The sequence below is a fragment of the Vicia villosa genome, linkage group LG3, assembly GCF_029867415.1.
Source record: "Vicia villosa cultivar HV-30 ecotype Madison, WI linkage group LG3, Vvil1.0, whole genome shotgun sequence".
NCBI lineage: Eukaryota > Viridiplantae > Streptophyta > Magnoliopsida > Fabales > Fabaceae > Vicia > Vicia villosa.
Window position 1 is genome coordinate 26,020,780 of NC_081182.1, and position 72,089 is coordinate 26,092,868.

General features: G+C 36.0%; 6 protein-coding genes across 6 annotated transcripts; 4 read left to right on the forward strand and 2 right to left on the reverse strand.

Annotated features, from left to right (window-relative positions):
• Positions 1-5,536: 5,536 nt before the first annotated feature.
• Positions 5,537-9,849, reverse strand: LOC131657745 (uncharacterized). Its single transcript, XM_058927110.1, has 3 exons — positions 8,906-9,849; positions 7,577-8,777; positions 5,537-7,465 (listed from the first exon to the last, which is right to left on the reverse strand). Exons 1-3 carry the CDS (start codon positions 9,847-9,849, stop codon positions 5,537-5,539), a joined length of 4,074 nt encoding a protein of 1,357 aa, XP_058783093.1.
• A 6,177-nt stretch (positions 9,850-16,026) lies between these two features.
• LOC131657746 (AT-hook motif nuclear-localized protein 18-like) lies at positions 16,027-16,470 on the reverse strand. Its single transcript, XM_058927111.1, has one exon. It carries the CDS (start codon positions 16,468-16,470, stop codon positions 16,027-16,029), a length of 444 nt encoding a protein of 147 aa, XP_058783094.1.
• A 6,905-nt stretch (positions 16,471-23,375) lies between these two features.
• LOC131660731 (uncharacterized) lies at positions 23,376-25,108 on the forward strand. The gene has a single exon (XM_058930032.1). The coding sequence runs from the start codon at positions 23,764-23,766 to the stop codon at positions 24,829-24,831; it is 1,068 nt and encodes a 355-aa protein (XP_058786015.1). The 5' UTR covers positions 23,376-23,763; the 3' UTR covers positions 24,832-25,108.
• A 9,650-nt stretch (positions 25,109-34,758) lies between these two features.
• Positions 34,759-35,485, forward strand: LOC131655216 (17.1 kDa class II heat shock protein-like). The gene has a single exon (XM_058925107.1). The coding sequence runs from the start codon at positions 34,856-34,858 to the stop codon at positions 35,318-35,320; it is 465 nt and encodes a 154-aa protein (XP_058781090.1). The 5' UTR covers positions 34,759-34,855; the 3' UTR covers positions 35,321-35,485.
• Positions 35,486-40,026: 4,541 nt separating this feature from the next.
• Positions 40,027-40,949, forward strand: LOC131655217 (17.1 kDa class II heat shock protein). The gene has a single exon (XM_058925108.1). It carries the CDS (start codon positions 40,157-40,159, stop codon positions 40,628-40,630), a length of 474 nt encoding a protein of 157 aa, XP_058781091.1. The 5' UTR covers positions 40,027-40,156; the 3' UTR covers positions 40,631-40,949.
• An 11,387-nt stretch (positions 40,950-52,336) lies between these two features.
• Positions 52,337-53,058, forward strand: LOC131655219 (protein MAINTENANCE OF MERISTEMS-like). Its single transcript, XM_058925109.1, has 2 exons — positions 52,337-52,529; positions 52,618-53,058. The coding sequence occupies exons 1-2, from the start codon at positions 52,404-52,406 to the stop codon at positions 53,047-53,049; spliced, it is 558 nt and encodes a 185-aa protein (XP_058781092.1). The 5' UTR covers positions 52,337-52,403; the 3' UTR covers positions 53,050-53,058.
• Positions 53,059-72,089: the final 19,031 nt, after the last annotated feature.

The window sequence follows — 72,089 nt, forward strand, 5'->3', positions numbered from 1 at the left end:
AATGAAAATTGCATCTCAATTCAAGACCTACAGTCATCAATCTCATCAGGTCGACAATTAGGGTTTTGACCTAATTCACTGAATAACTGACTTTTTAATCAGGACATGGTGCCACAACTCAAACCATGGCTCAATATCCTCTAATGCTTCAATATGATCCATTCATACCATTCATTTGATGAGGATAGCCTGTTTCATTTGAAATTTCCAGAAACGCGATTCGTCTGAAAAAGTCAACTGTACAAGATCACCATTGACTTTTGGGGAATTTTGGTCAACCATGACTTTTGAAGTTTTGAATCATCAATATATGATATATGAAGTCATTTGATCAAGAAAAATCAAGAAAATCAATCAAGAATCAAAAAGTCAAAAGTTTGACTTTCATACTTAGAAAAATTTCTAAGTGTTTTTCAATGGTTTTTTCCAAACTTTGAAAGGGAATAACTCAAAATTTCACCTACAAACTGAAAAAAACTTCCAACATGAAAGTTGTAGATTTTGATCCAATAAACAACTTTGACACATATAAATTTTTTCCATAAGATCAACCATTTAAGAGATATGGAGCTTCAAAGTTGGTACTTTTGGAAAATTTCACTTAAAACTTCATTTTTCTCAAAGTTCATGGATCTTTTTCACCCACTTCCTTAAGGATCTTGAAGAAACTTTCAACTAAGGTTTTGAAGTGTGTAATATGAGCTTTCCAAAATGTCCAAGAGCATGAAAAAATATGGAGTGTAGCCATGGTTTTGAATTTTGCAATTAGAGGTCATTAAGCATGAAATTTCAAGCCATTTTCACTAAGTTTCTATACTACATGGCCAATGATCCAAGTGATGACACACCAATGCAATAATTGATAGATATTTTCTGGTTTGAGATCAGAATGGAAAGAGATAAGAAGCTAGAGTTTTAACCATGGTTTAGTCACTTTTAACCATGTGCATTAAATGTAAAGATTCCATTTTATCTTCAAATGCCAAATCACCAATTCTTGATCAACTTGCAAAGCTTTGTATTCAGAAACCTTGGCCTATAAATAGAGGTCCAAACTTCATTCAAATTCACACCAAAACCTCACAATTATAGGTTTTCTCTCTTCTTTCTTAGAATGCAAGTTTCTTAAGTTTCAAAGAGGTAAACTTCTCAACCTCTAAACCTTTGAAGTTCTGGCCAAAGTAAGGGTTCTAACATCTCATAAACATCAAATGTGATGTGTTTGATCCATCCACACACCCCAAAAACACCTAAATCTCAGAATTACTCTTCAACCACCATGTTTGCATAAAGAGAGCCTTATCATGCCAAAATGAAATCCAGGCCAATTCTGTCCAAGTTAATCATCCAAACACATCCTATATACCATATATGAGCTGTCCCAATCATCATCCATGACCTGTAACTCCAAAATCACATAGCATGATTCTCACTTGAGCCATACTGCAGATCGGGTTCCATAGCTTTGCACAGATGAATCCAAACAGTTCCAAGCATTCAAACACCTTCCCTAAGGTCCATTGAAGCTATCCAGATCATCAAACAACTTTTGTAACACCTCTACTGAAGAATTCGATTTCCAGTTTTGCCATTTTTGAGGTAAGTACACTTGAACTTCAAACTCTATTCTCCATGCATCATAAATGAAATATGAACATACCATCTTGTTTCTGCACCTATGAGGATCATTAACCCTCAATCAATTGCATATTATCTTACACATACACGATTTCATGATCAATCTCAGAATTAGGGTTCTTCGTGTTCATCACAAAATTGATCACCTTAGAGCAAAAATAAATGAATTATGAGGGCACCATCATGATCCTTGTAAAAAACCGAGTGAGATAGACCCTTCACTTGATCAATTTGGTTCAGTTTTCAGAAATTTCAAAATCAAATTGGGGATGTGTTCTTGGCGCCATTTTCTGTTCAGAAATTTCAAATGTTCGTTTTTAAATATAATTAAATGGAGTTGTTATAGTAACAAGCTGCGCGCGCAGCTGGGTTGGCAAGTGTTTTGGCTGGTGAACATAAGGGCGTGGGTTCAAGTCTTAGTGAAGACAAAACCAATTTTTTATCACCTATTTTGTTCATTTTTTTTCACAACTTCATCCTTTAATTTAACCATTCAAATCAACTCATTTTTGATTCATTTTTTACACACTTCTTATTTAATATACCTATTTTGACAATATCAAAAAAAATCATCAAAAAAGATTTATTTAATACATTTTTAAATAGGTTTAAAATGACATGTTTTAAGTGTTTTTTAATACTTTAAAATATTGTTTTTCATTTGATTTTCAAACTTAATCACTTGTAAATATTTTTTGAAGCAAACCCTAATCATCTAAGTGTTAATTAAGTATAATCTTTTTACTCATCTTGATTAAATTAACTTCTTTCAAAATTCAAACCGTTTTAAACAAACGATCACGATTCTTTTCAAAAACGATGAAGCATTTCTTTTTGATTTCAAAAGAAAACTTTTGATTAAATCTTTGTAATTGATCAATTGATTTTCAAAACGAAGTGGGGCCTCTCGAATATTAGAGAGTGTAAGTCCCATTTCTTTTCCTTTTGTACAGTTTTTCTTTAAAACAATAAAACTTCTTCAAAAATAAAATCTTTTCAAAACAATTTTCAAATCATTTTCAAATCATTTTCAAAACTTCAAATGATTCAAACTTTTCAAATATACCATGGGCCTCCATGTAGGTATAAGCCCCAAGCCCTTTTGTACATACCCACTCAAGTACATGAAATTAGGTATTTCATTGTACGCCTTTTGTACATATCTCAATCTGTTTTTTAACTTTGAAATACAAACCAAAAATGAAGGTTTCTTTTAAATCTTCCCAAAAATATACCATGGGCCTCCATGTAGGTATAAGTCCCAAGCCCTTTTGTAAATACCTGTTTACATAGCTGTTGAATAAATTCAAGTGGACTTCTCCCCGAGTATGAGTCCCGAGCCCTGTGTATACAAATGGATCATGCTTACAGGTATATTTCCTTCATAAACTCCATTATATACACACACTTTGTCATATATGTATAACTGTTCATATCTGTTCATGTACTTGTTCATATTTGTTTGTACTTGTTCATATGTGTGATTGTGTTATATGCTTGTTCAACTTAGTACAACACTAGGTTCCCCATAGCCTCCTATTGGGCTTCGTGCAAAGAATCTCCACTAGTTTAGGTTAGGACATAGAGTATGGTTTCCCGGTGAAATCGCTCTAAGAGCTCAAACCAACTATACCATGCCTCCCCTTGGGCTTTGTACAAACGAGTGACCCTCCCATAGCCTCCTCTTGGGCTTACAATGCAAGGACCCTGGATTGTCCCTCCCATAGCCTCCTCTTGGGCTTATAATGCAAGGACCCTCGGATAGCCTCCTCTTGGGCTTCGTACAAGGACCCACGGGCTTCTTATAAGCATCCCCAATATCCAAAACCAAATACCCTAGGAGATTAGACATTTTTCATCTCTATGCTAGGAGTATCTCTTATATATCATCACAAACAATCAATCAATCAAAATCAAACTTTTTGCCACAAGGCTGGCTAATCAATCAAACTTCTTTTTGCCACAAGGCTGGCTAATCAATCAAACCGTTTTGCCACCGTACTGGCTGATTAATCAAAGTTTTTTGTCACAAGGCTGACTTCATTGAAACTTTTGCCACGAGGCTGGCTGATTAATCAAAACTTTTTGTCACAAGGCTGACTTCATTGAAAGTTTTTGCCACAAGGCTGGTTAAACAAACAAAAATCAAACAGATGTATGTGATGATATAGATTAGATACATCTAGCATTTAGACGACATTTGTCTATTTTCCCTTGCTTCCACTAGCATAAGTGGGAACTACGATTGCTCTGACTTTCTCAACATCCCTTTGAGAATACGTAGGCACAAGATCGATCCTTGGCGAGCAAAACAAAACAAAAAAAAAAAACCATTCAAACCTTAGCACCCGTAGACCCCGAGCTACAGATGCTCTGATTCCCTCTAAGGGATATGTATGCAGAGGATCGCGATGATCTTTGCGAGCATAATCAAACAAACACCTTAGGTCCCACCAATTTCACAAGAACCTCTCAACAATATGGAATGAAAAACAAAGAAAAGAAACCTATAGAGTACTATAGATACGTTGGGTGCTAATACCTTCCCTTCGTATAACCAACCCTCTTACCCAAAGATCTCTCCCCCACTTTTAGGTTATTGCAGCTTTTTTCCTTTTCCTCCTTTGGAAATAATAAAAAGTTTGGTCGAAACAAAAGAAAAATCATTTTTTATGAGCACTCGAGCCCAAAGAAGGTATCAGGCGTCTCATCCCACAAAAAAGAGGAACAAAACGGTTTTTCGCCCGCGACAATTATTATGGTATTTTTTTATAAATTAAGTATCTTCGAATCAAATTTATCATGCATATATCTCAAGTTACAAAAATGTTCATTTAAATTCACAAAATACGTATAAAACAATCTTGCACCCCTGGTCCAAAGTCCTGACTCCACCACTATATACAATGCATTTTCTCATGAATATGATCATGCACGAAAAAATAATCAATGACCACGAAAATATTGTTAGATTTTCAAACATTTGAATACATCATACAACCGGCTTCAAGTAAGAATTAACCGGGAACCTGAAAATGATTCCTTCTTCAAAAAATAGGAACTTAAGATGAATGTTCTATTTATATCCGTGAGAGAGAAATTAAGTTTCAATTCATTTATTTTCACTTTTTTAATCTTTAAGTTAAAAACTACGGATCTTTATTGATTAGTTAATTATGTCATTTATACCTTCTTTTATATAGATGATGTATATTCTTCATTGTTTTTAAAAAACTATGTGATTGATAGTTAATTATCAGCATAACAAAACATATATAGATGATTTATATTCTTCATTGTTTTTATTATTCTTACTTTATTTTATCTTCCTTTCTAATTTTATTGATGTTGATTAATTATGACTTATTTATTTTTATCATTCAATGATTATATATTCTTATAGTTTTATTTATTTTTGCTAATTATTAATTTTTTGTAGGTACCTCTCAAGCATGACAAAATTTAGTTTTTTTTTTTATAAATTTGTTGAAAAGTTATATTAGAGGAGAGGATGTGATAGAAGATAAATTTCTGTTTTTATTTTTATTTTTTATTCTCATATTCTTAATTTCTTTTACTATTCTTAATTTCATTTTATTATCTAATGTTATATAATTTTACTTTTAATTTTATTGATGTTTGTTAAAAATAAAAATGTTAGATACAAATTTAGAAACATCACAAGATGTATGAAAATGGTTTATATTCTTTGTTATTTTTATTATTCTTAAAATTTTAATTGAAAATGCATTCACAGTAAAGATACTTTACATTGTCAATGAATTGTGATAAAAGACGAAACCATACACTTTTTTTTTTTTTTGGAAAGAGATATATTATTGCTATTAACACATCAAAACAAATACAAGGAGCAGCTATCTATACCAGCTCAAACCTATTAAAGTAGCAGATGGGCCGTATACTCTCTAATTTTCCTATAGGCCAAACTCCTGTAAACTATAGCATCTATAATGGTATGTACATAATCAATACTATTAGACTGGTTAAAAATAACATTGTTCCTCCTAATCCATAGCACATACAAAGTTTCAGTGAAAGCCATTTTAAGAAGCTTTGCTTTGCTACCCTTCCTTGCTATCTCTTGCATTATCCACTGTAATTCTCCTTGCCATGGCAACGGCTGATGATCATACTGCAGCCATTGCAGAACTTGCTTCCAGATTTCAGAGTTAGATGGGCATTCAAAATATAGATGAGATCGACTTTCTTCACTATTCCTGCAAAGATCACAGTTTGCTTCAGTTAGAAGATTGAATCTAACCATTCTATCTTTAGTAGCTTGTTTCCCATGGCAGATAATCCAAGCAATAAATTGTGCACGAGGCCTTGCTTTGTTTTGGTAGAATAGGTATCTCCAGTCCACTTTGTCTATTCCACCATTGAGCTCTTTGTATAGGACTGTCATATTGAATCTGTTGGAAGCCAGCATACGATTCCAAACCACCTGCACTTGCAGCACTATACTTCTAATATCCATGATCCTTTTGAACATCCAGGAACAACTATTAGATACTGGAGCAGTCATAACATTGTTACCTTTCAAGTAGTACACGTGCACCCACTTAACCCATAGGTTATCCGTCTTCTTGCTGAGATTCCACAGACATTTCACCATTGTTATCACATTCCAGGTGGCAAGATGGATAACACCCTGACCTCCTTGGCTTTTAGGTCTGCAAACTGTATTCCATGCTACAGGGCTTTTCCTACTAGCATCTATCTTCCCAGTCCACACAAAAGTTCTGCAGAGGGAGTCAATTTTTGCAATCACAGCTTTAGGAAGAGGTAGGCATTGCATCCAATACTGGGTGATTGCAAGAATAACACTCTTGACCAACATAACTCTGCCAGAATAGCTCAGCAATTTTACAGTCCAGTGCTTTAATCTTTGCAAGATTTTGTCTATCAAAGGCAAGTATTGGGTGACACTCAATCTTCTACTAACAATAGGGATCCCCAAATATTTCATGGGCAATTGACCCTCATTGAAACCTGTAATACTGCTCAGCATTTGCCTTGTGTTACTGTCCACCCCTCCACTATAAATCTTGCATTTATTAGGATTGATAATGAGGCCAGTAGAGGCAGAGAAGTGTTGTATCATATTCATCAAAATCTGAACAGATTGGGTGTCTCCCCTGCAGAAAAGCAATATATCATCTGCAAAAGTAAGGTTTGTAATACCTACCCTCTTACACTTTGAATGATACTTGAAGCCAGGGTCACTAGTCTTTTTCCTCAGCACTCTATCAAAATACTCCATCATAAGTACAAACAGCAGGGGTGATATAGGATCACCCTGCCTCAGCCCTCTCTTTGCCTGCATCTGGTCTGTGTACTTACCATTTATATTGAATTCATAAGAAACATTTTTTACAGCTACCATGATCCAATTGGAGAATTCCTTAGGCATGCCAATCTCCTGAAGAACCTGCTCCATGGCTTGCCATTCAACCATATCATAAGCTTTTTGAAGGTCCAATTGCAACATGCATCTAGGTGTCCCTCCCTTTCTAGTATAGCCTCTCATAAGCTCAAATGCCATGAGTATATGATTATGTATCACCTGCCCAGGAATGAAAGCAGCTTGATTGACTCCTACAATATTAGGTAAGATCTTTCCCAGCCTCTGTGTCATTATCTTGGAGATAATTTTATAGAAAGTAGAACAGCCAGCAATGGGTCTGTAGTCCTTAGCTGCCTTTGCCTCATTTGATTTAGGGATTAAGGTAACTCCAGTTCTGGTGAATTCCCTAAGGATCCTCCCATGGTTGAAAAATTCCAGCACTGCAGCCACAACATCATCCTGAATAATATGCCAACATGCCTTAAAAAACTTTGCACCATAACCATCTATCCCAGGTGACTTTTGATCCCCTATGCCTTTAAGAGCCTACTCAATTTCAACTTTAGTAACCTGCCTAATCAGCAGCATGCCCTGGTCCCTATTGATTTGCTTGCCTTTCCTCATTGCATCTATATCAATATGGCTAGTACTTCTGTTGGCTTTACCCATAAGGCTCTTGTAAAAAGTAATGAACTCTTCCTCAATACTCCCCTGAGTAGTCAAAAGAGTACCATCTTCTTTCTGCAGGAACTGAATATGCTTAGAATTATTTCTAGCTTTGACATAAGCATGAAAGAAAGCATTATTTTCATCTCCCATCCTCAGCCAATGTATTTTAGATCTCTGCAGCAAGCTCTGTTCCTCCATATCATTCCACTTCACTAAGTCTTCAGTGTGAACCTTAATCTTTTGAATATTATCCCTATTCATAGGGTGAAGCTTAAGATCATCATAAGCTACCTTAAGATTCTGCCTTGCTTCCTTAATCCTAAGCTGGATATCATTCATCTGTTTATTCAGCTTTCTAAGCTCAGGTTGGAGTCTCATCAGCTTATGCCAAAGAATTTCCATTGGTCTTCCATAAGCCATCTTGTTCCAACTCTGCTTAACACAATCAGTAAAGCCCTCATAGTCCACCCATCTATTGTCAAATCTAAATCTCTTTTTAGTCCTAGCCACATTAGGTTTGCTCAAATACAGCAGAGCATGGTCAGAAATGTGTGGGGGTAACACATTCAAGGTACAGTCCTGATTGTCCTGGAACCAATCAGTGTTTGCCACCAGTCTATCAATCCTTGAGTAGATAGGATTTTCACTCTGCTTGTTAGACCAAGTAAAGTGATCACCCTTACTCTCCATCTCACATAACCCTGTGTCATTCAGCATAGTGGTAAAGTCAGTATATTCAGCCTCCACAACAGTCTTTCCACCCATTCTATCATTGGCAGATGATACATTATTGTAATCCCCAACAGCACACCAAGGTCCAGCATACTGTCTATGAATCTCTATCAAATCCTTCCACAGCCGCTTTCTATATTCCAATTGGTTTAAGGCATAAATTGCAGTCAACCAATATTTGAACTCCCCTCTAAGATCATAGACACCACAATGTATGTATTGGCTAGAACTGCATACACATCTAAGATCCACTTTAGAGTTATCCCATTGAATCCATATACGACCATTAGCATGGTGTTGATAATTATCAATATAAGTGCCTTTCAGCTTCAGTTTATCCCTGATACTACCAGCTTTGTTCTTCTTTACCCTAGTTTCAATAAGGATAGTGATATCAGCCTGGAAATTCAGGAGATGGGAGCTAATCTCCCTGATCTTCCCAGCTTTATTAAGCCCCCGAATATTCCAAGAAACTAGCATGGGCCCCTATCCACAGACACTAAGTGGTCATTCCAAACCCCTAGTGCCTCAAAACCATTCAAACAGTTAACCACAGGAGGAGTATCAGGGAGCAAAATAGTCTTACCTTTGTCCCTGCCTGATTTATGAACTGTAGTCCATGTTTCACCTGTAGCACCACCATTGCTTCCAGCAAGATTTGCTCTCGGGGATAGGACTCCCTCTGGTCCCTCAGTCAGCTTGGTTTCACTCTCCAATCCTTCAGTCTTCTTGGTTTCTGCCACTGCTTCAGTGTTATTAGATGGGGGCTTCATAGGTTTAGGCCTCCAGATTTTTGGTTTCGGCTTCTCCCCACAAGTGTGACCAACCTTCAAACATTTATCACAATATTTAGGTCGCCATTCATATTCAACAAGCTGCTTCCTTTTCTGCCCAGTGTTATCTTTGATAGTGATCTCATCCGGTAGCTTCTTAGTAATATCCACCTCCACCAAGATTCTGGCGTAGGACACTCTGAGTTTATGCGTGGTACATTCATCTGTAACGAGTGGAGTTCCCAGGGCACTCCCTATCTTGTTCAGGCTAGATGCTCCCCAAAGTTGCAGTGGAAGAAGAGGTAGTTTGATCCAGATTGGGAGTGTACGAAGTAGATCCTCCTTTAGATTGAATTCTGGGCTCCATTCCTTGATCAAAACTGGCATTCCACGTATCGAATAAGGCCCCTTCATTAACACCAAATCCATATCCTCTGATTTCTTGAACCGGAGTATGAAATATCCCTCATCATGATAGTACAAATCAGGAAGAAGAACAAAGTTCCATACCTTCTGCATAAAGTTCTTTATTGCGTGCAAACTCAGATCTGCTCCCATGACATATAGGATTAGGGCATTCTCCCAGAATCGCAATTCTGAAGCGATGTCCTCTTCGCTAATCTCAACCTCAATTTCACCTTCAGTCACAATAGGAGCAACATACTCCATTGTTCCTATTGGAGCCAATATATATAACTTTAGAGAATTATTTTCAAAAATCCAATGAATTATAACTAAATATTTATTTTCCTACCCTTTTTATCAAAACTTTTTTTCAATAAACAAACTAATATAATTAATAATTAATTTCTTATACCAATACATATAATTAATAATGCATATGTAGTGGGGGCACCAGCCCACTCCATGCATAACATGAGACCATCCAATCTTAAATTATATTTTATTTTAATTTTAACTATATTTAAAATAATAATTATGAATAATTATTTACTTTTATTTAATTATATTATTATATTTAAAATAATGATTGTGATGAATTAATTGTAAATTTATACAATGCATAACAATTAACAATTAGTTTCTTTCTTTTTATGATTATTATTATCATTATTTTTGAAATTATAATAACTATTAATAATAAATAATTTGATAGATTATCCGGTGCATGACTTTCCGTGCATAGAACGGGTAGATGGCTAGTTTGAAATTAATAATAATAATAATAATAATTTTATAAATAATTATCTGATAAAATAGTTATAAGGTAAACCGTATTGGCACACCATTTGGTCAATTTTAATGTTAATTCCCCATTAGTCCATTAGCCTAATTTTTTTGTCATCTTAATTTATTTCTTATTTCACTAAGTCATTATGCGTCATCACTGTACAATTCATGTTTTTCGTCAATTCTTTATTATTGTAAATTCTTTGTTTCACCTAAACCTTATCTCATCCAACTTTCTTTAGCCAACGACATCTAAAATGGAACCAAGACATCAACTACTTCACCCCAAAATTGATCAAATAGGTTTGTTTTCCAACTTGTACCATGTGATAGCATGTTTTCACCCTGTTACCATGATAGAGAAATCACTATTTATATTTAATTTAAAAAGATTAAGCATAAAAAACAAGATAGATATATAATATATAAATTAATGCATCCACTGGATAATTTACCTAAATAAATTAAAATACTTCTAAATAATAAAAAAACAATCATGGTTCGGGTTTGATATGATCATTGGCCACCGAAGAAAGCTTTTCAACTATGGTGTTTTCAAATGAAATAACTTTCAACATCACTGAACCCGAAGCTATCAGAGGGGAAATCACACTACCCCCCAAAACATTTTCTTCCAAGATCGATAAGTGTTGTGAAAAACGATACCAATAACAAAGTATAATAGGGAATTAGGGAAGAGAATAAGAACACAAGAATTGGTTATAACTGCTATTCTTTCACTTTCTCTTAAAACAAGATTACAAGTTTACAAGAATAACAAATAACCTCTCTCACCCTAAATTAGGATTTGCAGCTTAGCAATGATGAGAGACTAGTATGCTATTTATAATAAAACCTAACATACTAACTAATGGGCTTTTTCAGCAAGGCCCATTACACAAGCCAACTTAATAAACAAGCTAACTTAACAAATTAGGGTTTAAGTACTAAAACCTAATTTAACATGCTAACAACCCTAGCATCTTCGACATCTGCATGCTAGACCCATCTTCGACTACAGCATGCACACTTCGACACCAGCATGTGAACAATCCTTCGACTTCATGCTTAACTCTGTCGAACTGTCGAACCAAGAAGCTACCCTTCGACAATACTAGAGTTCGATCCAATATCTCACAAATCTCCACCTTGGACCTAACTCTACAACGTCAAGGAACAAACTAGCTTTCTTCATGCAGCTTTATCAACTGCATACAGTGGAAAAACTTGCAACTCGGCAATGTCTTGGTGATCATATCAGCAGCATTGTCTTCAGTCGAAACCTTCAGCACTTGGACTTCTCCACGCTCGATTACTCCTCTGACGAAATGCAGCCTCACATCAATGTGCTTAGTTCGCTCATGATAGGCTGAATTCTTCGACAGGTGTATTGCACTTTGACTATCACATTTAACAGTGATACCTCGACCTTGAAGTTTCAGCTCCTTCGCAAAACCTTCAAGCCACAATGCTTCTTTCACAGCTTCAGTTAGGGCAATATACTCCGCTTCAGTGGTTGATAGAGCAACAACCTTCTGAAGTGTTGCTTTCCAACTAATTGCAGTGCCAAACATAGTGAAAACATATCCAGAAATAGATTTTCTGGAATCCATACAACCTGCATAATCAGAGTCGACATATCCTTCTATTACTGCTTTACTATCTTCACCCAAGGCTCCACCATAAATTAGGACTCTATTCAGAGACCCATTTATGTACCTTAAAATCCACTTCAATGCTTGCCAGTGAGCCTTTCCAGGATTCGCCATGTACCTGCTTACAAGACTGACTGCGTAAGCTATGTCGGGTCTAGTACAGACCATAGCATACATCAAAGAGCCGACTATATTAGCATATGGGATGCTATTCATATAGACTCTTTCGACATCAGTACTGGGACACTGATCAATACTCAGCTTGAATTGAGGGTTTGTTGGAGTCACAACTGGCTTCGAATTCGACATACCAAACTTTTCAAGAATCTTCCGTAGATATGCCTCTTGAGATAAGCATATCTTCGACTTCTTTCTATTTCTCCGAATGTCAATTCCAAGAATCCTGGAAGCAGCTCCCAGATCCTTCATATCGAACTCCTTATTGAGTTCAGCCTTCACCCTCATCACATCTTCAACACTGTTGCTTGCTATGAGAATATCATCCACATAAAGCAACAAAATAACAAATGAATTACCAGGTCGAAATCTGAAGTAAACGCAGTGGTCGAACTGACTTCTAATGAAACTTATGCGTGCCATGAACTTGTCGAATCTCTTATTCCACTGTCGAGGAGATTGTTTCAGCCCATACAAAGATCTCTTTAACTTGCACACATAATTTTCCTTCCCCTTTTCGACATACCCTTCAGGTTGCCTCATCAGGATCGTTTCATCTAGATCACCATACAAGAACGCAGTCTTCACATCCATCTGTTCCAGTTCAAGATCGAACTGTGCCACCATGGCAAGCAACATTCGAATGGACCTATGCTTCACAACAGGAGAAAACACATCATTGAAGTCGACACCTTCTTTCTGAGTGAAACCCCTTGCAACTAACCTTGCCTTGTATCTTTTCGACGTCACTCCTTCAATTCCTTCCTTAACTTTGAAAATCCATTTACAGCTGACTAACCTTGCCCCATCAGGTTTCTTGATCAGTTCCCAAGTATGATTATCATGAAGAGATTTCATCTCATCATCCATGGCCTTCAGCCATTCAGTCTTATTTCGACTCCTCATAACTTCCTTATAGCCTCTAGGTTCTTCGTCTAGAACCTCACTTGCAGAGATTAAGGCATAAGCTATAAGATCTGCATATCCAAGTCTTTGAGGTGGCTTGATGACTCTTCTCGACCTATCTCTCGACAATAGGTAGTCATCGTCAGTTTCCTCAACTTCAGCATCTTCTGCTTCTTCTTCGACTTCATCTGGGATATGCAATTCAGCATCAACATGCTCCACCTCAACAGGAATCTCTACCTGTTCCAGCTCTTCGTCAGATGTTTCTGTACTTCGACCAACATCATCAGTTTTCTTAAAAGCCATTTCAGCTTCATTGAAAACTACATCTCGACTGGTGATACACCTCCTGTGACCTGGCTCTAGGCACCATAGCCTATAAGCTTTGACTCCTTCAGGGTATCCCATGAACATGCATTTCAGAGCTCTAGGTTCGACCTTGTCTTGCCTAATGTGAGCATAGGCTATGCAGCCAAATACTCTCAGTTTGTCGAGATCTGGTGGATGTCCCGACCAAACTTCTTCAGGTGTCTTCATATCTAACGCTGTCGAAGGACATCTGTTTATCAGATATGTTGCTGTCGAAACAGCCTCAGCCCAGAACACCTTCTTTAACCCCGCACTAGTCAACATGCATCTGACTCTCTCCAAAATAGTTCGATTAAATCTTTCAGCCAAACCATTTTGCTGTGGAGTACCTGCAGTAGTTCTATGCCTTGCAATACCAGAGGCAGCACAAAAACTGTCGAATGCCTCATTGCAAAATTCAAGGCCATTGTCGGTTCTCAACCTCTTGACCTTTCTGCCAGTCTGATTTTCAACCAGAGTCTTCCAACTTTTGAAATTCTCAAAAGTTTCATCCTTAGTCTTCTGGATGAATACCCATAATTTTCTGGAATAATCATCTACTATGGATAGAAAATACCTTGCTCCTGAATGTGATGGACACCTTGCAGGCCCCCAAAGATCAGCATGGATGTAATCAAGGGATCCATGTGTTCTTTGTTTGCCTTTGTTGAACTTCACTCTGCAAGATTTTCCAAGTACACAGGGTTCACAAAACTTCAGCTTTTCGATTTTGTCTCCACCAAGCAGATTTTGTTTCCCTAATTCGACCAGACCCCTTTCACTGACATGGCCCAATCTCATGTGCCAGATTTCTGTTTTCGACAAAGGTTTTGTGGATGCAACATTTGTCGAACCACTTACAACTTCAGCCTCAAGGGTATACAAGCCTTGTTTCTTCACGCCTCTCAAGACTTCCTTCGAACCCTTCATGACTCTTAGGATACTTTTCTCTCCTTGGAAAACATATCCTTTCTTGTCGAATTCACCAAGAGAAAGCAAATTTCTCTTCAAATCAGGAACATACCTGACTTCAGTCAACAACTTTATTGACTCATCACGGAGCTTGAATCTCACAGATCCAACACCTGCAATCTTGCAAGCCTTGTTGTTTCCCAGTAATACTGATCCACCATCTTGATCACATAATTCCTCGAACAAGTCTTTGTTTGGAGTCATGTGCCAAGTGCAACCTGAATCCATAATCCACTCCTTCTTAGAGTCACTGCTTGAAACCACAAGAACATCAGATGATTCGAAATCATCTTGAACAATGGCAGCGTTGCCATTATCCTTACCTCCATGATATTTCAAGCGTTCAGGGCACACCTTTCTTGTGTGACCCTCCTTCTTACAATGGTAGCATCGAATGCCAGATGCTTCGCCACTGTAAGTCTTCGACTGGCTTTTGCCTTTCTTCTTGTCGAACTTACCATCCTTTCGTAAGAGTTTTCCTTTAACGGCCAAACCTTCGCCAACAGTCGAAGGTTTATGCTCCTTTCGTTCATTCAAGTCCTTAGAGTACAAGGCTGATTGAACTTCTTCAAACGTCAGGGACTCCCTTCCATACAAGAGAGTTTCTTTGAAGTGAGCATGTGATCGAGGCAAAGCGCACAATAGTAACAGCGCTTGATCTTCATCATCGATCTTCACATCAATATTTTCAAGATCAAGAATCAGCTTGTTGAACATATCCAACTGCTCAGCCAATACTTTGTCTTCAATCATCTTGAATGAATACAAAGCTTGCTTCAGGTAGAGTCGATTTACCAGCGATTTGGTCATATACAAACTTTCAAGTTTCACCCATAACCCTGATGCCGTCGTCTCCTTTGATACCTGCCGGAGAACCTTATCACCAAGGCTCAACAGAATTGCGCTGTGTGCTTTCTCGATCATAGTTGTCTTCTCCGCTGCCGTTAATGCAGCATTCATGGCTGCCTCTCCCTTCAACGCTTCCAAACAACCCTGCTGAACCAGTAGGGCTTTCATCTTCAAGCGCCACAGACCGAAATCATTCACTCCGGTGAACTTTTCAATCTCATACTTTGTTGAAGGCATCTTCTCCACGCTCACCGCACCAATTTGTTGTGAAAAACGATACCAATAACAAAGTATAATAGGGAATTAGGGAAGAGAATAAGAACACAAGAATTGGTTATAACTGCTATTCTTTCACTTTCTCTTAAAACAAGATTACAAGTTTACAAGAATAACAAATAACCTCTCTCACCCTAAATTAGGATTTGCAGCTTAGCAATGATGAGAGACTAGTATGCTATTTATAATAAAACCTAACATACTAACTAATGGGCTTTTTCAGCAAGGCCCATTACACAAGCCAACTTAATAAACAAGCTAACTTAACAAATTAGGGTTTAAGTACTAAAACCTAATTTAACATGCTAACAACCCTAGCATCTTCGACATCTGCATGCTAGACCCATCTTCGACTACAGCATGCACACTTCGACACCAGCATGTGAACAATCCTTCGACTTCATGCTTAACTCTGTCGAACTGTCGAACCAAGAAGCTACCCTTCGACAATACTAGAGTTCGATCCAATATCTCACAATAAGGAAATTGCTAATTTGGCTTCACTCTCTAGTTTGGGCGCTGGTAGAATTATCCCAGATATAGAGAGAATATTAAACGTTCCATGAAGAGTTGTAATTCCTCCATTTGATTGAAGAAATCTGGCTTTCTCCACCACTCCATTTCCAGTAATTATGCTAATGGCCCTCTTTTGACGCTTAGAAAAATCAAATAGACGTTTCATTATGTCAACTCCATCGTTGATCTTAATTGTGTGAAATTTGAATGTGTTGCGGTTATCACCTGTTAATACGCCAAGTATCTTTGGCTTGTTCTTGGATCCTATAGGACGCCCACGGAGGCGCCTACCGGCAGCGAGAACACGTGTTTGTTTTTTTAAGAGTGGCCTTAGGGAAAGATGAAATTCAGGCATTCTCTCACCATCACGAACACAAGTTATCTCTCGTTTCGTACTCATCATCACTTGTTTGTTTATATTTGCATTGGCTTGTGGCCTTTAAATACTGGTGGTGGTGGACCTAAGATGATTATTTTATTTATATTTTTTGACTTTAGTTTTTTTTTTAAATAAAAAATTATTTAATGTTTGGGCATAAAAAAAAGGTTCCATCAATATAAAATGACCAAACTTAAAAACGTGTTTCGTTACCTTCTTTATATTTATACCACCCACGAGATTTATTCATTTACCCTTAAACCATCACTATTACTTAGTGCATTATATTTACTTACTCTTTTTGACCATTGCATTTCACTCCTTTAAACAAGCAAACTAAATTACTATATATATGACTTAATTAATTTTTCAAATAAATTTTTTCATTAAAAAAAGACTTATAAAACAATAAACAAAAACAAAAAAAAAATCAAGGAGATATAAATACTACCCGAAAAAAAGAAAAAAGAAAAATAATAATTAAAAGGCATTTCATATGAAGGAGTTTTGCTAACCTTAAGCAAGTATTATATAATTAAACTTCCTTTTACATATTTTATTCTCTAACCTTATTATTCACCTTTGTAAAAGGCATTTCACTTGACGTAGAATAATTTTGCAAATATCTAATATGTAATATCCTACTAATATAAGTCTAGAATCCTATTATTAAGATATTAGAGTTTTATTACTTAGTACATACTAAAGCTGGTAATGACATATTAAATTGTATACATTACAAAGACTACATCTAAAAAGTATACAACATATATGTCTACAAGAAATTCACAGCAAAAAAAGATTAGGTTTAATCTTCATGCCATATGATCACCCACGTCTCTAATCCAAACCTTTTAGTGAATCCTTCAAATTCTACAGTGTACCTACAAAACAACAATATGGTTGGGGTGAGATTACTAAATCTCAGCGAATTCTCCTTTCTTATGGGTTCGCTCGGCTCTACATGTTATACTAGTCTTATACATTTGGATCGGGACTATTACCATCCCACACTTGACTGAAAATAATAAGTCACGTATCCCATGCACAATAGTGATATTGCATTGATGTACCCGTTTGATAGCACTAACACGGCGGTTTGACTCTGAGGCCATGTCCTCAAGTGAGGTATATAGTGTCGTATAATGATATTCACCCGTATCCTATAGCCACGACAGTCAGATAACTGAACATGTCTCCTTTGAGGTCACCTCTTCCCAAGTCCTACCAATCCAACTCCTTAGGAATACTAAATCAGGAGGTGGTCCTACTTTTTGTATGTTCAATGGATGTGATCGTCCACCACGGGTTATGTCTGTGTACCTTTAATCGATGAGCGATATATGTAACACCCTTCTAAACCTAATGATTATTTTAATAAATAATTGCACGTAAATCACCATATCGGTGTCACATCTTCATATAAACATCATAATAACCGTTCCTACTCCGTAACACGGGTTCTCAAATAACTAAATTCAAATTTTTTTAAATGATACCAACATATGAATTTCAAACTTCACAGCGGAATTCATAGTCTCAGCCTTAATTTCATTTATTCAAATAAACTTCATAAACCTTGCAATTGTTAAGGTCGACATCAAAGTACTTCTCAAATAACATCATTAGTATAAATGTAATTTTAAAAGAACAATAACTTCAAAACTCAAGCGTTCCTAACCCGGTGTTATGTATCAGAGCAAGACACCTCTAAATAAAAAGAAACTAATAAAGCACTTCGAAGCTATCCTCTAAGCTTCAACGAACTATTCTTGATAACCTACAAGTTACCCATGTTTCGAGACAACATTTCCAAGTAGAAAGGGCGAGTCATTACAAATTATTATAAAATATATAGGAAATAATCATATTAGTTGTACAACAATTATCAGAGATTTTCACCCTTCAATCATACTTCACATACTTACTCACGATATAAAATCATCATTTCATTCACCTCATGAATAAATCAATAATCAACAATCGTCACACAAAACGTCATTTATTCACACATCATTTAATCCATTATCATGCAATGCCACAAAGGATGCAATGCAACATCATTGACTCATGCATCTGGTGCCAAAACTTCACCGATGACTCAATTATCTTTACCTCAAAGGATCTCCACCAATAGGATCGATTCCCGCTTGGAACCAGAGCACTTCATAATATCGCACCCATTCCACATTATGGAATTGAGGCCGTCATTGAACTAGCGTTCTAATACTGGACCAATCGTCCAACAAACATCACTGGACCAATGTCCTAACACTATGTTATGAATGTATGATGCACAACAGCATAATAATCACGACCACGACTAGTCAAAATACATCATCATTCATTTACTCATCATATCATCTAGTCATCATCAAATTACATCAACATCTCAATCATCTCAATTAATACTACACATACCTCATATTTATCATGTTATAAAACATCACAACAACACCTCATTACAACAAGCATATACTCACTTATAATCCTCTTCACAAGTATGTATCATAATCAAACATACACATGAGCACATTTCAAAGTTTCATGTTTAATTCCAACAGGTCCCCAAAATCATCCTTTCATGCATTTAATCCTTTTAAAATTAAGTATAAATTATGAAAAGGTATAATCATGCATACGCTCAAGAAAAGTCAAGAAAATATAATTTTTCACATCCCAAACCGCATTAAGTGGGCCTCACGGCGCTAAGCGCACTCCCAAACTTTGTCAACCAAAGATTTTGGCGCTAAGCCCATATGTAGGTGATTCAACATCTAAAACTACCCGAGTTCAATAGCCCTAAGGGCCCTCTGCGATTTGCAGAAAAATTCCTGCGCGAACAACATCAATCCCTTATGATTTCTTGACCCCAAGACACATTCTAATCATCATTTTCTTGCGATTTACGACATAACAACCTATTTCTAACATGTATTTTACATTAAGAGCATCACAATATAATTATTCATCACAATCCCAAGAATCATCATCAAAACCTAAACTTTCAAGTTCATAGAAATATTGAAATTGACCCTAGTTCATGTTACTGTTCATCGTATGGCTAAATATTGGCATCATTAGTCGTACCAATTTGATATTCCGACATCAATGATCATAATTTCATCACAATCATCAAATTCCATATAAACATCAAATTCATCATAAACCCTACCTATAATTAACCCCCAAATCAATCACAATGACAAGAATCACCCCCTTACCTTAGGTTGTAGCTAGTTTTGATTCTTGATGCGTTCTCTCTACGAATTCCTCCGAGTTCTTTATACCCTAGCTTTCTTCTTCTTTTTGCCTCTTCTCCAAACTTCAATTGTACAAAATAAACCTCTCTTCCTTCTTTTCTTTTTTTATCCCTAGGACCCCTAATATGGTCTTTCCCTTTTTGCCCTCACTTAACTTCTTACAATGACTACCCTTGTCATATCTAACACCAATATTAACCTATTTTACTAATTAAGATAATTCTATTCATAATTCTAATTATTCCATTATTATTTAAATAATCCTCTTAATTCGCTCTAACACATCATATTCATTAAAACATCACATAATCTCATCAATAAATCACAATAATCACATTTGACTCATATATTCACACTAAATCAATTAAATAAATAATTTAAATAATTAATATTGATTTTGGAGGCGTTACAATACAAGGTGGTTAATGTCTTCTTAGGTGTCACTCGTTCATGATTGTAGAGACTCGATCGTCTCTGAGCAGCTTCTTGTTGAAAGTATTTTTGGGTAAATATTTTCTAATATATCGTATCCACAGAGACTGAGTAATATTGCTGTCGTTCTATAGTTAACTTATAATGAGTCATGAAAAGTATTGATTTGTTTATGTGATCTCGAATTGCAATTAACAAAATAAGATTTAACGGAATAAAAGCTTAAAGATTGAATAACAATGGTGAATGCATATGTTAAGTTTTAGGGTTCATCAACCTATTCATATGCAATAATCAATTAATCCACATGTGAACATTATCTAAGTTATTATCTTCATTCATCCTCAAAACTGATATTATGTCTAATGATCAATCTAGAACCACCTCTACCGGTATGATATTCGATCTCTCAGAATAACTATAAGGATAAAGGGAATGAACAACGATGATATATGAAAACTTCTTCAAAACCTCATCTCTGAGTATTAATCAACAAGTCAATGTAAAAACCTAGGGCGAAAGTATAAACCCTATCTCTCGATTGATAGTTCAACAATGATATAAAATAAAAGCAAGGTTTTTCGTTGATAATAAAACTTAAACAATTGTTCACAGGAATTAATCAAAGTAATTGCATCTTCATAGGTTAACTACTACCTTAAACTCAACACAATGGGGTTTAGCTCTCCATAGCCATGAAGAATACACAAGGTTTCATGGAAGGATTCATCTTCATCAAGGGAATGTCATCAATTGATGTTGAATTCTCCGTCGGAAGTTGTTGTTTACTCTAGAATAGGATTACTCTATGAATTTCGTTCACCAAAGGATCTCTCTCTTATGAGGATTAGGGCTTCTATTTATAACAATTTGTCCTTGTAACGCAGCTGTCGCGGCTCGGCACGTACTAGCGCGACGCGAACCCAAGTCAGAGGGTTTGGCGCGTCTCGCCCATGATTGGCGCGGCTCGGCCTTTGCTTTATCCCACTTCTTTGTGATTTCTCTTCTTCAGAGCCTCTACGCCTGCGTGTTTCTTCGTCTTTGCTTCTTGACTTCAATATCTGCACAAATAACACCCAAAGTGACGCAAATTGTTCCACACTTAGCATCGAACCTCTAGAGTTCAATTCTAACCGTAAAATCCTTAAAAAGCACAAGATATGTTCACTTCGAGCTCAAAAGGTAGTAAATTTGACAAATGAAAACACTACTAATTCACTCCTAACACTTCTCGGGGCTGTATCTTATGAAGGATCGACTGAGTAGTACACCTTTCTTGTTCCTTTATTTTGAGGTGGACATTGTTATCCATAATCCCTAAAAATTCATCTAAAAATGTACCATTCCCTAGGATCCTGTTGGATTTAGCTTACTTTGAGACTGATGTTGAATGGGTATGAGATTTCTTAAGAGCTTGTCCATTAATCCCCTCTACGATTAGTGTGGATTGAGCTTAGTTTTCTTCTCTATTGTATTATCTTTAAGAAGACTGGAAAAGCTGGGTGTTTAGCTTGAAAAGACGATCAAGCAAAGACGTCTTGAACATTGTATCCCTTTGAGGTTATCATAAATCAGGGGAACCTTCCTCCTACACATTTTTTCCTACTAAGGGTGTGATCTTCATTATTATGTTAGAGTAAGTTATCAAATTATTGAAGGTCAAAGGATCTCCACTATTATGAATGTTCAGATCCAATTTCCAAAGATTTGATTGCTAAGCTCCGCCAGATCAAAAGTTATTACGAGGAATCCACCATTCACGAGGTATCTCGTAGGCGTTTCACTAGTGGTAGAGATTGCTACAACTAGTGGTAGCTCCGCACTCGAGATTCTCTGCATCTTCTCGCCTCTAGAGTATCCTAGTGCACCTCGATCTTTGTTTGTTAACTTTGTATCACTTTGTCATTCGAAAGAGATATTCTGATGACAGATTACCAGCAGATTTCCCGATGCGGTGGATCTCAGTGGCGACAATCTAATAAGATGTAATAAAATCAAAATATCCAATAACTCACATCATAATAATGTGTAATGTGTAGTGTGATTTACGATGGTAACTACTATTATTGGTAGTAACTCTGCGTATGAGACACAATTTACCTCATTGCGATCTAAGAATCCTGGTACCATGCATTCTTCGTTTATTGCTCTAGGATTACCCGACGTATGAAGGACACACTTCGATAGCTTATCTACGTTGGAAGTTGTTATGGTACAAATTCCATCGAAGACGGATAATTGAGGCAATACAAAATTTGGAGGTTGATCGAGGATCTTCAGTGTGATATTAGAGGTGATTGTCTCTATTTCTCGGCGATCCTAATAGGGATTCGATTTTGGATATAGAACGATCTATTTGTGGAATTAGGAGTCAATTTCTACATACGAGACCGTTCCATTCCAGAACCATAATTAGGTGTCTGTTAATAGTGAGGAATCTTACATCGTGGTGTTGATCTATAATATGGCGGCGCACGAGTGGACTTGCAAGATTAACACTCCAACGTCAAAATATTTCACAATTTAAGATGAGTATAGTAAAAAGTGGAGATCATAAAATATATCTTAAAATTCTCGTGTCATAACTTGTATACTTTGAGTCATTTGGAGCGGATTACTCTTGGTTTGAACCATGTCTTTATTGACTTTTGATCGATCCAAAACAATAATAATATATTTGTTTTTAATCTTTTTCATATTTCATCATTAATAATATAAAATTAAAACAAAACTAAAATATTCTATATATTATAAACAGTAATTCTATTATAAATTATTTTTTCAAAAAAAAAAAAAAAAAGAATGAAGATTAATTACATAATAAAAATATTTGGAACATATTAAAAAAAAACAGAAATATATTAGGAGGGCAGCAGTTTCTGTGTGCCTAATAAACGACAGAACAGGAATATTGGTGCCCTTACTTAGTGCGTCTCCTTCACATATCACCCACAGGTAACGAAAAAGAAAGAACTATCGGTAATGAGATGGATCACATGAAGGAAAGAATCTCATAATCCTAATCACATGATTGTTAACCCAAAACTGTAACATAAATCAATTTAACCTGAACCTCTAATTCTAATTAAAACTAACCTAAAAAAAATACTCCTACTACTGTACTCATACTAATTTAATCCTATAAGAAGACAAAACCGAAAAGAAAAAGCCACCGAGATAGTAACTGACACGTGTCTGTTTCATCGATCCTTAAAAACCTCCCTAAAATCCACAATAACCTTTTGTCCCATCCCATCCATTTTCTCTTCCATCTCACACAGCGTCACAGCCTATGCTTTTTTGTACTCTCATTCCTTTTCCTTCTGAAGCTTCTTTCATCTCTATCCATTCACACAACACCATATCAAAGAGCTGAACAACTAAAAAAAATTCATCCTTCAATTTTTTTCATTTCTCACCTCTTTCTCTTAGTTCCTTTCAAGCACACAAAACAAATTTCCATTTATAAGAACAAAGGAAAAGACAAAAGGTACCAACCTACCTTACTACTACCTTACCCATAGTGGACCCTTCAACTTATCACTTTGATTACGATTCATTAAACACTGTCGTTTACCAAAAAGGGTTTCATTTCATCTTTCACACCAAACTGGCGAAAATGAGTTTAACAACAGTAGAAGACGATTCATCTTCCGAAATCCATTTACCTGCAGAAATTGACTGGCACATGCTAGACAAATCGAAGTTTTTCTTCCTCGGCGCCGCCTTATTCTCCGGCGTCTCCGCCGCGCTTTATCCAATGGTGGTTTTGAAAACTCGCCAGCAGGTTTCATCTTCACACTTTTCTTGTATCAACATGTCGTGTGCTATTATGCGGTATGAAGGTTTTAGAGGCTTTTATAAAGGTTTTGGTACTTCTTTGATGGGGACTATCCCTGCTAGAGCACTTTACATGACGGCACTTGAGGTTACAAAGAGTAACGTCGGTACTGCTTTTGTTGATTTGGGGTTTTCTGATAATACTGCTACTGCTGTTGCTAGTGCTGCTGCTGGTGTTACTTCTGCTATGTCTGCGCAGTTGGTTTGGACTCCGATTGATGTTGTTAGTCAGAGACTTATGGTTCAGGGTTGTAGCAGTGGTGGCGGTGGTGGTGGAGGAAAGAGTATTTTGGCGAATCTAAATTCGGAGAATTATAGAAATGGTTTAGATGTGTTTAGAAAAATTCTTTATAATGATGGGCCAAGAGGGTTCTATAGAGGATTTGGGATTTCGATATTGACATATGCGCCATCGAATGCTGTTTGGTGGACTTCTTATTCTATGGTGCATAGGTTCATTTGGGGTAATTTCGGTTCGTGTTTGTGTAAGAGTGGTGGTAATTTGGGTGGTGGTGGTGGTGATGGGTGTGTTGGTTTTAGACCTGATTCTAAGGTAATGGTTGGTGTACAAGGTTTGAGTGCTGTTGTGGCGAGTGGCGTTTCGGCTATTGTGACAATGCCGTTTGATACTATTAAGACTAGGTTGCAGGTTTTGGATACGGAGGAGAATGGGAGAAGGAGGCCGTTAACTTTTGCACAGACGGTTAGGAATTTGGTCAATGAAGGTGGTTTGTTTGCTTGTTATAAAGGATTGGGGCCAAGGTGGGTTTCGATGTCTATGTCTGCTACGACTATGATTACTACTTACGAGTTTTTGAAACGCATGTCTACAAAGAGGCAAGATTAGTTCAATTTAGTTTCGTGAGATAGTTTTAGCAGCAAAATATATATTCATAGGATCATGGTTTTAAATTGCGACCGACGTTGCAGAGACCTCAAAATCCTCTATATTATGGTCGTAACTGCAAGTTGGTGAACACAATTTAGAACTATGCATAGGATAATAAGAATTAGGATTAGGGTTAGGATTAGGTTTTTTTTTTTTTCCTTTGGAATGCTTTTTTCTTCTAAATTTTAGTTTGTTAGGTTCTATGTTCATATGATGAATGAACCTGTAAATACAAGTCCTTTGCTTTTCTAATCAAAAGTTACCATAGGCGTTTCATATAATTGTTACTTATTTTTGAAGTTTTGTCTTTCATATTTAGAAGTAGTATTATTGCTCTTTAGATTACTCAATACTCATATAGTGAGGGATGTGACTCTGGCTTTTGCGGGTTTCAAAGGACATTGTCATGTAGAAAATGTGACATAAATCACAAGGTCATTAAGGTTTTCCTAAATTTGACCTTAAGACAAAATCAAAGTATCATTATTAATTTGCTTTTAGTTTTATTTATCTTGTTTTGTAGTTAAATTGCTGAATTTGGTGATTGTGTTTGGTATCATAATTATAAATTGGTACTAGTAGTTTAAAATTGGTAAAGTGATGAATGGTAGTGTTAGGATCAATCACTATTAGAGAATTTTAGGAAGGCACTGACAATTTGTTGCACATGAAACGTTTGGACGATGTGATTGTTTATTTTAAGAATATTATTCTTTAGTACTAAAATATTGTATTTCTTTTTTGGACTAAAATGTAGTTTTATTTCATCGATTCAACTAACTATGAGTTTTCTAAATTTGACTCATGCTTCCTTTAGGGTCCGTTTGGTTCAACGGAGGGGAGGGGAGGGGAGGGAAATTAATCGAGGGGAGGGGAATGGAGGGGAAGGGAGGGGAGGGAATTTAACTAAATATATGTTTGGTTCAAAGAAGGGAAGAGGAGGGGAGGGGAGAGATTTTTAACAACAAGTATGTTTGGTTCACAAGGGAGGGGAGGGATTTTAAAATCAATTTACCTTTTTATCCTTATAAATATTATTATTTATGCTTAATAAAAATAATTCTAAATAACAATAGTAATGAGTAAATTTCACCAAATAAAAACCTGTTCATTCATAAACCATAATATAACCGTAAACAACAACACACATTAGTTGAACTATATATCTTCAACGCAAATCAAACCATTATCTGATCTTATGATTCATATAACCCAATAAAACAATTTCTATAATTAAAAATAAATAAAATAAGATTAGAATATTAAAAAAAATAAACAGATAATATTTGAGTTAAAATTTTTATTTATAACATAAATATATTATATTTGCATATATTTTATATTGTTATTATTATTAATAGTATAATAAAAAAAGCCTTATTACTATCATATATAAGAACCGATATAAGTATAAGTATGTTATTATTATAAAAAAATAATAATATCAAAAAGGGAACTTCAACAAAATAAAAAGGAAAAAAATTCACCTGAGAGGAACAACGCACAAATAGCAACCGCGCAATAAAAAAATAAACGTGAAATAATACAAAGAAAAAAATCTAGTATTTAATAATTCAATAAGGACAATCTTGGAATTAAAAAAATGATTGAGGTTAAAATAGGGAAAATAAAAAAATTATAATTACTAAATCTTCCCTCCCCTCCAAATCCCTCCAATTTGGAGGGGAGCAAAAAGTGAGCTTTGGAGGGATTTTGCTCCCCTCCCCTCCCCTCCCCTCCCCTCCCTTTATAAAAAATGAACCAAACACATATTGTTATAAATATCACCTCCCCTCCCCTCCCCTCCCCTCCATCTACTCCCAACCAAACAGACCCTTATTTTCTAACTTCGCAAAAACAGTAGACTAGCATTTTTTCGCAAAATGTAAAATGATTTTTTTTTTAGTTTAGTAACCTAACTCCTAGTTTATTTGAAAATGAATTTTTTAAATAAAATAAAAATGATTTTAAATATTATAAAAATAAACAATGTTTGAAATATTTATTTGACAGGATCTCACATATTAATATTTAATTGATTGACATGAAAAACATAAGCGGTACTAGTTATGCAACTTTTTAGATTATGAATTTGTTTACCGTTAGATAAAACTAATTTTTGATTGGATGAAACTAATTTCTGAATATAAAATTCGTGACATATAGTTCTACACTTTAACCGTACGATTATAACGAGAGGTGCAAGTTACAGTCTTTTGTGATCTTGCTTATAAACTAAACAAAATAATTCTAATTTGATTTCGGTCAAAATTTCTAATCCAATTTTGAAGACATTAAAGCAAGTTTTGATACACATGTGACATAGGTTCAAGTTAACTTTCAACATGTTTTATAGTATGGTGTACATGTTTTATCTTTTAAAAAAGAATCAATTGATGAAGAATTATTTTTAGATTTTTTCTTTAGCCACCTCCCTATGGGGGTGACCCCCAGCGAAAAATCAAAACTACCCATGCTTCGGAAATGAACTTCCGAAGCGCTTTTTTTTTTGAATTTTTTTTGTCTTCGGAAATGAACTTCCGAAGATGTCAAAACCGTTAATATTTTCGGAAGTTCATTTCCGAAAATATTTCTGCATATACAAATTTCCCTCCTTCACTATTTCATCATTTTTCTCCAACACTTTTCCAAACCCTCTACAAAACCCAATCAATCTCCATCCATTTTTCGTCCTAAAATCAAGTTTCAAACCGTTGATCACGTTAAAGGGAGCATAGAAAGCTACAATTTCAGGTAAACATCACTTATTTCATTCCCTATTTCACTACATTGATTCAACAAAATTCTGCTGAACACTGATATAATTCGGAAGTTCATTTCCGAAATATGTTACCTAACATATTTCGGAAATGAACTTCCGAAAATAGGCCTGGCAGTAAAAAAAAAAACAGTTTTGGCCAACTTTTGATAATTTATTCATTTGTTAGGTATGGTGCATCCGGACAACATTGTGCAAGACGATGGAGTATTAGTTCCAGAAATTGTCAACGATAATAACGATCCGGTTATTGACGTTACTCCTATGATCAATGCGGTCGATGTTCGACAACATTTTACAATTGATCGGAGCTTCGGCGATCGCGAACAATTGCTTGATTGGGTTCGGAAGGAAGCTAACAAAAATGGATTTGCAATTGTTATTTTAAGGTCGGACAACGGAAATAGTAGGCGGAAAGCTTTCGTTGTTATGAATTGCGAACGGGGTGGTAGTTATGTACAATCAAACCGGGTGCTAAAACACGAGGACACGGGGTCGAGAAAGTGCGGGTGTCCCTTTAAGTTGCGTGCCACTCGGAGGGTTGATGATTTGTGGCGGTTAACCGTAATTTGTGGAATGCATAATCATGCCTTGGATGTCAAGTTACACGGGCATCCAATGGCGTGTCGTTTGTCCCGCGAAGAGAGAAATGTGATATCGGACCTAACGATAGTCAAAGTGGCGCCTCGCATTTCCGGAGACCACCGATTTGAAACCGCCATCTCAACCGGTTAAGACTAAAGGTGCACCGAAAAAGTCCAAAATTACACAAGATGACACATTAACAAAACGATCTCCTTCCTACTTTGAACATGTTGATGCATCGTTACCGGAAATTCATGAGACACCTAAGTCCAAGAGTAGTGGTAACAAAGGTGCCCGTATTTCGAAGCCACCTCGCACACCGCCGATAAAAAAATCACCCATTGTCTACATTGATGAGATGCCACTTTTTATGCACAAATATATCGATAACATCGTTGATGTGAGAGGAGACGGCAATTGTGGATATCGGGCCGTTGCGGGTTTGCTCGGTAAAGGGGAAAATAATCACACTTTAGTCCGACGAGAACTTCTTGCGGAGTTGACTTCGTATCGGGACATCTACGGCCGACTATATGAAAATCAAGAAAAGTTTGCAAAAATTCATGATGCACTTGTTCCACCACTTACCGGTATCGCTCCGGTCTTGAAGTGGATGTCATTCCCCGATATGGGTCATCTCATAGCAAGTGCATATGATATTGTATGCGTCGATTTGACGAGGTTTGGACTAAGTGAGACTTTCTTTCCACTTCATAGTCGACCGCCATTGGACTCGTCGGGCCGAATCATATGCATCGGGTATCTACGATCGCGGCACTTCGTCCAAGTGTTTTTGAAACCGGGGTGTCCTATACCGGCTACTTGTTGTCAATGGACCGCACATCGTTCAAATAAGGCGGAAACTTGGCCGGATCCTTTTGTTTCAAGAATGGCGGAGTTTGAAGAAATGATGAGCCAAGAGCGCGAGCAAAATAGAGAGCGGTCGAAGAATGAGCCTATTTTGGACTTAGGATCCACCGATTGGTTCGGTGAATTTTAGTTTGTTCCGGATCGTTTTTTGTATGTATTGTTGTTTATCATGTAAAATCGGACCGATTCAATACATGTATAATATAATTATGTTTTTATGACTTGCTTGTCTAATTTATGGTTAATGTCAATTCCATATGTTCAATTTAGACAACACACTAAGCAATCAACAAAATGCAAAATTTATGTCTGTTTCTGCATAATTCGGAAATGAACTTCCGAAATATGCTAGTCTGCCTCCTATTTTCGGAAGTTCATTTCCGAAATGTCCCCTGAGGCAGGATAAGATTTGTTAGGCCATCAATGCTCCAATAAGTCTATAAATACACACTCTTCTTCATCCTCTCCACACCACAAAACACAAATGACACAAACCTACCCCCACCTAGCATTTGTCTACTTTGAAACCGGCTACCCGATGCCGTTCCAATTTCGCTTCTCGCGCGACACGCCGTTTGCGGAGTTGATACCGTCGCTCAACACGCTTTTGCGCTATCCCGAGAATCGAAAGGTTGTCAAGCTCGAGTACCGCTCGCCATCGCTTAACGACGAGGGAGGCATTAAGTTCACACCTTTTGAGATCAAGAACGACGAAGATTTGGCGGTTTTGTGGACAACGTTCGACCGATTTTCTTCGAAGGGCCCGATCGAGTTGGACGCGAAACTTCAAAGATCGGCGGACGATGTTATCAAAATGTTGACTCATCCCCACCTACCTGTGATCAACAATATGTAACTTTAATTATATGTAATATTATCGTTGTAATCTTCACCCGATTAAATAAAGCGAATTGTTGTTGTTTTTCATTTTCTTCTGTCAAGACTTATTTTCGGAAGTTCATTTCCGAATTCCCCAAGGGGGGTGCGTCCGGAGGTGAACTTCCGAAACACCACATTTTCTGAAAAAGTAACTTTATTTCGGAGATGAATCTCCGAACTCAATATTTTATATTAAAAAAAACACGTTTTCGGAGATGCATTTCCGAAAACACCTTTTTTAAGAAAAAAAGTACAGTTTCGAAAATGAACTTCCGAAACAAGGGGTATTGTGGTAAATTCACCAGGGGTGGGCAAGAAGGTTGGGAGGTGGGTGAAGAAATTTTCTATTTTTATAATAATTTGATGATATCTTAACATGTCTTTAAGATTAAAACAGTTTATACATTTATATTTTTACTTTAAAAACTACTTAATATTTAACTGAATAATTGATAAAATTTCTGAATAATTATACCACCCTTTATAAAATTAAAACTTAAATAAGTGTTGAACAACTAATTGACAACGGTTTAGGAAACTAAAAAGAACTATGAACTTAAGAACAAGAAAAAAGAACCATAGTCCAAGATAGCACTAAGATTCTAACATATCCATAAAAGAAGACTATTAAAAACATTTTCTTTTTAATATTTTTTCAACCACTCATTTTACGTGAAATTTTATTTTATTTTTCTCTTTTAATAATAAAATTGTATTTATCATTAAAAAATTATATTAAATTATAAATTCTAGTCAATAAATATGTAAAAAAAATATTATTTTAAATTTCTCATAATTTAAAATATTCTACAACAAAATATTTCAAATGTTAGAATATTTTAAAATTATTAAAATATAAAAATGTTAAATACTTATTTATAATTTTTAAAAATATTTAAAAAAATTCTATAATTGTCCCTTGACTCCCTTCCATTCAAATATAGGTAAGAAACCAACAAAAATAAATAGTAATGTAAGTATTAAATTTGCTCAGAGGATAGGAGAAAAAAATACTGGTGATCCTGAATTTGCGGCATTCCTAAAACCAGGGGCTGAAAAGAGAAAAACCATTTCAATAAACCCAATATTGTGTACCAATAATCGGCCAATTTATTTTTCTGTGGATAGTTAGCCAGCCCTAGAACATTGTGCTGCAAAAACAGTGTGCTAATCTCTGATTTGTCTTCCATATCCAATTTATCTGCTAGATCCTTTGCAAAGATGCTACAGTACAATTTATCCGAGGCAGAAATGTAGCAAATGGAAATAGGACAATAATTGTACTACTAGTACTCTGTTGATGGGCGACATGGATAGGATAATAAGATAACAACGTTATCCCTTGTCCTGTCCTGTCATTCAGTAAAATTATGCACAAAACGGTTAAACTTCCTGCACAAACGGTAGTTATATTTTCTTTAAATAATATTTTTTTTAAATAATAATAATAATAATTATTATTATTATTATAATGTTAGGAAAAATCAATGATGATACCGTAAAAAATAGAGATGTAGAAGAGAGTCTGTGAATAATTTATTTTAGTTGGATAATTGTTGCGTTTTTACATGAACATATAGTATACTATTTATAGCATTGTGATCGTAGATGTAATAGTTCAAGTTACTATTCTAAGTTGATAATTTTGTAGATATAAAAGATATTTACTATTCACAATATATTTTAAAATAGTAATAATAATTGCTTATTATTATAATACTCTCTCTTTTGAAATATTTGTCATGATGTTTCGTTGAAGTCTTGTTGAGAAGAATCCTATGGGAACATAAGTTGCCTCATTAAAAACAATATTAAGAAAAATCCATTGGGATAAAAATTTTAATAAGGGAAAAAGAGTACAACATTATGCTCCCCCTAAACAGAACACATATAGCTATTCTTTAAAGATCTTAAAGGTGACGCATTCCAATATTTTGTACATGCTTCTTTGTCTTTAATTTTTCTATTTATGATGTATTTTATCTAACTTTGATTGTGTGTAGATTGGATGAAGGATGAAGTACAACCCCGACTCATAAAGCGGGGGATATGGTCGGTAGGGAGTGAAGCTTCTCTGTACAAGATTCTGACGCTACCGAGTACGTCGAGCCTTCGTGCTTGTCCGTTGGTGACAGTGTCAAGCTCCCCTTCCTCTATAGGCCACCAAGATCCTCTTTTAGAAGATGATTGCACATATTTGGTCAATCTTTTTGGGCCTGCCCTAGAAGAGGAACAAACGAATTTGGCTCAGTATATCCTACATGCCTCTTTCAATTTGGCCCTTGGAGGAATAGGCCGCTGGAAAGCTCTTTGGTTCGACCAACATTGTCCTAAGAAGCAACAGCTGGAGAAGAGTATTCGCGATCTGAAGCTTCAGCGAGATAAATACATGCAAGAAATAGAGATAGCTTCTATCTCTCTTACCGTGATAAGAGATGCTTTGTTCCCCCTTAATCTTGTTAGTTCTATCTCCGACCAGGTGACCCACCCGGCGAGGACTCTAGTGAAGAAGAACTATGCTCTAACCTCTATTTGAGACAAATTATCATATGCTCAGGCATATTTAGAGCCTTTGCGCTTTAAGAATGCTTATCTGACTCAGTAGTTGGCTGAGTGTACGAGCTTCGACTTTAGGGTGGTTTCGTAATCGTTCGATAATGCTTTGCAGCAAATGAGCACTTTCATCGTCCTCTACATATCTCGAGGGATCTGGGTCTCTTTGCAGGAGTAGAAATGTCAACCACATCTTCTTATTTTTATTTTTATTATATTTTTTGTATTGTCTGTATAATACTAATGTAATGGAAAAATATATGTGGAATATATTGCCATTTCGGGAATGAAATGTTTTTTTTACCTGTATAAGGTATATTTGAAGGATCCTGAGTGCATAGTTTTGTATCTTGGAGTGAACTTACAAGGTCTATCCTTGAAGTTTATTGGACATTACTAAGGCCGTCTCCGACCAAATTTCGGTTCCCCTTCCCCCACCAGATGAAAACTCGAACTAGTATAGACGTGTGGTCTACCCACCACAATCTCTGGAGTGAATAATTGTTAAAGGGGGTGGAATGTTATTTATTGTAGGGGATTAATTGTTGTAGTCAGACGTGCAAAGCATTTGTGGCAATACCCTTGACTTTAGGTGGGGAGTTGATTGTTGTATTTGGACATGAAAAGCATTTTCGACAGTACCCTAATTTTCTTTGTGCGTGCTTTGTGTTATGGGGAATTGGTTGTTGTAGTCAGACGTGAAAAGCATCTCCGATAGCACCCCTAATTTTCTTTGTGTCGAGCTCCAATCCTGTCGTACGTACCCCAAATTCGTTGCTACTATACACAATCATAAAGGAATGAATGTCATGAAAGATTCATATTTCATTTATACTTAAGGTTGTCCTTACACATAAGGAGAATGATCATATAGTTACAACGTTTAATATAAATGGAAAAAGAAACATAACCAAGCAGGCTAGCCATCGCTTATTTCCCTATTCGCTTTTGTGGGCCTAGACACTTCTTGGGAGAAGGATGCCCATCATGTTGAGCTGACTGGTGAGGGAAGCTATGTTAATCTCCATAACCATGCATTTTCCTCGGTCTTTCTAGAGCGGTTGATAGATTCTTTTTGCTCCATCGAAGTCGACATTAATGGTGATCGGCTCTCTCTGAATGTTGTAATACTTGAGTTTGAGGTGGACCAGTGGTGTCACAACATCCAGCATAGTGGCAAAAGGCCTTCTATGATGCAATTGTAAATACTCTGACAAGGGATGACGAGGAATTGCAAATTGACTACTCGAACATCCTTTCCCTCGCCAACTGATATCACCATCTCAAAGTATCCCCATTGACGGGTGGTCGTTTCGTTGAATGCTTGCAAGTTAGAGCCTTCATATGACAATAAGCTTCCTCTTTTAAGGTTAATCTTTTCAAACAACTCTGAATACATAATATCGCAAGAGTTACCCCGTCAATAAGTATCAAGGAGACATCAAACTGCTGATAGTGGTTGTGATCACCAGGGGAAACGTTGTTGGGGATCCCTCATATCTTGTCTGAGTCTTAGAATCCCAACATATGATGTTCAGAGATCTTTATTGATGTACCTCCCTCTTTTTTTGGACAAATAACATATCAACAGTTTTCCTCTTCATTGTCCCCTTGAAAATTATAATGTTAATAGGATGATATTTTTAACATGATAATTTCATTAATTATAATGTATAATATTGTAGTCATTTAAAAAATAATTACTTTTATAATTTGTGATAAATAAATTATTATAAAATTAAAATTTTATTTAATCTCTTTATTTCTTATTTATAACAATTTGTATTTAAGTTATTCTTTATTAATAATAACTCACTTTAATCATATTATAACTATATTATAAATAAATATCTTTTTAAAATAAAATAAAAGAAATTTGAGATTTTAGTTACTTCGGATATGCATGACTGAATTAATCAATATCCCAATTTTTTGTTAGCATGTCGTCCGATATGGATATTCGAAAAGTATTTTAGAGTTTTCAGAGGGATTTTTTGTCCCATATGAACGTATAAAGAAATTTCCTAATATTAATCATTTGCTGGATTTATGGGGCTCTTTACTTGGTCCACTGAGGCCCAATAATCCACGACATGGGCATCACAATTTCTTTGTTGTTCCGGATTCTACTAGAAATGTTGTGTTTAGTAGTCGAAACTCCTAGAATTTCAATGTGCTCTGTTTTCTCTAGAACCTCCCACAATCTTCCTACCACCCTTTTAAATTCCACATATTCTCCACACACAACCCATAACAAAAACTATCAAAAAAAACGAAACGTGCAACAAACACAAAATCACTCCGACAAAGAAAGCAATGGATATCCGACTAATGGGTTTGGATTCTCCACTATTCAACACTCTCCACCACATTATGGACGACACAACCGACAAGAATCTAAACGCGCCGACACAAACATATGTTCGCGACGCAAGAGCAATGGCTGCAACTCCCGTTGATGTAAAGGAGTATCCGAATTCATACGTGTTTGTGGTGGACATGCCTGGGTTGAAATCTGGTGACATAAAGGTTCAAGTAGAAGATGATAATGTGCTATTGATAAGTGGTGAGAGGAAGAGAGAAGAAGAGAAAGAAGGTGTTAAATATTTGAAGATGGAAAGAAGGGTTGGTAAGTTTATGAGGAAGTTTGTGTTACCTGAGAATGCTAATGTTGAAGCTATCTCTGCTATCTGTCAAGACGGTGTTCTAACAGTTACTGTTAATAAATTGCCTCCACCTGAACCTAAGAAACCCAAGACTATTGAGGTTAAGATTGCTTGATCGGTGTTCCATTTCATATTTACAAATCAGAAGTTGTGTCTGTTTTTCTATAGTTGGTTTGTGTGGTAATGGCTGTGTGTTTTTGCAGTTCTCCTTATATGATTATGATCATGCAATGTACTGTGTAACAATATGAATTTGAACTTATGAAACAGTTTTAAGGCATGCTCTTTGTTTGGTAGATTTCTTTTTATAATGATTAAGGAGGAGGCGTGCAAAAGCATCACCGTACTAGAGTATATTATCTTAGTTAGATTGGAACTTGACATTCAATCTATAATTTACGGCACACCTCAATAATAAAATAATGTTTAGTTGAGAATGAATATTAGATAAATTTAAGGTTTCATATCTGCCCAGGAAGTAATCTTACTCTATCTTGTTTCTAGTTTATGGCCTGATGGAAAATTAATCTAGAAGATCACAAAGGTTAATAGAAATAGACAAATTGAAATCAAAGCATTGTGTTGGAGGATAAATATAGCTAAATACAGCTTAGGACGAGTGAGAATTTTAAGAAATTCTAAATTTTAAAAATTTAAATAATTAAATTAAAATTTATTAATTTTTAAATTTTTGTTTGAAATTTATTAAATTTTAAAGTTTTATTTGGATGGAATATTAAAATGAATCGTTAAATTTTTGAAATTATTTTTATAAATTTCAAAATTATGTCCAAATTAAAAACATGAAAAATAAAGATTAATTTGTAATTTTCGAAAAAAATTGAACGGATCAATTTTAAAAACTGAAAATTATTAGAGAATTATTTGTAGTTTTTTGAAAAATTTGAAGTGAATTTAATTTTTTTATAAAATATGAGATCATATTTTAAATGAAAAACTAATAATAAATAATTTAACATTTACATTTTATAAAAGTATAAATGAATGAGCAATTTCAAATTTTTTAGTTTTGGTGTGATTTTGAAAATTTTTAAATTTAACTTGAATAAAATACTTTATAAATTTATACCATTTTAATAATTCTCCATATTTTTCATTCAAACAATAAATTTTGGTTAAGTCATTTTTAGTTTTCTCAAAAAATTATTTTCCTTCGTCAAAATGCTTCATCCAAATACACTCTTAAAAATTTTTAAGATCTAGCAAGTAATGTTTTTGAGGTAGTGTCTGGCCCGAACAAAATAGAGAAAGAGGGAAAATCAGATAATAGAACAAATTATATTATGTTACTTGGTTATACCAGGAATCAAGATGAAAAACCAAAGAATAAGGATCCATAAAAATTCTAGAAAAATTGCTATAAAAGGGTTACACAAATCAAATGAGATACACACAAATTTCTTAACAATTGTATGCTTCTCATCTCTAATAATCACTGACTTAAACGTTGGAGTGTGTGCATGTACTACATCCCTCCTCTCTTTAAAAGAGAGTCGAGGAAGAAAAAGAGGTCACTTGTGAAAGCACTAAAACTTGGCCATTTCCTGAAGAAGCTTCCTCATCATAAGGAACAATAACAGTGTATGTGAAAAAGTAAATAACATCTCAAAATAGACTATAAAAACAGACTATCAGAATACTCAAAAAATGGCAAACCTTAGGAAAATACAAACTTACAACCTTGATCGGCCATAATTTGTAGCAAGCACGACCGTGAGAGAAATCCCACATGAAGAGTGAAGACGCATTGCCTCCTCTTCCGTGCTAGAGAATCAGATCCAACAATCTTAAGGTCCCCACACCCACTCCAAGAGAATGAGAGATTCTTGCATTGAGGATTTCCAAGTAGTTCCTCTAGGCAAATTTGATAGCACTCTTGAGCTACTTGTTGGCCTGCTCGAATCGTATAGACTCTCCCATCAAAGAACGGGTATTTTAAGGTTTGATACAAGGTGGACACAACATCTTCCAGGGTGTTGATAGTCGGTCGCCCAGAATGATATTGTATGGTGATAGGGCGTCCACAATGAGGTAGCTAGCGTCAATCGCCTACCACCTTGGTGTCTGCTCTCTCGCCATAGGTGGTTTCCAGGTTTATGTGACCCATTATTTGTACATGTCTGCGTGATAACCCCGTTAAAAAACCACTAAACATTTTTATGTCGTTCGGATCTAGCTGCAGTTTTTGGAAGGTGTCCCAAAATAGGACGTTAGTAGAGCTTCCAGGATTTATCAGGACACACTTGTTGTTCCAGTTATAATGTTGTACAATGATGACCAAGAGACCATCGTCGTGAGGTTTGATGTCGAGGGCACCATCCTCGGAGAAGGAGATGTTAACCCATGTTTTCCCTTGAGAGCTTATAGAGAAGCCATAAGATATTACATTTGTTGTAAACACCTGCCTTGCGTATTTCCTCTGGGAAGATCTAGAGTTACCTCCACCTACAAAACCTCCGACCATGCGTACTTAAGAGGAATTTATCTCTAGTGTAATATGTTTTGTGAGAAGTTGTTGTTTGGTTTGTGAGCAACGCAATAAGAGCTCTCTATCGATTCGTGAGATTATACGTCAAAGTCTTCGTTTGATTTATGAGTTTAGTCCGATGTAAAATATCTCATTCAGTTCTCTATAGTGTCCTTCAAGATCTTTTTTTCGTTTGTGAGTTTAGCCACGTATAAAAGCACTCGCTAGGTTCCAAAATGATCCTAGTGTTAAATCTCGTGTTTCATTTGGAGGATTGTCAGTGTGAAACTTCAATTTAATTGTAAGAAGATTTTTGGGCATAACCTATGAAAAATCTCACATTTATAATAGAAACTCTCAAGAAGAAATTATTTGGGATAAGAGTATGTCAGGTGGTTGGAATGAACCTCTATAAATTTCTAGTGCAATTATCTTAATCCTTATCTCTTTATATTTCCGCTATTTATTTATTTATGGTTTTTTTCATCTTTCCTTTACTCTTATTTCCTTTTCTTTATTTGTTATGTTACCTATTCTTTGTTTGATTTATAAATTTTTTTTAAACAATTATATTTATCAAATAACTTTCTCTTATTTATTGGTATGTATTTTTTATTGGTGAAAGAAGGGGTGTGTATTTTTTTTCTCATTGCTTCTACTCTGGTGCTATTTTTTTGTTGCAACTTATAAAGATGAACCTGAATATAAAGTTCGCAATTCAAACGATAAAGTCATAAAGTTGCAAATTCCACATCCAAATATCAACAAAAGTGTAAGGAAAGTAGTAAAGCATCAATGTTTATTGTTATAGTGGCACATATCATTTACCTTAAATAACCTTCAATACAACGGGTTAACTATTAAGATAATTTGAACATTGATGGCCTCATGATCAAATATTAATGTTGGACATTCATTGAATGATCTTTGTCACCTTATCATACATGTCAATGTTAGACCTATACATAAGGATCCTAGTCGCCATATCATGCATATAAATTTTGGACTTTCACTAAAGGATCATTGTCCTCTTATGAGGCACATAATCTACGGACCTTCATCAAAGGAGCCTTGATAAAGAAAATTCGACTCGCCCCAAGCGCGCTTGAGGGACATGCCCTAAGCGAGAAATTCATTCAATTAGGGCAACATGGAGGAATACGCCTAAAAAATAATTAAAATTACAAAGGAAGAAATTCAAATAAGGTAAGCTAATTGTTGCAAAAGAACCTTCAAAAGAAGAAAGTAGATAACAAAAAGTACACATGTCTAAAGCATCAAATGCTACAACGCTTGAGGGACTCACCAATGAAACGATTGAGGGACTCGCCCTAAGCAACGATTGAGGGACTCGCCCCAAGCTCTACCCTTGGAACTCGCCTTCTAAAGCTACACTTGAGAAACTCACCCTATAATCTTCATTTCAAGGATGCACTTCTCTAAAAAATGGATTTAAATAACTTTTCCCTTCCTAAGTCTCATTTCTTGATGAGTGGTTGAGGCTGCCCTGAGGGACCATCTCCTTCGAGTCAAGACTGACAATTATCCCCCCTTCCTCAGGGCTAAGCCTTACGAGGTGTCTTCACTAAACTCAAAGAACATTGAAAACACAAAATTTATAAATATGTCGGATAAGGCGAGAGAGTTATCTTTAAGAGATCCCAGAAGGGAGATGTTACAAGAAAACTTCTATCGCGGTAATAATGCATATGGTACAAGAGAAAATACCTAAGAAGTATAAAAGGGAACTCATCTTTTTAAGTCTCGACCAAAGGAATCATCTTTCAAAATCTCACTTAAGAAACTCGACTATCTAAGTCTGAAAAAAAAATTACATTTAACCTAGTTTAAATCTCCTTCTAGCCCAATCCAATCCAAGAAACCTTCAATAAATACTTCAAGTATGAAAATTTATTTACGAATGTCATCAAATCTCAATATACCAAGTCTCTTGCTATATGCACTTGAGGGAACTCTAACTAATCATTACTGATAGATATTCATTAATATTTAAAACACATGTTTAAAGGTGAATATATCACTAAGATTTACAAAATTTTAAAATGCATTTTAGTTTCAAATTGTTTATTTATTGTTTCAAATATTTAATGCGATCGCAATAAAAAAAAAAGTATCCAAATTTTTTAATTAAGGTAATTTATAAAGACATTTTAGAAATATACGACATTAAGCTAGTAGCTTCCACACTTTTTGGGCTTTATTATTTACCTGGGCCTCAAAGGCCCAATATTCTCTATTTCTCCTTGTTTTGGAACTTACTAGAAACATTGAGTTCTAAGATCGAAAGTCCTAGAATTTCCGATACTCTCTGTTTTCTCTGGAACCTCCCATAATCTTCCTACCACCCTTTGAAATGCCAAACATTCTCCACTCTCATTCCATCCAAAACAATCTTAAAACAAAACTTTCAACGAACACAAAATTACCCCCACAAAAAAAGCAATGGATTTCAGGCTAATGGGTTTAGACTCTCCCCTCTTCAACACTCTCCACCACATTATGGACCTCACAGACGACTCAACCGACAAGAACTTAAACGCTCCAACAAGAACATATGTTCGTGATGCAAAGGCAATGGCTGCAACTCCCGCGGACGTGAAAGAGTATCCAAATTCATACGTGTTTGTGGTGGACATGCCTGGGTTAAAATCTGGTGACATAAAGGTTCAGGTTGAAGATGAGAATGTGCTATTGATAAGTGGTGAGAGAAAGAGAGAAGAAGAGAAAGAAGGTGTTAAATATTTGAAGATGGAAAGAAGGGTCGGTAAGTTTATGAGGAAGTTTGTGTTACCAGAGAATGCTAATGTTGAAGCTATCTCTGCTATTTGTCAAGATGGTGTTCTAACCGTTACAGTTAATAAATTGCCTCCACCTGAACCAAAGAAACCTAAGACTATTGAGGTTAAGATTGCTTGATCGGTGTTCCATTTCATGTTTACAAATCAGAAGCAATGTCTGTTTTTTCTGTTTCTCTTGTTGGTTTGTGTAGCAATGGTTTTTTGTGTTTTCGTAGTTGCCCCTATAAGATGATCATGTGATGTAGTAATGTGTAACAATATGAAAATAATGAATTTTAATTACTTGCTTTGTTTTTCTGTTTGTAATATTGTTGTGTTGCCTATAGTAAAATTTAGAAACGTAAGTATTAAATAAAAGAAAATGTTTCATTAACACTTTTTTGTCATCTAATTCAGTTTATGTTTGAAAAAAAGTTAACAATTGATTGGAAATGATATTGAGAGGAATCACATAATTTACAAATTTGATATTGAGAAGTTTCATGATCAGCTTTACCCCAAAAGGAGAGTTATTAAGCAATCTAATACGTCACAAATTTTAAGTGTGAGAACTAATTAATTTCTAGTGTGAATTTAGATTCTGCATAACAATTAACTTTCAATAAAAATAGCACGCGCTTCCTCTGGAGATAAAATCCTCCCTGATTGAATGCCAATCTCTTCTTTATAACCTCGCATGAGCATGAGATGGCCGATATTGATCCTAACATAGTGTGCCGCCAGCGCCCATTACGTCTCTTAATGTCGGAGGACGCAATTCCCAGAAAAGTAGAAGTCACTGTTAGTACTATTAGGAGCCTATTAGACCCAAATTCATTTTCAAAGTCAAGTATATAGAGTGGTTGTCCAACGTGGTTCTGATAGAAAATAAGGGATATGTGTTAATTATACAAATCTTAAAAGGTCTTACTCAAAAGATTTTAACCCGCACCTGATTCTTACCCGCTTCCGAATCTTAAAAGGCCTTGCCCAAAAGATTTCAACCCGCTCTCGAACATTGATAAATTTGTAGATAATTCAATCGGATATCAATTGCTCTCATTTAAGGACGTCTATTTGGGAAATAACTAAATACCTATGTACGGACCCAAATAGATAAAGACAGTTTTCAATACCGAGCATGTCAATTACCAATTCAATGTCATGTCTTTTGCGTTAAAAATTGCTGGTGCTATCTACGAGAGAATGATGAACAAGATCTTCCAAGAAGAGATAGGGGATAACTTGAAGTGTACATGGATTATGGATTATATGATCGTAAAGTCTAATCAGGAGGAGCTTCATGCCCAACACCTTCAGCGGGTGTTCAAGACGGTCTGACATATAATATGTGTCTCAACTTGGAGAAATGCACTTTCGGGGTAAGGGTCGACAAATTCTTAGGTTTCTATTTGACTGAGCGGGAAATTGAAACAAACTCAGATAAATGTGAGGCAGTGGTCAAAATGAATTCACTGACATCGAAGAAGGATGTTTAGAGGTTAAACGATATGTTGACTTCCTTCGATAGATTTATTTCAAAGTTTGCATAACACACTTTACCTTTTTATATAATGTTGAAGGAAAAGATTGATTTGAATGGTTGGTTAATTGTGAAGAGGCGTTTGAATTCGTGAAAAGGACTTTAGCTACATCTACGGTACTCAGGTGACCAATTCCGGGAGAAGTCTTGTACCTAAACTTAGTTGTCATTGAGGAGGCAGTAAGGGTCGTCCTGATTAGAGAATCGCAAACCAACTAAAGCCCAGTTTAATTCATTTCAAAAGCCAACGTAGTACCATAAGATAAATAAGGCACCCTTGGTTTTAATAATAGCATCTTGTAAGCTCTGACAGTTTTTCCTCACACATTTCATAGTGGTTCAGACAGTTTTACCACTAAAACATATGATATATCAACCAGATATGGCCGGGTGTTTAACAAAGTTGGGCACTGAGTTATCTGAGTTTGAAGTGTCCTTTGAGGAAATGAAATCTTTGAAAACCCAATTGTTCGCTGAATTCCTAGCCAAAATGACTCTCGTGCCCCTACAACCAGATCGTATATAGATAGTCTTCAGGATCGTTCATCTAATAGCAAGGGAAATGGTGCGGGTGAGATTTTAGAATATAGTTTTGGTTTGGTTGTGGAAGTGTTTGTAAGGTTCGAGTTTCTAACCACCAGCAACCAAGATGAATATGAGGTTGTCTTCGCCAAGACCATGCTCGCGGGGGATATTGGGGCCGAATACATGATGCTACAAACAAACTACCAATTGATTGGTTGTTTCCCAAATAAGGGGAGAAGCCCAAGAAAAGGATCATTTGCTATATTGGTACCTCAAGCTGGATGTTGACAAGTTTGCAGGGCATAAAGCATTCAAGATTATCCATGTGCCACGTGAGGAAAACTCCTGAGCCAATGTCCTATTCCGGCTATCCAACAATAGAAGTCTCGATATTAACCAACATTTCGTTCAATAAATTAGAATTATCCCAAGTGTTGAATTTAAAGTTAATATGGTAGCACTTGTATATGACGTAGATCCACTTTCTTAGATGACCCCGATTTAACATATATCGATTCTCGAATTCGAATCCTTCCATCAGATCCATCCAAAGAAACTATGGGGAAAAGAAAGTTAGATGGGTACACTATGGTTTGAGAGACTTTGTATAAAAGGGGTTTGTCTACACCATTGTTGAGGTGCTTATGGAAAGTAAAGGTCGATTACACCCCTGGAAGAGTATGAGGAAAATGGAGGGCAACACCTGGGGGGTAAGGGATCTAGTTAAGAATGTTCTAAAGAGGGGTATTATTGGCCGACCATGATCTAGAATACCCAATAATACGTAAAAAAATGCGACCAGTGTTAGTGGCACGAGGAAGTTTTCAATGCCATAGCCACCGAACTAAACATATTAAACATCACGATGGATATTTATGCATCAGGGGATGGATATCTTCGGGTCCTTCACCCCGACACCGGGACAACTTAAATATCTTATTGTTGTTGTGGATTATTTCACTAAATAGATCGAGGCCGAGGTGCAAATAACCCACATTTTCTGAGCTATTACAAGTCATAATTCTTATTTATATCTTTTTTGTTTTATCATTTAATAGCTCAATTTATTGCATTTTATTGTTTTTAGAGTAGTTTACAAGGAGTGCAATATGTGCTCTCTTTTATAGTTTTATGTGTTTGTTGCTTTTTACAAGGTTTGTTTTGATGAGCTCAGGCATATAACAGTCGGGAACAATATCTAAGAGTAAAAAAGAAAGCAAAAGGCTAGAATCAACTCAGAGGAAAAGAGAAACAACAAACTATGATTCCTGCGACATACATAGTTGAAATATGTATTGGAAGGAGAACTGTTTTGAATGGATAAGAACAAAGGCACTACAAGACAAAAGGTAGTACGTAGTACACCCACTACATGTGTGCCATGCAACAAAAGGACAAGCGTCGTATGCTCCTCTGCTGCAGCAATTTTCCCTACTACACTCCCCCCAAATGTTTATACCTGATTTTCATGATATACGAAAGAGAAGAAAAGGAGGGAACTTTGCTGCTTTTACCTTGGACCTGATTTGATTTACTCTCAAGCCCATGATCCAAGACAAATGAAAAAATCCTAGCTCATGCATCTATAAAAGCAACACTTGAAGATTGAAGAAATAGCCCAACTTCTATTAGAGAAAAATCACGAAGAACAAAACCTGTGAAGGAAAGAGTTGAGTGAAGATGAAGTTTCTTCTTCTCACCACCCCATGTGCCTATTGCTGAATCCTGGCGCGACAGAAGGTGTCACTTGTTAATTATCCATTGCAAGAAGACAAGACGTTGCTCTTAAGTTGTTATTTCTTTTCTACTTTGCATTTTAAAGTTGCTTTGAGAAAATTGTAAAATAAAAAAAGTTGTAAAATTAATAAGAAAATTATGTTATAAATGAGCCTAATTTTGAACTTTTTCGTGTACTCCTTATTTGACCTTATTAATTGACATCACTAATATATGTTTTCACTCATTTCATATACTCCCTTCGTTTTTTATTATAAGTCGTTTTAGACTTTTCACACAGATTAAGAAAAATAATAATTGTTGTATGAAAATGAGAAATTATGAAGGTTTTTACAAAATTATCCTTCATTAATGACATGTGGAAGATAAATTTATATAATTGAAAGGAGAGAGAATAATAAATATTTAAGGATATAATAGGAAAAATAGCATTAATTATTTATTGGAATTGTAAATCGACTTATATTTAAATACAATTTTTTTCCAAAACGACTTATAATAAAAAACGGAGGGAGTAATATTTAATGAAAATTCATTAGTAATTAAATATTTATCCCCGCAAATTAACTCTTTACAATTTCTTAATTAGTCTAGAGACAAATATTATACTTCCTCCATCCCAAAAATAATTGTCATAGTCGACACTTTCACACATATTAAGAAATCGTTATAAATGAAAGAGAGGTAATAATAACTTTACCAACTTATCTTATCAACTATTGGTGTAATTAAATTAGTATTAATGATAAGTAAAAAAAAATAAGAATATTTATTACAGGTATAATTGGAAAATTAGAAATAAAATTGTATTGGTAATCTAAAATAGTGACAAATATTTTGAGATAAATAATTTTTTTTAAATGTGACAATTATTTTGGAACAGAGAAAATATATAAGAGGAATATTAGATTTTGTTAATCACATTCTTAATCCTGAGTCTCAGCCAACTAGAATATTCATTTCAAAGCTTTAACCCCCTTTCATGTCCAATTTATAGGATAAATCAGAGATCACTTCAAATTGTTGGTCAAACAATAAAATATCTGCCAGAGTGGTGCATGAGACAGTTTGGACGTGTGTAGATGATACCGAGATCTCCTTTTACGGTTACTCTTGACCCCATTATCCGCTGAGATCTCACTGCTATCTTTCAAGACTGGGAGCATCATTTGGTGTTAGAGGAGTATCAGGGGATGCTGGCCACCCAGAGCTGGCACTCTGTAGATGGATATGTGACATGGTTTTTCAAGTGTCACATCCTATCTGACACCCGATGCTCCTGGGCGTCCACCTAGGCCAGCGCATAAGGAGCTCTTGGAGAACCAGCATGTCGAGGATGACCATGCCACTGAGCTCCTGTCAATATGTCAGCGGATACAGTTGATTGGGCAGGAGGAATTGGACAGAGGGGTCATTCAGGAGGGTGGTGCAGAGGAAGGTCAGTGAGGCGTCCTTTGCGGTGGCGTATAGGAGGCAGAGGAGGTCGCAAGGGTTAGGATTAGGCATACTCAACATTAGTAGTAGCCTATGTTTTATGACTTTTTTTTTGTGTTGTAATATTTCTACATTTTGCATTTATCAGAACAATAATTACTATATTTTGATATTTTATTTTAGTCTACGTATTTTTTATTTCTATTACACACACATATTTCGCATGTGCATATCTGAAACTGGTTTAGGGTGTTTTCGATTATGCATATGCGAAAAAACCTCTTATATTTTAATTCTCACGTCTAAATTATAAAATTTGGAAAAAAGGTGTTTCGGATATGCATATCCGAAACATCTTAAAAATGTGAAAAGGGTGCGTTCGGATATGCATATCCGAAAGGTATTTTGAGATTTTCAAGGATATTTTTCACCATGTATGGGTGTACTGAGAAATTCCCTTACTCTATTACTATATATAGGGGATGAAGAAGTTTGGGTTGGTTTATTTTCGTTCTCATTTTAACCTTTAAAATATAGTTTATTTAATTTAAAAATAAATATTAATAAAATGGTGTCGTTTTTTATGAAGAGAGCTGTAATTAATTTTAAGGTAATGTTAACATGTGTCTTAAGGGCACATGTTAAGAGTTAAATGTAGATATTTTTTCTTAGAAATTGTGCGTTGTTTTCATTAAAAGTTGATAATTAATGTGTTTATTACATTTTTTAATACAAATTTTTTATATTTAAGTTTCTTAACATGTGTCCTTGGGATACATGTTAGCTTTATCTTTAATTTTAGTGTCATGCTAACGAGTGCCCTAGGGGCATTGGTTAAAGATTTCAAATGTAGAAAATATTCTTTAAATGAATCAATAATTTAAACTTCCAATGCATTGAATACAAGTATTTTCAAAAAAAACATACATTTTATTTCTTAGAAAAGTCAATTATTTTAATTTTCATTACATTTAATACAAGTAGTTAATAAATAAAATATACCATTTTAAACTCTGTTAAAATCATTTACTCATCTAAAAAAGACTTTCTGCAATTTTTAGACTTTTCCTTAACAAATCAAAGAAAAGTTCTCATATGTGTTAAGCAACTATTCTTGTAAAAACTTTGGTGAATCTACTATTTCGGACATTCGGTATTTTGTAAGTTTTTATTTACCCTTTAATCTTTAAGGATGATTGGTTGATTAATCATGACTGCATTAGTGTTTTTATTATTTTCCTCATTGAAATTTTTTTTTCTTATAAGAAAATTTTATTCTTTTTTGTTGGTGCCAAACAATCCTCGGAAGCATTTCATAGAGAGAGAATGAGAGAAAGTGATGGTAAAAGTGTGTTGGATGTTGGGTTAGTGTCCGCTTATCGTTGGTTTCTTTGTCGGTTGCATACAGAAATTCTAATACAATAACAACACATGACATGTACTTACTGTTAGATTGAATACCTATAACTACGTTTGACTTCAACATAGTTTTTATTTTGGTTATAATTTTTGTATTACTAAAAATGTTAATGAATTCTGCATTATACATAGGTGGTCGGCATAATTGAATCACTAAATTAATGAATAATGATTTTTTTTCTGTTTTATAGTTAAATCCTTATATTATAATTACTAATTGTGTTTTTTTAATATAAAATAATAAACGATAATCACCCATTAACAGAGCCGACCCTGAATCAGGACAATCAGTCCCATAGTTCAGGCCTAAAAAAAAAATAGGGCCTCAAAAACTTGGATGGTGGACTTAGTAATATGATAAATGTTGTTATATATATATATATATATATATATATATATATATATATATATATATATATATATATATATATATATATATATATATATTTGTTGAAACAATTGCATTGTTGCTTCACTGCCCCAGCGGTTGTTCAAGTCTCACTTTATCTTTAAGGTTGAATGTTCGATCCTTTGATGCGAGGCTTGTGTAATATTTTTGTTGTTTCTTTTTGTCAACTGCTAAAAGTTAAAAATACAATACGACATTAGTTATAATATTTTTGTTGTTTCTTTTTGTCAACTGCCAAAAGTTAAAAATACAATACGACATTAGTTATAAAGGAATGGAAACGCTGCACATTAGTATCTGGATCTCCATCCCACTGGGCAACTTTAATTGTTAAATATTTTTTGAAATTAAAAATATATAACAATTTTATCATTAAAGTAGAAACATGATTCCATCGTTCCATGATGAAGAATGGTTTGATGTATTATTATTTTTACATAGAAATACAGAAATATATATTGTTTAATTTTATTTCTATTATAAAATTAATAGAAAGCTAATACTATTTTTAGTTAACTTTTATAATTAAATGGATTGTGAATGAAATTATTAGATTTAAATTATTATATCATCAATTTTAAAGTTAGTTGTTCAATATTTTTTAATAGGGGTTCATTTTTATTATTAGCCCCGAACTTCTAAAAAATCAGGACCGGCCCTGACCACTAATGTACGCTCCTTACTGGTTTCTTCCCATTTTTATTGAAATTAGATATTATAGTATGTTTATTGGAGAAATAGGGGGTGGTGGAGATATTTCTAAAAGACCCACGACCCAGAAAAGGATTGAGTCCTTAGCAGGAGCTATTTACTACTAGAGTCCAAATGCTTGGTTATTATATTTTTTGAGAAATTCTTTGGCCACCTCCCTATCTTCTAGTCCACCTCTGGTGAAAACCCCATTATACCCCTGACTTCGGAAATGAACTTCCGAAATGCATGAAAAAGGCGTTTTCGGAAGTTCATCTCCGAAAGCGCCTTTTTTTTGAAAAAAATGTCTTATTTCGGAAGTTCATTTCCGAAACTACAATTTCGGAAATGAACTTCCGAAATAAAACGCGTTCTGCAGATTAAGCAGAACTCTCCCCCTCCCCCAAATCATTTACCCTAATCATCATCAAACACTTCCATAGGCGAAATTTCTGCAGAAGCAAGTGTGAAGTAGCCAAACTCTTCTTCCAAACTCAACCAAACTCATCATTAAACACTAATTGGTAAGTTTATCATTGTTTTTTCAAGTTTTAGATCTATTTGATTAAACTATATTAGGGTGTTTAGAATCTGAAAAAATGACATTAAGATAGCTTAGTACTGATATTAGGATGTTTAGTAGGCAAAAAAATGGATTCGGTTTAGGTTTTTGGGTCTGCCATTGGAGGTTGCAGAGAAGCTCTGCGTGGGGGTGTTTCTGAAGTTCATTTCCGAAAACACCTCCATCCCAGTTTTCGGAAATGAACTTCCGAACTGTACCAGAAGTTCATTTTTTTTTGTTTTTTCATTTGTCTCGCATATTAATCGATTTCGATTGTTTACAGGATCATGTCAGACCAGCCAGCACGCATCAGACAGGGGAGAGAGTCCCAGACTGCGTCGGCTAGACGCGAGCGGGCGGCGGCGCATCTGGCGTCGACCCAGGGACGGGGGCAGGGACGGGGACGCCGTGTCCGCGTTCCACAGGACTTGGTGGAGAGTTCATCTGCTTCAGGCTCTAGGAGTAGGCTGGCTCGGGTATCTTCTTCCCGCCAGCGAGAGAAGGAGGATGAGGATGAGGAGGAGGAGGAGTTCATACCGGATGTTCACCCTCCAGTCGGGGAGGAGGAGGAGCAGGAGGAGCAGGAGGTGGATAGCTTTTCGGGAGGGCCTTTTGACACTTCCCTGCTGATTCACTACCAGGATCACGTCGCTCGGCGGATCTGGGAGGGAGAGGTATTTTTTTTAACTTAGCCGTTTATTTGTCACCATTTTTTATAATTTTACCGTTTATTTCTCGCTTATTTGTTTTTTTTGTAACAGGAGAGAGAGCCATTGAAAATGGTGAACCACTCCAGGAAGATTTTCGGTCTGTTTAAACCAGCAGCTCAGTGGTTTAACGACCATGTGCGAGGTTCAGGGCTTTGCGGGCTCTGCATGACCGGGTACACCACCATCAGCACCGGCATGCAGGGGGCATTTGTGGAGCGCTGGCACAAGGAGACGTCTTCTTTCCACTTGCCGGTGGGGGAGTTGACGATCACCTTGCATGATGTCCAGTGTCTTCTCCACCTGCCTATTAGGGGGCCGCTGTTGGACCACTCCAAGATCCAGAGGGTCGAGGCCATTGAGTGGATGATGCACTATTTGGGCCTGCCGCACGAGGTTGCTCACCTGGAGTGCGTCTCGACTTCTGGGCCTCATGTCCGGTTCAACACACTGAGCCTCTATTTTGAGTTCCACCTGGACGCGGCGGTCGAGGCCGAGCAGGAGGGTAACGACCTATTCAGGGAGTACTGTAACACCCTTCTAAACCCCCGCGGAAAATAGAATAATAATCAGAGTAAACATGAAATACAAGGATGTCACAACTTATTTAACAGAAAAATACCATAGTCATTTGTCATGCTACACGAGGAACCACTTAACATAATTACAATTCATGTTCAACACAGCGGACAATAATCCATAACATTGCATATTCATTATCCATGCAAGTTATTCTAAAACAATCATAAAACAACAAGACCGACATAATAATTCGTCTCTAAACTATCGTTCCCCAGTGTTACAATCAGAGCATGACTCGACACGAACTACGGGCTAGCTTACAAGCTATCTTCACCCAATCAAGACGCCGCTACATCCTTAATCTGAAATCATCAAAGTAAGGGTGAGTTTCATTCGAATTAATAAGCATTATGCAATCATAAGCAATAAAATCTCATAGTAATTATCATCCACTCAATCATACATATAATCGGAATTATTACAACAAGCAAGCATCATCCAACAATATTGGCCATCGGCCCACAACTCATCAATTTCATCAAGGATCAAGTCATATTAACAACATCTTTTTAATACATCAACCATGTAAAAACACACCAAGGCATAACACTGGATCTCATTCAATCATGTTATAACCAATGCATATGATTCGACTGACACTATGCATGTGGTACCAAAAATTCGTGAATCATATCACAGGACTTCTCTCTTTGATACTGCCCTTTAGTCGCTCACACCCCACATGGGCACACGACTACTGCCTCATCGCTCACACCCCACATGGGCACACGATGACTTCCCGCTAATCTCCGCACAATGGGAATTAGCCTTCCAATGCAAATGATTTATGAATAATGCACACATGACACATACTTACATCTTTATACATCATCATCATTCCGATGCTTAACATCGCTTATCACCTCTTACCAATAAGGTCACAACAAGTATGTACATGTATAAGCATCATTCAATCATTCACATCCATACATCACATCATCACAATTAACATACACATCATATTAATGTTAATTGCCACCATAACCAACATTTTAATATTAACAATATATTAATATTCACAATCACCAATCATCATCATCATACTTCGTACATCTATCATCATTACACACCACGTATTAATTATATAAGACAACTCAACAGTAAGTCACACAGCATGTATCATTTACGACATGTTATACACCAACATCATTCATTGGATATTATAATCCCATCACCAACATAAATACATGCATCAATAGTCATATGAATAAGCACATATACGTATACCATGTTTCAATCATCAATAATTAATTTGAGTTCTTAAAGTAAAGTCGGCTACTGCCCATTTATCAATTCATCAGTTAAAGCATCTCATTAGCTTCGCAACGCCCAAAACGGCACATAAATCGGATACTCAGATCAAAAGTTATGAGTTTTCAAAGATAAAACATTTTTAGAAAAATGCTGCAGGAACCGGGTTGTCCCTACGTGGGAACCGGTTCCTGGCAGCTTCAAAGTCTCGTCTCTGGTTTTTACTATGGGGAACCGGGTTGTCCCTACATGGGAACCGGTTCCCAGCTACCCAGAATCCATATTTCTCTGTTTTTACAAGGGGGAACCGGTTCGTCCCACATGGGAACCGGTTCCTACGTACCTGCACAGCAAAAATCACCATTTTGACAGCATTTACCATATCCCATTTCCCCAATTTCAGGTACATACGAACATACACACAATTATCATTGATTTTCACACAATTACACATTTCAAACAAGTTATTGACATGTATTAACATCATATATCACAAGTATCAACAGAATCATGTCAATTCATACAAGATTATCAAAACCTAACAAAATTCCCAACCCGACACGTACGATTGAACTAGACCACAATCCTAATCAATCATACTACCTACAATCACATAAGGAATACTAACCCGAAGAATCCCCCCTTACCTCAGAGTCGAATCTTCGAAGATCTTCTTCCCCTTTGGCTCTTCTCACTTCACGTGTTCTCCCTTTCTCAGAGTCTGTCTCCTTTCCTCTCCTCTTTTCCCAATTCCTTTATTTTATGAAAAATAAAATATTATAATGGGCTTGCTTAGTCAACACCCCCTCTTCTGCTAATCACCACTCTAGGCCCAATGCCAATAACTCATCATTTTCCATATAATTCAACCAAATACTAAATTATCTCTAATTAATAATTTAATTTCCAATTAAATTAAAATTAGAAAATATGGGGTGTTACAAGTACCACCGCGGCTGCGCTCTTCGGTGCTGGTACATGCATGTGGTAGGCGCTGCATGCTTTGTGGACAAGAGCGCCAGGTACGTCGACGTGGCCTACCTCCGCTATTTCATGGACCTGGATACCGTTCACCAGTGGAACTGGGGGGCAGCTACTCTGGCATATCTCTACCAGAAGCTGAATGAGGCCTCCAACTGGAGGACGAGGCAGCTGGTCGGATCCTGCACTCTGCTTACGGTACGTTTGATTTTAACACATTCTCGTATTTATTTATTTATTTATGTTTCGTATTTATTTTTAATACATTATCGTATTTGTGTTTCAGAGCTGGATCATCTCCTACTTCTCCCGCATCCACGGCTTCCACATCGATCCTGCGTACGTTGACGCCATGCCCAGGGCCGCCAGATACGCCCTCCAGAGGGGGAACGATGCGGTGGGACCATACCGCCTGTACCTGGACCGCACGATGCACGACGACGTCACCTGGAGGCCGTTCGCCGACTATGCTCAGGTTGTCCCCTTCGACGGGGTTGCTCTATATTCAGGCTGGTTGGCATGCGGGACCGGCATCATGGTCCGGTATCTCCCGGAGCGGTGCATGCGGCAGTTTGGGTTCGTGCAGATCATACCCAGGTCACCCTTCGAGGCTGCTCCTGACACAGTGACCAGAGTGCAGCTCACTGCCATATGGGAGGAGTGGCAGCATCATGTGGTACCGGAGGAGTACCGTCGCATGCGGGTCACCCAGGACTGACACAGTGTGGAGGGGTACGTCACATGGTTCTACCGGGTGTCCCATCCTCTCTTGAGACCCGACGTTCCCGGCGCTCCTAGGCCAGCACACGAGGAGATCCTGGAGAACCGGCAGGCGGAGGATGACCACGCCATTGATCTCCTTCCGATCTGCCAGCGGATAGAGATGCTTGGGCGGGACGCGTTGCATCGAGGTGTCATTCATCAGGGCGGACCAGAGGCAGTCGCCGTGATGGAGATGATCGTCACTGATGCGGGCCGTGCGGCGGGGTACAGGCGGCAGAGGAGGGCCCAGGGTGAGCGGGTTAGGCACACCCAGTAGTGGTGGGGTTTATTCATTTTTTGATTTTGGATTGTATATTTAGCACTCTATTTTTATTTATTTCGGTTTGTATATAATATTTTCATATTAGTATTTTTTTTTGTTTATTTATCATATTAGTGTTTTCAGTCTATCTATTGTTTATTTTATTTGCCGGTAACGTTTAATTAAAATGCGGTTGCGTTTAAGAAAAAACATAAAAAAAAACACAATTTCTGCATAATTCGGAAATGAACTTCCGAATTCACCCCCCATGAGGTGTTTTCGGATGTTCATCTCCGAACGCACCCCCCATGAGGTGTTTTCGGAGATGAACTTCCGAATCAAGGAAATTTTTTTAAAAAAAAAGCGCTTCGGAAGTTCATTTCCGAAGCAGGGGTAGTTTGGGAATTTCGCTGGGGGTGACCCCCCATAGGGAGGTGGGTAAAGAAATTTTCTTTTTTTATTTGTACCTATAATGAATATATTAATGGTAATTTATAGTAAGGATTCACTCCATTTTTTAAACTCCATTTTTTTTTAATTACTATAGTTTTGTGTATATTACACGTATTTCTAAGATATGTGACACATATTTATTATTTATTTAATTTTATGCACACAAAACTATAGTAATGGACCTTCCATTTCTTTTTAAGAAATGGAGTGGGTCCTTACTCGATAATTTAATATGCATTCAATAAGTAGGCAATTGTGAGATGTTTTGTCTTCTCCATATCCGAGATATTCATTCATTGAGTGAAAATTGTTTAACCGAGAGAATAAATGATCGTAAAAATGAGATAAGAGGGTTAAATGTCGATTACACGAATTAATTTTTTTTTTCTATTTTGATTAAATTTTTATTTGACAGAATAAAATCAAGGTATTTGAAAATTGTTACATGTATATAGTTGTCCACAAATACACTGTTTCATAACTTCATCGCAATATTATGCAACTACTAACATCAATTTACTTTTGTAGGAAGATGATGCGAATGATTTGAAAAATTGACTGGAAAAAAATTGGGAATACATTTGATTTCCATTCTATTTTTTTAGTGCTGAAATTTAATAATACTAATATATATACTTATATTCTTGTAGTTATGAATGGGTCGAGAACTTATCTCATATGCTCTTTCTAAAGTTGTATCTCTATTTCTTTAAAAATGAGTACTCTTTCTATTCTTTATTATAAGCAAAATTTCATTTTTTTTAGATACATTGAATTATTAATGTGTTAGGATTATATGTAGTCTAAATACATTAATTATTCAATATATCTAAAAAGTGGAATTTTGTTTATAATAAAGAATGGAGGGAGTACTTCCTATATCTTTATTTATATTCAAAAGTCTTTTAAAGTTTTTAGCCTTTAATATAACCAAATGTCAATAAATCTAAATGCATTTAATATCTTTATTTTAAAATTATTTTTGCATTAATTATTTAATATTTTTAATGAATGACCATTTAATTGAGCATACATTAATAATTATATTATCTATTTTGCATTAAATGAAGAAAATTAAATGCATTGTGTGAAATTTATTTATTTTTTCGAAGTAGTGTGTCTAAAAAACAGCATTGTTTTTTATTAAAAAAAAATTATGATGTTAATTTATTTTTCCAATATTCTAAATAAAAAATAACTTACTTTTATAAAGTAAATAATAGAATTTTATTTATGTTTTAGGCTCATATAGTCTAATTCAATATATATATATATATATATATATATATATATATATATATATATATATATATATATATATATATATATATATATATATATATATTATATTTCATATGTTTTTTTACTAAAAAGATATTCATTCATTCAAATTGAAAAATGTATCAATCATTAAAAATTCAAGATCGCTAAAAAATGAAAAAGGTGAATCTGCAAACAATCTTGCAGCACCTAGAAAGTGCATACAAATATGAAAGTGCATACAAATATGACAAAATAAAAGTGCATACAAATATGACAAAATAAAAGTCACCAAAATATTCATACTTTTGGATCTGCAACATCGACGCCCAACTCTTCCTCAAATCTGCAATGATTTGAAGTAAATGTTTCAATCTGAATCAACAAACACCGTACTAAGACGGGAAAACCAACAAACACCGTACTAAGACGAGAAAACCAACAAACACCGCACAAGACGATGAAAACTTAAAAACACACCAGAGAATAAGCAAATCTATATGGATAACCACTAATTTAAATAAAAATAGAAGAAAAAAATGGTGTTGAGGGGTGATTTCTAGCCAAAAATGGCCAAAAATCACCCCTACGATGGAAGAATGAAAAGAGAGAAAAGTTTAGAAAAGAGGAGTAAATTGAATAATAGTTAGAAACACAATAATTAGTGGGGGGAAAGATATAGAAGTTATTACCCAACAGCACTTGGGTGAGATGGCAAGGATGTAATCGAAGACATTTTCAGGTTTATACAATTCTCTTCGTATCATTTTTTTTCTTGCAGTAATGATGATTGTATCTAAAACTATACTGGTATTTATGTACTTCTTTATCATCCTAGCATTTATTGTGCTAGTGATCTCTTTCATAGCCTTTATTTGGTATTAATCAAAATCAAGTTGGAAAGGATATTAACCCACAGAAGCGGTAGGTAGTGTAACACCCCAATTTTTATTTATTAGTTATTTATTAATTGTTTATTTTTATTAATTATTATGTGATATAGTAATTAATTAATTGTGTGTTTTGTGAACATATGTGATACATGTGTTTTGGATGATTGGGTGTGAAATGATAAAATTTAGTAATTGGGCCTAATAGTGTGTTAGGAAGAGAAAAGGTGGGGTTAAGGCTTAGTAAGCCCATTAAGAGAAATTTCCAGTAAGAGTTTAACTAAAACAAGAGAAAAATAGAAAGTTAGAGAGAGAAGTAAAGAAAAGATGAAAAGGAAAGAAAAAAAAGAGAACGGGAGAAGAAAGGAGAAGAGACAACCCTAGGTTAAAGCTTCATCTAAGGTAAGGTGGGTTTTCATCTTATTATGAGTATATGATGCATGACTAATGGGTAGTAACATGTGTAGGGTTTGGGAGAAATTCTAGGTTTTAACATGTTAGGTTTTGATTTGAAATGCATGAAATTGATGATTGAAATGTGTTTTGAGGTTAGAAATGGATACTATATGATGAATACATGTTAGAATGCTTTTATCTCATGATATTTGATCTTTGGATGTTTGGATGGATTTTGGAGTGAAAAATCATATGAAACCAAATTTGTCTGAAATACAAAATTAGCGCGGTTAGGGGCGCTTAACGCGGTCTGCAATACAAAATTTTATATTTTTAGAAACTAAACTGGATCATGTATGCTATTGATTTATCATGAATTATGGTGAATTTTTTGAAAATGTTTGGATGCCTTTTGAGGCAATTCTTTGTAGGAGCATGATACTTGAATTTGGTGAATATATATGTTGTGAATTACGATGGATTGAGATTAACATTGATGTGTGGAATTGATGAGTGATATGAATATGTTTCTTGTGTGACTGAAAACATGTTATATTTATGTTTGTGCAAATGTTAGGTAATTCATATATGATGAATGGTGTGATATATGCTTGTATAATTAAGATTTGGAGATGGTCTTAATTGCATATGATTTGTCGGTATTTGCACATGCATTCATTTGGTGGGAAAGAGGCGATGTTCGTGAGTTTCGTGGAAACTAGTTACTTGTCCCAAACCTAGAGGATTAGTTTTAAAGCTTAAAGTATGAGCTTTTTGGTGGTTATTTATCTGAGGGATGGACGCGGTGATACCGCTGAGGATAACAATTGGTATCACATGCATATTGCATTGAGTCACATTGGAGTCACATGTGTCGATGTGAAATGTGTTTTGGTGTGTTTATGTGGTATTGGTGTGAATTGTACTTTGGTGATAATTGTAATTTTGTTACCTTGTTATATTGAATCGATGAGCTATGTTGTATATGTAAACATGCAAATTATGTGAATTGTATTTAAAAGTGTTGAATACTTGATTATATGAAGTGTGATGAATTATATGGATGTATGTTGTTATGAATTTTTTATTGTTATATATTTCTATAATGATATGAGTTCTCACCCTCTATTGAAATGATGTTTTGTACGACATCGCTCAAGTACTGAGGAGTAGAGGTGCTTGCTTGCCAGGATTTAGTCTGGAGCTATTCCTTTGTTTATCACACTTCTAGGTAGTGAGTCATGCTCTGGTAATTTAATATTGGGGAACGTTCAATTCATGTTGTTTTTAGAGATCTTGATATACGCTCTTTATATTTCAATGTATATGAGATCATGTGATATTTGGCCTTGGTGCATATGCTTTTATGCATAAACTTATATTATGAGATTATGTGATTGGTATCATTTTGAAATGTTTAAATTATTCCACTGTGATGTACATATGAGACATGAGTTTAAATGTGTGTTATGAATATAACCAGGTGTATTATAGTTTGGTTTTGGTTTTTGTAATACATGTGACGACATGCATGCTAATTTACTCTGATTATGAAATATATTTTTCGTGGGGTTTAGAAGGTGTTACATTAGTGGTATCAGAGCATGGTCGGCCAGTTGGCCAGGTTATTAATATGTTTATTTTCCTTTTGTTGTGAAAAACGATACCAATAACAAAGTATAATAGGGAATTAGGGAAGAGAATAAGAACACAAGAATTGGTTATAACTGCTATTCTTTTACTTTCTCTTAAAACAAGATTACAAGTTTACAAGAATAACAAATAACCTCTCTCACCCTAAATTAGGATTTGCAGCTTAGCAATGATGAGAGACTAGTATGCTATTTATAATAAAACCTAACATACTAACTAATGGGCTTCTTCAGCAAGGCCCATTACACAAGCCAACTTAATAAACAAGCTAACTTAACAAATTAGGGTTTAAACACTAAAACCTAATTTAACATGCTAACTGTTGAAAGTATTTGTGGGTAAATATTTTCTGTAATATATCGTATCCACAGGGATTGGTTAATATCACTGCCGTTCTATAGTTGTTTATTTTGAGTGAAGAAATTTGGTTTGGTTTGTTTTATACTAATAATAATATCAAAAGCAAATAATAAAATAAAAGCAAGTAAAGGACTTTGTGTTAACAATTAAAGAAAGATGTTGAGTCTTTAGGGTTCATCAACCTAATCCTATACAATTATCAATTAATCCTCAATAGAACAATCCTTTGAATCATTATCTTCACTTATCCTCAAATAAGATTCCATGTCTGCAAATCAAATTAGATAACTTTTACCGATATGAGATTCGATCTCTCCAAATCACAATAACGATAATAGTAATTAAGAACGATAATTATGAAAACCCAATTACAATTCCATCTCTGCAAATTGCAATTGAATCAATATAGTAACCTAGGGCAAAAGTTAAATCCTTTCTTTCGATCAAAGATTCAACAATGATGTAAATTAAAAGCAAGGTTTCTTATTGATAATAAATCCAAACAATTGTTCACAGGAATTAATCAATGGTAATGTATATTCATAGGTTAACTACTACCTTAGACTCAACAAGAGGGATTTAGCTCTCCATAGACATGAAGAACATACAAAGATTAATGGAAGAATTCATCTTCATCAAAGGAATGTCTTCGCTTGATAGAGAATTGGTCTTCAATTGATGATCGTGGCTGCACCTTCAGATTGCTCTCCTAATTTCGCTCTTCACAAAAGTTCTCTTTCTCTTGGAAGCTAGGGCTTTTAAATAGAAGTTTTGGGCTTTTAACGCCGAGGCCGCGGCGCGGCAACGGGCTGGCGCGGCGCGCCTCTCAAACAGAAGTATTTTCGCGGCGCGCCTAGGAACTCTCGCGGCGCGCCCTTTGCACTTTCCATCTTTTTCTTCAGCCTTTGAGACTTCCAGCTTTCTTTCCTCCTCATATTCTTCTTAAGTTCTTATTCAGCTCAAAACCTGCAACAATAACACCCACAAGTGATTCGATTTGCTTTACACATGAACTAAACTTATTCAGTTCAATTCTTAATAAAAACCTATGGATTCATCACATTTTTGCATTGGTTTAGAGAAGAAATCACTTATATTAACACATGAATTTACCATTAATTTACTCCTAACAAACTCTCCCCAACTTAGAGTTTTGTTTGTCCCTAAACAAAATTACTCACCTCCAGCAAAGTTTACTGACAATCAAGCAACAAGTTTTTCAAAAAGGGTTTTCTCAAGTGGTTCAATCCAGTAACTAAGTCAAATACTCCTCTTCTACCTGCAAACTCAGAATATACACATGAAACAAACGTTGAAAGCAAATTACCTCCAGAAGTTCAAAACACTACACAATTGTAATTGAATCAGCACTAATCACTCTCATCAAAAAGTATGATGAATAAAAGAGGGGTTAAACACTCATCCAAACAATTAAATCAACAAAGATCCATATCATACGTTCACCAAATTGCTCGCATCAAGTCTTGTGGAATCTGAGAATCAGAAGGTCTTTCTATGGTTGTAATGTGGTTTAGATTCAAAGAAAAGAAGATAATCAAGGGTTGTTCCTAATATAGGGAAGCATCCAATTCATAACTTATTTCTTTTTCTCTAAAACTCTACTTCCTTTACCTGTCCATCTTTTTTCATTCGTAGCTTGTTTTTTTCTTTTTCACTTTGTTTTTTTTTCAGCAACCGTTATATTCTAACGTTGTTACTTCTCTCTTTTTTTTTTTCAAGCTACGACTTCTTTTATCTTTCACCGATTACCATAAGTACTTACTCTTATTTTGAATGTGACTCTCCCCAACTTGGAGATCAACCTGTATTCAGATTATATGAATGCTCCCCTACTTTCTAAAAAGGTCAAAGAGAAAACACATCACCAAATTTTATGGTTGATGGTCCAAAACAAAACTTTTTATTGAGATCAAACTCACCAGCTATTTCCTTGGTGCATATTATGATACTTACCTTGACCTCAGGCCCAAAGAATGGTTAGCAAAGGATCACACTCTCACAGAAGCAAATAATTTTTACGGTGGAGTCGGCTCAAAGAACTCTCAAATTCAAACAATTGCCTAAATCACTTCCACAGATTTCCACAGACGATGCAACAACCGGTTTAGCATGATACAAACAAGTCAAAGCAATTGATGGTCTCCTGCATATAGTAAACAATGGAAAGCTTTCCTCACAATGGTTAAGGCTAAGCCGATCCAACAAACAATGTACCATAAAGAACTTCTGACAGTATTTACTAACACCTTAAGTTTCATTGCACACATTAAGAGTTTGAGTTCAAAAATTCATACCTGCTTTGTTACTTATTGAAAAAGAAAGTGAAAGTGAAAAATTTTTGAACATTCACTTCCTACCACTTTTCATACATGTTGCTTCCTTGTTGATACTTCGCTTGAGATTCTCGCTTTGTTATGGGACTACTTACTCTAACTGGGAGTACATAACCGACATAAAAGCATAGAATTGAAAAAAAAATGCAAAAGAGTAAATCCACCCCCAAACTTGAACTAAACATTGACCTCAATGTTTCAGGACAAGCCCGGGAGGGTTGACTCACAGAGGGTATTGCAATATCAATTGCCTCTTCCTAGCTCTCACCAGAAAGGTTCCCTTATTATTTCCTGAAATAAAATAGACAAAAATAAAACATTAGAAGTGTGGGTTACCTCCCACAAAGTGCTTCGTTTAACGTCGCATGGCTCGACGGTCCATTACCCCTTGTTTTATGGAGGGTGTTTCCTTTTCCAACACTCGCTACTTTGTACTTCCATACCCACAAACTCATGAAGATAAAAAGCCTGGATAGCTTTTCTCTTCACTTTATCTTCCCCATTCTTATCACTCTCCTTAGCCCTCTTAGGACTTTTGACATCATCATATTTTGGTCTCATTGGAGAAGATATGTTAGAGACTTTTTCTTGGAGTTTTTTGAGCTTTTTGCCTTCTTGTGCACCTTCCGGTGTACCAGTTGCATTTTTCTCATTTACCCCTGACCTATGTTTCTTGACTCCTAACATCTTCAAGGTTACTTCTTCATCAAATGATTTTAGCGTTAGCGTCCCCTTTTCAATGTCAAAATTACAGCGTCCTGTCGACAAAAAGGGTCTCCCAAGAAGGATCGGAGTTTCTTCATCTTCCGGAATGTCCATGATGTGGAAGTCAACAGGAAAAACAAACTTATCAACTTCTACTAGTACATCTTCCGCTATTCCATAAGATTTCTTAGTAGTGTGATCGGCGAACCGTAATTGCGACTTACTTTCACTAATCTTGTCTAATTCAAGCTTTTTGAAAATGGATAAAGGCATTAAACTCACACTAGAGCCAGAGTCGAGAAGTACCTTTTTAAATGATATATTCTTGATAGTGCATGGTATTGCCACCGCCCCAGGGTCTTTTCTCTTAATTGGGATCTTTCTTGCTGCAGCGACTATACTACACTTCTCGATTGCAATTTTTGGTTCTCCTTCTAGTGGTCTTTTTTTCACCGACACCTCTTTCATAAATTTCTTATACACAGGCACGTGTTCCAGTGCTTCAAAGAAAGATAAATTCACTTCTAACTTTTTGAACAAGGACGTAAACTTCCGAATGTCTTTCTCTTTTGAATCCTTCTTTGTCAGTCGTAAAAGGAGGGGTGGTTCAATCACTTGTTCAACATCTTTCTTATTTTTTTCTTCAACTGGTTTCATTGGTAGTGTTACAACCTCTGGCTCTTTTAGGTTCTCTCTTATTTCCAGATCGACCTCCATCGCTATAGGGTCACCTAGCTCCTCTTTCTCTTTTTCCGATTCTAAACCCTTTTGGCTCCTTGTTGTAACAGCATTAATTTTCTCTTGGTCTTGCGGGTTTTTCACGGTTGAGTTTGGCAAGGCTCCTTGTGTTTGTAGAGTAAGCTGATGTGTTATTTGCCCCACTTGAGTTTGCAGATTTTTAATTGCAGCTTCCTGGTTCTTCTGATTTATCACTGATGTTTGAATGAACTGATTCACTGTCTCCTCTAACTTGGATTGTCCTCCTTGCTGTTGTTGTGGTGGTTGAGTGTATGGTTGGAATGCTTGTTGTTGATACCCTTGATTCGGTGGCCTTTGTTGGTACCCTTGATTGTTATATCTTGGTGGATAACCTTGTTGGTATGGCTGATTCTGATATTGATTCTGCCTTTGTCCTTGGTTATTGTTCATGTAGTTCACTTCTTCTTCTTGCACTGGTGGACAGAATCCTGTTTGATGATCTCCCTTGCACAATTCGCATTTAGCAACTTGATATGAATTAGATACCCAGTTCAGCTCCTTGATCTGTTGTGGTAATTTAGACATTTGTTGTGTCAAAAGTTCCACTTGTGAAGTTAGCAATTTGTTCTGAGCAAGTAGAGCATCACTGTTGTTCAACTCTAACATTCCGGGTTTCTTATCTCTTACCGTTCGATCATGATTGCCTTGACGATCATTTAGAGCCATTCGCTCTATTATCTGAGTAGCTTCTTCAGGTGTTTTGGACATGAGAGAACCACCAGCTGTGGCGTCCAAAAGTGTCTTGTTTGTAGCTGTGAGACCGTTACGGAACATATGGATTTGGTCAACGTCTGAAAAACCGTGTCCTTTGCACTTTCTCAACATAGCTTTATACCTTTCCCATGCTTCATTCAAAGATTCATTACTACCTTGAGAAAATACTGCTATTGCTGTTTTTGCTTCGAAGAATCGGTTTTGAGAGTAAAACCTTTCCAGAAATTTTTCTTCCAATGTGTTCCAATTTGTCATCACTACCTCGGGTTGATCCAGATACCAATCCTTTGCCTTAGATAGCAAAGAGTGTGGGAACAACCTCTTAAATAATGCTTCCTCATCAGCTTGAGCGACACCCGTAGTACCCGCTAACTCATAGAATCGAGTCAGATGCGTGTACGGGTCTTCATGGTCCAATCCGGCGAAAGGACTTGCACAAATCAATTGTATGATACCGGTCTTCAGTTCTGTCGGTCGCCCGTTGGCGGCAGTTCTCGCGAACTGAGGATTGAGTCTTGGACTATTAGCACATGGACCATTAGCAGCCATGTTGCCAACAGTAGGTTGTATAAAAACTTCCGGTTCTTCCTCCGTGAATAGTTCGTGAAAGAAGAATCCTTCTTGCGACTCGTCAATGGTTTCAAGTTGTTGTTGTTGTGACGATGTCGCGGTTGCGTTGTCTCTTGCTTTTGCTATGTTCGCTCTTTTTCGTGCTTTGCTATTTAACCTCCTAGCGGTCCTTTCGATCTCGGGATCAAAAAGAAGTTGATCGCTAGAAACTTTGCTGCGCATACACAATCTTCTGCAAAACTAGCAAACATGTGAAACAACCAAATAGAGAAAATAAAAATTAACTCAAAATAAGAACTATTGCAATGCATGCAATATTGACACCAATCCCCGGCAACGGCGCCAATTTGTTGAAAGTATTTGTGGGTAAATATTTTCTGTAATATATCGTATCCACAGGGATTGGTTAATATCACTGCCGTTCTATAGTTGTTTATTTTGAGTGAAGAAATTTGGTTTGGTTTGTTTTATACTAATAATAATATCAAAAGCAAATAATAAAATAAAAGCAAGTAAAGGACTTTGTGTTAACAATTAAAGAAAGATGTTGAGTCTTTAGGGTTCATCAACCTAATCCTATACAATTATCAATTAATCCTCAATAGAACAATCCTTTGAATCATTATCTTCACTTATCCTCAAATAAGATTCCATGTCTGCAAATCAAATTAGATAACTTTTACCGATATGAGATTCGATCTCTCCAAATCACAATAACGATAATAGTAATTAAGAACGATAATTATGAAAACCCAATTACAATTCCATCTCTGCAAATTGCAATTGAATCAATATAGTAACCTAGGGCAAAAGTTAAATCCTTTCTTTCGATCAAAGATTCAACAATGATGTAAATTAAAAGCAAGGTTTCTTATTGATAATAAATCCAAACAATTGTTCACAGGAATTAATCAATGGTAATGTATATTCATAGGTTAACTACTACCTTAGACTCAACAAGAGGGATTTAGCTCTCCATAGACATGAAGAACATACAAAGATTAATGGAAGAATTCATCTTCATCAAAGGAATGTCTTCGCTTGATAGAGAATTGGTCTTCAATTGATGATCGTGGCTGCACCTTCAGATTGCTCTCCTAATTTCGCTCTTCACAAAAGTTCTCTTTCTCTTGGAAGCTAGGGCTTTTAAATAGAAGTTTTGGGCTTTTAACGCCGAGGCCGCGGCGCGGCAACGGGCTGGCGCGGCGCGCCTCTCAAACAGAAGTATTTTCGCGGCGCGCCTAGGAACTCTCGCGGCGCGCCCTTTGCACTTTCCATCTTTTTCTTCAGCCTTTGAGACTTCCAGCTTTCTTTCCTCCTCATATTCTTCTTAAGTTCTTATTCAGCTCAAAACCTGCAACAATAACACCCACAAGTGATTCGATTTGCTTTACACATGAACTAAACTTATTCAGTTCAATTCTTAATAAAAACCTATGGATTCATCACATTTTTGCATTGGTTTAGAGAAGAAATCACTTATATTAACACATGAATTTACCATTAATTTACTCCTAACACTAACAACTCTAGCATCTTCGACATCTGCATGCTAGACCCATCTTCGACTACAGCATGCACACTTCGACACCAGCATGTGAACAATCCTTCGACTTCATGCTTAACTCTGTCGAACTATCGAACCAAGAAGCTACCCTTCGACAATACTAGAGTTCGATCCAATATCTCACAAATCTCCACCTTGGACCTAACTCTACAACGTCAAGGAACAAACTAGCTTTCTTCATGCAGCTTTATCAACTGCATACAGTGGAAAAACTTGCAACTCGGCAATGTCTTGGTGATCATATCAGCAGCATTGTCTTCAGTCGAAACCTTCAGCACTTGGACTTCTCCACGCTCGATTACTCCTCTGACGAAATGCAGCCTCACATCAATGTGCTTAGTTCGCTCATGATAGGCTGAATTCTTCGACAGGTGTATTGCACTTTGACTATCACATTTAACAGTGATACCTCGACCTTGAAGTTTCAGCTCCTTTGCAAAACCTTCAAGCCACAATGCTTCTTTCACAGCTTCAGTTATGGCAATATACTCCGCTTCAGTGGTTGATAGAGCAACAACCTTCTGAAGTGTTGCTTTCCAACTAATTGTAGTGCCAAACATAGTGAAAACATATCCAGAAATAGATTTTCTGGAATCCATACAACGTGCATAATCAGAGTCGACATATCCTTCTATTACAGCTTTACTATCTTCACCCAAGGCTCCACCATAAATTAGGACTCTATTCAGAGACCCATTTATGTACCTTAAAATCCACTTCAATGCTTGCCAGTGAGCCTTTCCAGGATTCGCCATGTACCTGCTTACAAGACTTACTGCGCATGCTATGTCGGGTCTAGTACAGACCATAGCATACATCAAAGAACCGACTATATTAGCATATGGGATGCTATTCATATAGGCTCTTTCGACATCAGTACTGGGACACTGATCAATACTCAGCTTGAATTGAGGGTTTGCTGGAGTCACAACTGGCTTCGAATTTGACATACCAAACTTTTCAAGAATCTTCCGTAGATATGCCTCTTGAGATAAGCATATCTTCGACTTCTTTCTATCTCTCCGAATGTCAATTCCAAGAATCCTGGAAGCAGCTCCCAGATCCTTCATATCGAACTCCTTATTGAGTTCAGCCTTCACCCTCATCACATCTTCAACACTGTTGCTTGCTATGAGAATATCATCCACATAAAGCAACAAAATAACAAATGAATTACCAGGTCGAAATCTGAAGTAAACGCAGTGGTCGAACTGACTTCTAATGAAACTTATGCATGCCATGAACTTGTCGAATCTCCTATTACACTGTCGAGGAGATTGTTTCAGCCCATACAAAGATCTCTTTAACTTGCACACATAATCTTCCTTCCCCTTTTCGACATACCCTTCAGGTTGCCTCATCAGGATCGTTTCATCTAGATCACCATACAAGAACGCAGTCTTCACATCCATCTGTTCCAGTTCAAGATCGAACTGTGCCACCATGGCAAGCAACATTCGAATGGACCTATGCTTCACAACAGGAGAAAACACATCATTGAAGTCGACACCTTCTTTCTGAGTGAAACCCCTTGCAAATAACCTTGCCTTGTATCTTTTCGACGTCACTCCTTCAATTCCTTCCTTAACTTTGAAAATCCATTTACAGCTGACTAAACTTGCCCCAACAGGTTTCTTGATCAGTTCCCAAGTATGATTATCATGAAGAGATTTCATCTCATCATCCATGGCCTTCAGCCATTCAGTCTTATTTCGACTCCTCATAACTTCCTTATAGTCTATAGGTTCTTCGTCTAGAACCTCACTTGCAGAGATTAAGGCATAAGCTATAAGATATGCATATCCAAGTCTCTGAGGTGGCTTGATGACTCTTCTCGACCTATCTCTCGACAATAGGTAGTCATCGTCATTTTCCTCAACTTCAGCATCTTCTGCTTCTTCTTCGACTTCATCTGGGATATGCAATTCAGCATCAACATGCTCCACCTCAACAGGAATCTCTACCTGTTCCAGCTCTTCGTCAGATGTTTCTGTACTTCGACCAACATCATCAGTTTTCTTAAAAGCCATTTCAGCTTCATTGAAAACTACATCTCGACTGGTGATACACCTCCTGTGACCTGGCTCTAGGCACCATAGCCTATAAGCTTTGACTCCTTCAGGGTATCCCATGAACATGCATTTCAGAGCTCTAGGTTCGACCTTGTCTTGCCTAATGTGAGCATAGGCTACGCATCCAAATACTCTCAGTTTGTCGAGATCTGGTGGATGTCCCGACCAAACTTCTTCAGGTGTCTTCATATCTAACGCTGTCGAAGGACATCTGTTTATCAGATATGTTGCTGTCGAAACAGCCTCAGCCCAGAACACCTTCGTTAACCCCGCACTAGTCAACATGCATCTGACTCTCTCCAAAATAGTTCGATTAAACCTTTCAGCCAAACCATTTTGTTGTGGAGTACCTGCAGTAGTTCTATGCCTTGCAATACCAGAGGCAGCACAAAAACTGTCGAATGCTTCATTGCAAAATTCAAGGCCATTGTCGGTTCTCAACCTCTTGACCTTTCTGCCAGTCTGATTTTCAACCAGAGTCTTCCAACTTTTGAAATTCTCAAAAGTTTCATCCTTAGTCTTCTGGATGAATACCCATAATTTTCTGGAATAATCATCTACTATGGATAGAAAATACCTTGCTCCTGAATGTGATGGACACCTTGCAGGCCCCCAAAGATCAGCATGGATGTAATCAAGGGATCCATGTGTTCTTTGTTTGCCTTTGTTGAACTTCACTCTGCAAGATTTTCCAAGTACACAGGATTCACAAAACTTCAGCTTTTCGACTTTGTCTCCACCAAGCAGATTTTGTTTCCCTAATTCGACCAGACCCCTTTCACTGAAATGGCCCAATCTCATGTGCCAGATTTCTGTTTTCGACAAAGGTTTCGTGGATGCAACATTTGTCGAACCACTTAATACTTCAGCCTCAAGGGTATACAAGCCTTGTTTCTTCACGCCTCTCAAGACTTCCTTCGAACCCTTCATGACTCTTAGGATACTTTTCTCTCCTTGGAAAACATATCCTTTCTTGTCGAATTCACCAAGAGAAAGCAGATTTCTCTTCAAATCAGGAACATACCTGACTTCAGTCAACAACCTTATTGACTCATCATGGAGCTTGAATCTCACAGATCCAACACATGCAATCTTGCAAGCCTTGTTGTTTCCCAGCAATACTGATCCACCATCTTGATCACATAATTCCTCGAACAAGTCTTTGTTTGGAGTCATGTGCCAAGTGCAACCTGTCATACCCCAATTTTTGACCTAAGATACCACCTCATATCATCTACATATACATCATTTGCATCTCTAACAAATTGCATAGTTTGTGTTTGCTACTTGTGACTCAGCAGGGCTTAATCAAGAAATCACTCATCAGTACAAGTAACAAATCAATTAGGGTTTTGTTCTCCCTTCATCTCAAATGAATCATCTTCATCAACAATTAACATTTGGTCCTCAAAATCCATCTCAACAAGCTCAGAGGCTCTGAATCAACCAGATTAGGGTTTTGACTGAAGATAGCATACTCCTGACTTTTGCTCAGAGATTGACCTAATGACTTGGGACATGACCTCAATACCACAAGTTCATCATTTTGACCTAATCTATTGACTCAAGACATCTCCTACACAAGGATTGATCAACAGAGAAATTTCAAGTCATCAGAATTAGGGTTTTGAACTATCAGGGACTGAAATCAGGGATCACATTTGGGAAACCCTAAAAATCCCCAGGAAGTCAATCAAAGGTTTCAATCATCCTCAAATAATCCCTATGACAAAATCCAATGGAAATTACATTTCAATTCAAGATCCACAGTCATCAATTTCATCAGATCGACAATTAGGGTTTTTGACCTAATTCATCTGAACAACTGACTTTTTAATCAGGACATGGGGCCACAACTCAAACTATAGGTTCAATATCCTCTAATGCCTCAATATTATCCATTCATACCATTACTTTGAGGAGGATATTTTGGTTCACTTGAAATCTCCAGAAACGCGATTCGTCAGAAAAAGTCAACTGTACAAGATCACCATTGACTTTTGGGGAATTTTGGTCAACCATGACTTTTGAAGTTTTGAATCATCAATATGTGATATATGAAGTCATTTGATCAAGAAAAATCAAGAAAATCAATCAAGAATCAAAAAGTCAAAGTTTGACTTTCCATACTTAGAAAATTTTCTAAGTGTTTTTCATGGTTTTTTCCAAACTTTGGAAGGGAATTTCTCAAAATTTCACCTACAAACTGAAAAAAACTTCCAACATGAAAGTTGTAGATTTTGATCCAATAAACAACTTTGACACATATAAAATTTTTCCATAAGATCAACCATTTAAGAGATATGGTGCTTCAAAGTTGGTACTTTTTGAAAACTTCACTTGAAATCTCATTTTCTTCAAAGTTCATGGATCTTTTTCACCCATTTCCTTAAAGGTCTTGAAGAAACTTTCAACTAGGGTTTTGAAGTATGTAATATGAGCTTTCCAAAATGTCCAAGAGCATGAAAAAATATGGAGTGTAGCTATGGTTTTGAATTTTGCCATTAGTGAACTTTTCACTTGAAATTTCAAGTCATTTTGCCAAAGTTATGAACCAAATTGCCAAATGGACCAAGTAATGATGCATAGAAGCAATAATTGAATGATATTTTCTGATTTGAAGATCAGAATGGAAGAGGATAGGAAGCTTGGAATTTAACCATGGTTTAGTAACTTTAACCATATGCATTTAATGTAAAAGATTCCTTTCTATCCCTTAAGCCAAATCATCAAACTTTGAAGCAACTTGCAAGAGCCTTGTATTCAGAATCCATGGCCTATAAATAGAGGTTCAAATCACTTCCAAATTCACACCAAAACCTCACAATTATAGGTTTTCTCTCTTCTTTCTTAAGTTGCAAGTTTCAAGTTTCAAAGTGAGGTAGAAATCCCAACCTCCAAACCTTTGAATTTCTGGCCAAAGTGATGGTCCTAACATCTCATAAACATCAAATGTGATGTGTTTGATCCATCCACACACCCCAAAAACACCTAAATCTCAGAATCACTCTTTAACCACCATGTTTGCATAAAATGAGCCTTAACATATCAATTCTCATACCAAGCCATATCTGTCCAAGTTAATCATCCAAACACACTCCATATACTTCATATGAACTGTTCCAACCCTTATCCATGACCTGAAACATCAAAATCAACTAGCTTGATCCTCACTTAAGCCCTACTGCAGATCGGGTTCCACCAACTGATCAAGAGGTTTTCAATACACTCCAAGCATCCAAACATGTTCCATAAGGTCCACTGAAGGTGTTCAGATCAAGAAACAACAACTGGAACTCTTCATTTGCATAATTCGATTCTCAGTTTTGCCATTTTTAAGGTAAGTGCTCATGAACTTCAAACTCTATTATCCATGCATCATAAATGAAATATGAACATACCATCTTGTTTCTGCACACATGAGGATCATTAACCCTCAATCAATTTCTATTTATCTTGCACATACACAATTTCATGATCAATCTCAGAATTAGGGTTCTTCACGATTTCCAGAAAATTGATGACCTTAGAGTGGAAATAAATGAAATTAAGGATCACCATCATGTTCCTTGTGAAAAACCGAGTGAGATAGACTATCTACTCGATCAAAACAATCCAGTTTCAAAGATTTTCAAAAATCAAATTAGGGTGTGTTCTTGGCGCCATTTTTTGTTCAGGAAATTCAAATGATTCATTTTAAAATATAATTAAACCAAAGCGTGTATATTACAAGCTGCGCGCGCAGCTCAGTTGGCAAGTGTTTTAGTTGGTGACCTCAAGGTCACGAGTTCAAGTCCTTATGAGACCAAACCCTTCTTTTTATCACTTATTTTCTTTGGTTTTTTACACAACTTCAACCATTAATTCAACCAATCAAATTAACTCTTTTTTTATTCATTTTTTGCACACTTCTTATTTAATATACCTATTTTGACAATATTAAAAAAAATCACAAAAAAAGATTTATTTAATATGTTTTTAATTAGGTTTAAAATGACATATTTTTAAGTGTTTTCAAATACTTTAAATATTGTTTTTTCATTTAATTTTTAACCTAATCACTTGTAAATATTTTTGTGATCAAACCCTAATCACTTAGATCTTAATTAAGCATTACAATTTGTTTTTAACTTAATTAAGTTGACTTTTGTCAAATTAAAACAAGCGATCACGATTCTTTTTCAAAAACGATAAACCATTTCTTTTTGATTTTCAAAAGCAACCATTGATTAAATCTATTTGATTGATCAATTGATTTTCAAAACGAAGTGGGGCCTCTCGAATATTAGAGAGTGTAAGTCCCATTTCTTTTCCTTTTGTACAGTTTTTTTTCAAAACAATAAAACTTCTTCAAAATAAAATCTTTTCAAACAATTTTCAAATCATTTTCAAAACAACAAAACTTCAAAGAAACTTCAAAACTTTTCAATATACCAGGGGCCTCCACATAGGTCTAAGTCCCATTCCTGTACATGAAATTAGGTATTTCATTGTACGCCTTTTTGTACATACACTTTTTTGTACATACCTCGATCAGTTTGTTTTTTAACTTTGAACAACAAATCAAAAATGAAGGTTTTCTTTAAATCTTCCCAAAAATATACCATGGGCCTCCATGTAGGTATAAGTCCCAAGCCCTTTTGTAAAAACCTGTTTACATAGCTTTGAATAAACTCAACGGGCCTTTCCCCGAGTATGAGTCCCGAGCCCCCGTGTATACAAACGGATCATGCTTACAGGTATATTTCCTTCATAAACTCCATTATATACACACACTCTGTCATATATATATAATTGTTCATACCTGTTCATGTTTGTTCATACTTGTTCATGTTTGTTCATATGTGTGATATGTGTGCTTGTTCAACTTAGTACAACACTAGGTTCCCCATAGCCTCCTATTGGGCTTCGTGCAAAGAACCTCCCTAGTTTAGGTTAGGACATAGAGTATGGTTTCCCGGTGAAATCGCTCTAAGAGCTC

Bases quoted from the DNA above. Each gene is read 5' to 3' on its own strand.
- LOC131655217 (XM_058925108.1), top strand. From the start codon at position 40,157: ATGGATTTCAGGCTAATGGGTTTAGACTCTCCCCTCTTCAACACTCTC.
- LOC131657745 (XM_058927110.1), bottom strand. From the start codon at position 9,849: ATGGAGTATGTTGCTCCTATTGTGACTGAAGGTGAAATTGAGGTTGAG. The intron at 8,778-8,905 runs GTCTGTGGATAG...TATTGAAACTAG, and splicing joins GTTTGGAATGACCACTTAGT to GGTAAAGAAGAACAAAGCTG. The intron at 7,466-7,576 runs GTTACTAAAGTT...CATATTATTCAG, and splicing joins GCATGCTGCTGATTAGGCAG to GATGATGTTGTGGCTGCAGT.
- LOC131657746 (XM_058927111.1), bottom strand. From the start codon at position 16,470: ATGAGTACGAAACGAGAGATAACTTGTGTTCGTGATGGTGAGAGAATG.
- LOC131655216 (XM_058925107.1), top strand. From the start codon at position 34,856: ATGGATATCCGACTAATGGGTTTGGATTCTCCACTATTCAACACTCTC.
- LOC131660731 (XM_058930032.1), top strand. From the start codon at position 23,764: ATGAGTTTAACAACAGTAGAAGACGATTCATCTTCCGAAATCCATTTA.
- LOC131655219 (XM_058925109.1), top strand. From the start codon at position 52,404: ATGGACCTGGATACCGTTCACCAGTGGAACTGGGGGGCAGCTACTCTG. The intron at 52,530-52,617 runs GTACGTTTGATT...TTTGTGTTTCAG, and splicing joins GATCCTGCACTCTGCTTACG to AGCTGGATCATCTCCTACTT.